The sequence below is a fragment of the Heterocephalus glaber genome, unplaced genomic scaffold (genome assembly GCF_053883595.1).
Source record: "Heterocephalus glaber isolate CG9 unplaced genomic scaffold, H.glaber_assembly_v1.0 deba00001688, whole genome shotgun sequence".
NCBI lineage: Eukaryota > Metazoa > Chordata > Mammalia > Rodentia > Bathyergidae > Heterocephalus > Heterocephalus glaber.
Window position 1 is genome coordinate 3,676,065 of NW_028258413.1, and position 71,432 is coordinate 3,747,496.

The 71,432-nt window shown below is 49.2% G+C and overlaps 1 long non-coding RNA gene and 1 pseudogene across 1 annotated transcript; one reads left to right on the top strand and one right to left on the bottom strand.

The window, feature by feature from the left end:
• The first annotated feature begins 4,362 nt into the window (after nt 1-4,362).
• Nucleotides 4,363-7,270, top strand: LOC110345981 (uncharacterized). The gene is made up of 3 exons (XR_002389717.2): nt 4,363-4,453; nt 5,916-5,977; nt 6,166-7,270. It is a non-coding gene; the product is annotated as an uncharacterized LOC110345981 (long non-coding RNA).
• A 12,070-nt stretch (nt 7,271-19,340) lies between these two features.
• On the bottom strand, nt 19,341-55,073 carry LOC101707929 (large ribosomal subunit protein uL10 pseudogene; annotated as a pseudogene).
• Nucleotides 55,074-71,432: the final 16,359 nt, after the last annotated feature.

Sequence of the window (71,432 nt, forward strand, 5' to 3'; positions counted from 1 at the left end):
GACACCACACAGAAGGAGGTCTAAGAAGAAAGCAGGATGTCACCACTTCACTGAGTGAGCATCATGCTATAAGTTTGGAGGCTTTTCCCCATTCTCACTAGGATTTAAGTAGCCGACCGTCTCCACAGATGGGGTGTTCTTCAGTGTCTGCTGGGCCTTGTGCTTGGCTCTGCAACTACAACTCGCTCGGCAAACATCTACTGAATCCATACAGCATGCCCAGTCTTTGCCAGGGGCTGTGGATGGGCCAAAAACTCCCAGAGACATTGTCCTCACTGGGAAGATAGACATCAACTCTGATTCCACAGAGGGAGGAAAACTACAGAGAAAAAACCCATGAGACACAATATGAAGTTTATCGTAATGGAGCAAACACGGGTGTCCAGGATATCATCCCTGCTCCCAAGACAGGTATAATCTAGTACTTCAGGATGGTGGGTTAAGTGCCATGAATGCCTTAAACAAGTCTACAGGAAGTGACCGATGCACTGTCCTGCAGGGCTGACCCAGATTAGCCGGCTACGTGTTCCAGGCAGAGGGGTCGTCAGGTTTCACCTGCGGAAGGCTCCGGTATCCGGGCAGGAGCCGGGCCTAGAAGGGTGGGAACTCAGGGCCTGGGAGGCCTGGCTGCTGTGTCCATGAGCTTCTGGTCTTTGTACAAGAGCAGCCGGCAGATGCTCTGGGGGTTTGCAGGAGTAGGCAGGGCAGGGCTTGCACTTCAGAAGGATCACACCAGGTGGAGTGTGGACAGAGGGGTCATCTCATTTTTCCCCGTCCCTCAAGCAAGGAAGCCAACTGCAGTAATTCAGGAGGAAGAAGGTGGTGGCCCTGTCAGGGTTCCTCATTTCCCCAGCTTGATAGGGTCTTCCTCCTGCCTGTCTGGGAGTCTTTGTAATACAAGGTTGACATTGGCAACCTATGTTCTCTGCCCGGCGGAGCCCAGTTACAGACACTACAATCATTTTTCAATGAACTCCTGTCAAGTTATTTGACTGGAAAAGCAGATTAATAAGCCCACTGATCCAGTGAACAACTCATCAATAAAATTGCCACCCCAATTACACAATAAAGTAAAAAATCAAAGCGTACAGTTGCCCCTCTAAGCCTCTGTGGGACTTCAGCATTTCCATCTGAGATTCATCAAAAGGTCCGGCCAGCCAGAAAACGGTTCAGATGAAACCCGATTGATTTGTGTTTCTGCCTGAGCGCTGAGCTTTCTGCGGGTCGCAGCCTGTCAGGTATAAAGAATCATCATTTTACCAGGGCTGCCTTTCGCAGTGTAGAAGGGAAGGGGCCTCAGCCAGCGCTGGGGATAAACGCTGGACTTGCGCCTGTTTAAACAGATGCAAATGAACGGGCCCAAAGGCTCAAGTTCAAAGTGGGGCTCAGCACCTGAGCAGCACTCTGTATGTAATCCCACTTCTTTGGAAAAGCACTGGGCAGAAATGTTTCAGAAGCAGGCCAGGAGCCGCAGCTCTAAGGCTATTCACACCGCTCCCTGGCTGCACCACCACACCCTTTCTTCTTGGAACCCACCAGGGGCTACCGGCCCAGAAGCCACTGGGGGGGGGCGCGGAGCCCAGTTCCACTCAACAGGCACTTCGGCCAGCTGTTCCTCATCTCCTCACAGCTTTTTGAAAGTAGCTGTATTTTATAAGCAACCTCTTGGAGGAAGTCAGATTTGGCCAAACAAGTCACCTCTAGCCATTTTATCCTCCCATGCTTTTGTGTTTCTGGGCCAGGCTGGGTTTACCCTGCAGGAAACCATTTAAAGAATGCAGATAATACCTATCAGAGCTGAGTCCTCCTGTCAGGAGAGTACTGTACAATGCACATCCTTCTAAGTTATTTATCATAGCCCGAGGCCTGATAGAATACAGTTTCCTTGATGAAGAGATAAAAAGCAGCAACATAAAAGCAAGGTAAAAGAAGAACTCTTCATTAAAACTGAATCTACCTTCTGGTCGTAGCTTTTATTTGAAGGGTATTTTTTTTTTTTTTTGTATTACTGAAATTTATCATCATGAAAATTTACCTTGCAGATCTTTCCAGAAAATGAAGAGAACAGTAACAGTGGGAATGAGGTTGGAAAGGGGCAGAAACCCAGAGAAAGAGAAAGCTACAGGCAGAGACAACGGAGAGGAAGGAGGAGAGGGAAGGGGAGAGAGAGACCCAGAGAACCTGACTCTATAGAAGAAGAATACTGAATACTCAGCTAAAGAGACTGATTCCTCCAAAGAATGGAAATAAACAATTCAGGAAAGCAAGGGCTCTACTCTGTTGAAATCAAGGGAGGAACTGGGTCCGTGGGAAGGGAAGCCCATAGCCACCCGCACTGCCCCCACAGGAGCCCTTTCAAGTGAGGGGCCCGGAGAGCTCCCAGGGTGCTTTGCGTCTCCACAAGACTGCCTCTCACTGTCCTTGGGGTGGCGGCTCGGATCCACGACAGGGTGCAGAGGGGTGAAATTTATTTCAAATTCCAGCTTGCCAACCCTCTCTCTTCCTGCGCCTGCCTAGGACAGAACCTCGGAGGTACTCAGCGCGCAGCGAGAGCAGCAGCGGTTCAGGACAGCCTTAGGCTTCAGCTCTGCAGGGCAATTCAATAAATCAACGCAGCTGCGAAACAACCACTTAGCCGGGCATGTCCTCTTTCTTGATAGAAACTGTACAGTATTTTGTGTTTCTTTTCCACTTGTGATTTTTTTATTGCTCTTACTTTAGAGATGAGCATGGAAGCGTGAGTACACAAGTTTTACCTCATTCCTCTGCCTGTCCCATGGTCCCCTGTGGCACAGATGGGTCACACTCCCCGAAAACTGCGGGATTTTGCTTTGTTGGTCTAAGGAGAAACAATTTGGTTTCCACTCTTTGGGTCTCCTGGTCCTATGGGGGCAGCTGGAGTTCAGCTTCATGCCGCTGAGGATGTAAACACTTGTGCAGGACTGGAGAGAAAGGAGGAGTTACTTTAATCTAGCGTATTTCCCAGCTATGGAAAACCACCTTGAGTTTTCCCGTCTAGGAGAGACTGGTGCATAGGAATGCTACACGAGGGACGACCCAGAAGAGCACTGCAGCGCTCTCATATTCTTTTGCTCTTTGGTAGCTTACATGTTAGAGATGCTTTTCAGGAATAAAAATAATAGCCATTTTGTATTTATATGAAAGCAAATGGAAGCCAAGATTTTCAACATAATGTAGAGAGCCACTGTAAGAACATTGCCTTTTCTTTTACTTAATAACATGAGATGGGGAAGAAAGGAAAGGGAATAATGTCAAAATTGAAAAGCAGCTGAGCAGCGCTGCGGTCATTCCTCGCGTGTAATGTCTACACCAGCAGCTGCAGGATCAATCCAGTCTCGAATCCTTTGAGCAGCTGTTTGTGCGCCATCAGCTAAGGAAGCTGGCTGAGTGGGTGCTCAGGTATTAATGTGACGAGGGGCAGAGGGGATAAAGAAGGACAGAGAGGACCCAAGAAGGGCCCTTCTGAAGGGAGATGTTTCCCCACCCACTTGTGGAAATCCATTTCAGGTCCTCTGGGACCAATTGTGATTCCTGGCCTTGGGCAAAATTCCTGTTTGGCGTCAATACATTGACGGGTGACCCCTTGAAAAAGCCTGGGCCTGCTGTCGGGAATCGATGTCTGATGCGGCAATCTATCCTCAGGCCAAATCCCCACTGAAGTTCTTAGGTTGGGGATGGAGGAAGAAATGGACAGATCCTTCGACCTGTCTTTTTTTTTTTTTTTTAATTTTAATCACTTGTTAAAAAGCAATATTCAGGCGGTATTGAGGGTCATGTTTTTGCTTCCCTCTCCTTGCTCATCTTTCTAACTGCATGGAAGAGATATGTTCATCGTTCATTTGTACTGAGCTGTCCAGGGCAGAGATGCCTGCCTGTCTGATTCTAGTTCAATCCGTTTTCTCTAACATCTCAGTCCAGAGGCCGAAGAGGTAGCCGGTCCTCTCCAGTAGCTCCCCTGGAAACAGAAGCAAGACTCTTGGGTCAGCCAGCTTTGCCACTTGGAGACAGCAAGAACCACAAATCTGCCGAGGATCCTGGTTCCTGGAGGGCAGGGCACTCAGGCAGCAGACCAAAGAGGAGTGCAAGTCAGTCCTCACAGCTGTGAGCTCTTTTCCGGCCCTGTTCCCGTGGGGTCCCGTGGGGTCCTGTGTGTGGCCAGGCCCTTATAACACTGTGCAACTGAAGGAAAACGGGGGAAGGGGGGATGGAGGTGGGGCAGGGATTAAACATTAGGCCTGGGGCAAAAGCCTCCTGCTTCCAAGTGCGAAGGTGACCTTCAGCAGGCGGCCGAGGCCTCAGGGAACTGAGGTGGCCGCTGAGCTCTGGAAGTAGAATAGGGGACAAATGTGCACAGGGATTTCGTAGTGAAGCCAGCAAAGGGAAGTGACCCACTTCGCCTGCTCTCTGGAAGAACCGGGATCCTCTGGCGTCAGTAAGCTGGGGTGGGGGTGGGTAGGGGCTGCTGGGGAGATAAATTAAAAACGAGGGGGAAAGGTGATTCAAATGTCGGAGCATAAACTTCTTTGGAATATTTTTGTGAGATTAAAAAAATAGTAAAAAGATGAAAGAAACCTCTGGAAAAGAACAAGCACCAGTGTTCACATCGGCAACCCTGCTCCCACGGCTGGCCGGTGTGAGCTCAGCGGCTCCATTTTCGCATCAGCCAAGCCATTTCCTGCCTCTGGAGCAAAACCCATCATGGCTACTGGTCCCTGGCGATAATTTCTTCCTCTCTGAAGACCATAACATTTAAATAACAAGCACAAGACTCCTTCAGGGAGCAGAACAGGAAGGAGAGCCCTAAAGGCCTGTCAGCTCTTTCTGTCGAGACTCCCTTCTCCTGGGCTGAGGTCTTGGCCGGGCTCTGAAGGGGAGAGGAGAAGCTGACAGCAGTTCTGGCCTCTCTCTCAAGAGTCAGAAACACAGTAGAGATGAAGTCCCATAGCCTCGAAGGAGGTGGGGACCACAGGGGCAGCTGCAGTCTCCCATGTTAGCTCCGGAAGAGCAGCCACGCATGGCCCCTCCTGGGAAGGCCTGGTCAGGGTGCCAACCCCACACGTTTATCAGTGAGTGTTTCTTGGCACACAGTCCTACACTGCAGGGGACTCAGAGGTCATAAAACCCAGTCCTGCCATTTGACAGAACGCTTTGCTAGTCAGGGACACAGCCAGGCCTAGATTCTGGGGCTCCTGATTCCCAGGCTGGTTTTCTTCATTGCTTTGAGTTGGGCATTTGCCAGTTGGTTAAAACACACGGTCTCTGTCTGCAGTTACTTGAAAATGTCTATTTCCCAGAACAGGGAGTAGTCCAGGCGATGAGCGAGCATGAGATGACCAAAGAAGACACCTGGTGTGAACCCTGTGTCTCTAGGGCCGGGCAGAAAGGAGGGCCGAGGGCAGGGCCTGCAAAGCCACTGTGCTGTCTGAACTCTAAACCAGTCTGGCCCTTCACTGGGCCATGAGGGACCCAGAAGCAGTCCCAGGTGATGTCAAATTCCTCATCTGCAAGTGTGGCACTGTCACCGAGGGAAGGTCGGGGTGCCTTCTCAGGGTCACAAAATGCCCTGGCTCCATCCCTCCTCCTTCACAGACACACACGCCACTTCCTGCTGTCTTCTGGTAAATCACCTACGGAGACTCCTGGCATTTACCTCACAGAAGCTTAAAGCTTCCTCTCCCCGAGCCCAAGCTACGCACAGAGAGAGACTACAAAGGAGGATATTGTTCTTATTTTATACCAGCTGGGGGGAAGAGAATGCTGAGGGAAAAACACTGAGGGATAGTTTTAAAACTCCAAATTCATAGGAAAATTATAACAGGATTCTTATTTTTAATTCCATTTTCCCCTTTCCTTTCTACCATGCCTAAACCATTTCTAAAACTGTCCTTATTCAGGTACAGAAGACTTTGTCCCATCAAGCTCTGTGGAAAGCCAGGGGAAGATGTGGCGAGAGGAGGTACAGGTGGGATTGGTGACACTGATGTGTTGGGTTCTTAGGCCTGACCCTAGAAGGGCCGGAAGAAAGCACAGGGTTTTGGGGTGAGGGAGGGCTGCTCTTCTGCTTCCCACTGGCAGGATTGGAAGGAGGAGGAGGAAGAAGCCCCCCTCCAGCCCCTAATCCTCTGCCCTATCTACTTCTTCCAGAAAAATAATAAGAAGAGAACAGCCACATCCATCAATGGCACTGATCCCTGAGCCACACCAGTGGCTATGTCACACCCACCCAACTTTCGGACAATGAGGAAGCCAGGGAACAGAGTGGGGCCAGTTGTCTGTGTGGGCAGCACGGTGTCCTGCAGCCTTCCTGGTGTGGTTTTCAGGCTGGATGCACACACCGAGGAATTAAATCTGGGGAGAGAACACGAAGGGTGAGCTGCTGGAAATGTTCATGCTGTTGCATTCGGATATGCGGACAGGCTGACACAGTGCATGTTAAACCAGTTCAGAATGAGGCAATATTAAAAATATTAATTCGGGGACCCGAGGTGGGTGCTGAATTTGTAGAAAGGGCATGCAGCCCCTGCCCTGAGGTCTGCGGGACCAAGCCCCTCCCGAGGGTGGGCACGGTTAGTTGCCATAGTGAACATTCCTTACACCCCAGCTTTCTTTGGGGGTAAAAACAACTTATTAGTTGCCAAAAGAGACATGCAGAAGAAAAAAATGGTCTTTCCTTCTCTTTTAAGATCTGCTTTGAAGACAAGGTAACCAAATAACCAAGCTGTCACATAAACTCAAAACACTACATCGAGGTCTGTAGGGAGAGGCCGGGCTGCAGGACTGTTTTGCCATCCCTGGGTGACCACTGGAAATCATTCTGGAGTCCTCTTTCCTGAGAGGCTTTAGCTGCCTCTGCATCCTGAGTGGGTTCGAAATGCTGACCTTTCATGGTCATTTAGATATTTAGGGAAGAGCCAGATCGGGTGAATGAGATGGAAGAGGACACAGCATCATGATTTCACGAGCTGCCTTTCCGGTTGGCCAGCACTTGGCAGCAGCAGTCACCAGAGCTGCTTCCGAAAGTGAGGAGAAGGATGGGTGGATGTCTGAATCCAGGAGGAGTATTCTGAGGGGGATTCATGGCGACATGTCTTTAACCGTAATAAATTTTTAAAAATTTAAACATTCACCTGGATATTTGATCACCTGTATGCATGGACTATGGGATGTTTCATGAATGACTCCATCAAATCTGGGCACAATGACTGAGCATCGTGTCATTCATGTGCCCTCCTATCTGGTAGGAACCAACTCTAGGGGCCCGTATTCTGTTTTGCTGGCTTTCAGGACCAATGTCCCTGTATCTTTCTAGATTCCAGTCCCCAAACATTGCCACAGACAGAAAAGCTTGCAGAAGCAGCTGCTCCTCAATTCACTGCGGGGTCTCAGCCCAACCAGCCAATAAGAAACTGAAAATATCCTAAGTAAAAAGCACACATAGCCCACCTGACCTAGCGACCACCTGGCTCAGTGCCTCGGCACCCTGGAGGGACTTAGGGGTTTGCCTAGTGACCCTATGGAGACAGGGACAGTTCGCTGTCACTGCCCAGCAAGGCCGGGAGCACTGGTCACAGTCACGGCCTGGGGAAAGACTGAAATCCTAACTATGATTTCTACAGAATAAATAACACTTTCTCACTGCTGAGAAGTAAAAAACTCCTAAGGTGAACCATTAAGTCAGGGCCATCTAAAGACCAGTAGTATGAAAAGAGACTATTTTTGTGCAAAATAAAAGTAAAAGGTTAAATTGGGACTTATTCGAGACTATGTATCAAGAGTAAATCTTCATACATGCACATTACAAACAAAATGGACTTCACAGGTCCCATTAGAAATGCCCTACACCTCCTCACCAACACTTTTCTTCTAGCTAACAAACAGTAAGGATGTCATGGCGATTTCTCTTGGCTCTTGTGACCGTACTGCTCTGGTTAGATTTATGGGTAATTTCCAGGTTGAAGTAGCAATATACTACAACTTGCCCATTTTTGAAAGCTGTAATTATTGCAGGAGTAACTTTCATTTTTGGGGTTCACAGTTTTGTTTTTTTGTTCCGGGGATGAAACTCAGGACCTTGCGCTTACAAGGCAGGCGTGGTGCCACTGAACTACATCCTTGGCCCTAAATTTTCATTTTTATTGAGATAGCAGAGGACAAGAAATCTTCATAGAAGGAAAGCTTAAAAATTAACATAAATGCTAAGATGGGTTCTTTCCAGGTGTGTTGGCTCATGTCTGTAATTCTAGCATTTTGGAGGCTGAGGCAGGAGGACCACCATGAGTTTGAGGCCAGCCAGCCTGAACTATGTAGCGAGACCCTGTCTCAGAAACAAAAGAAAAAGAAAACATAAGTTCTAGTTCCTTTTTCTTTTCTTAGAATGTTCAAATTTATTTATTTTTAAATTAATGGACAAAGTGCATGTATTTTTAGTGTATAAAATAATGTTTTGAAGTATATATATATATGTTGTGGAACAGTTAAATCTAATTGACATATCCATCACCCCACATAGTTACTGTTGTGTTTTTTTTGGTACTGGGGATTGAACTCGGGACCTTGCACTTGCAAGGCAGGCGATGGAACTACTGAGCTAAATCTGCGGCCCTTCAAGCATAAAACATATTGTCATTAACTATGATCACCAAACTATAGGACTTTTCCCTGCTGTTACCTCATTTTGTCTCTTTAGGCAAATGCGTTCCCAATCCCACCCTTTCCCCAGCCACCAGCCTCTGCTCCCCACTATGCTCTGTTCCCATGAGATCAACTTTTAAGGTTCCACGTGAGTGAGGCCACACTGCACGGCCACACCGCATTTGTCTTCCTGTACCTGGCTTATCTCACGTAGCACAACATGTGGTAAATGTCAGGGCCTGTCTTTCATGGCTGGACAATATCTCATTGTGTGCCACCGGTCACGGAGCCTGACTCTGCGTCTCGAGCAGTAAACCAACTGATATGGGCGGCCGAGCTCTCTCCAATACCGGTCTGCTGGGTCTCAGTCCTGTTTTTAAATGAAAGAAATTAGGGCACAAACGACCGTTTGGACTTTTTTCTCTTAGGAGCTAAGGTGTGGAACTCCAGGTGTGCTGCTCACTTCCGGTTCCTCTGAAGCAGTGATGGCGAACCTTTCAGAGGCGAGTGCCCAAACTGCACTCCCAAACCCACTCCCTTACCGCAAAGCCCAGCACCGCGACTAAAGCTGAACAGCCCGTGCTCGGTTGCTGGGTGACTGCGGCACGCGTGCCCCAGGTTCGCCCCCTCTGCCCTAAGGAGACTTCCTTTTGTCTCACTGTACCCAGCAAACACCACAGGCCCTTAAGGAAAGTGTGGGGCAGGCTCCGCGGAACGGGTCGCGGCCCTCGGTGTCTGTGAAGCAAGGCCCCGAGTGCCCGCCCCAGGACAGGAAGTGACCCGAACACTGACAGACGGGGCCCACGGGGGACACAAAACCAAGAAGCAAGGGGCCAGGATTTCGTGTTTTCAGGGACTCGGGATGCTTTTGCCACAATGGGTCCCTTCCTTCGTGAAAAGATAATAAGGTGGGGAAGGCGAGGAGCTCTCTGTAGGAGGCACACTCAGGCCTGGTGAGCAGCTGCTTGCAAACTCTGGCCCGCCCGCTAAGGGCACACGAAACTCCGGTTCGCCCGCAGACTTCCTTCCTGCCCGCGGAGGAAGCCAAACACCTACGGCCAGAACCGGAATGGAAAACGAGCCTTCCGCCTCTCCCCGGCTCCTCTGCCTGACCCGGAAGAGGTGGAAGGAGCCTGTGCGTGTCAGTGGAGTTGCGGATACGGAGGCTGCTGAGGCCCACGGAGCCCAGGGCCTCTGTCCCCGCGGGAGGCCCCTCCTGGGCCTCTTCCAGTCGCGGGGGAGGCACAGATCCCCGGCCCGGACCGGAGGGGACACAGGGGCCCAGGGAAGGACTCCCGTGTTGGCCCGGAGGACGTCGCGCTCCGCCGAGGGCGATGGCTCGGACCTCAGCGAGGACGTGAACTCAAGGAGCAGCAAAGACATGCGCGGGGCAGCTGGGGTCCGTGCCCAACCTAAAACCCGCGTTTGGCACCCGGCCGGCCCCAGTCTGTGCGTGAAGGTCCCCTGGCCTGCAATGACAGATGCGTTAGGATGAGCTCCCCAGGAGGCTCGAGCTCAGGGGCCCGCAGGAAGAGCCGCGGGAGCCAGCGTCCTCACCGGCGCCTTGGCCTGGGGCCTCGCAGCCCGCAGCGGCACAGGGCTGAACAGTTGCTGTGACCCAGCTCGCTGGTGCCATTTTGCTATTTCACCCCCAATTAAGGCGTCTGCTTTGCTACAAGTAAAACCTCACCCAACAAACAAACGTGCATTTCAGTGCCGTCGTGGATTTCGCCAGACACTGGCCACACCGCACCCGGGCCGGTTCCCTCGCTGCCACTGCGGGGCCTCAGGAGGCCTCACCGGGCTGCCAGGGGGGTGCGGGCCACACTTCATGCTGGGAGACAGCTGTAAGTAAGTAAGCGACAAGGACGCAGACGAGCACGCTAGAGGAGGGGGCCGGAGGGTGTCCAAGAGGTTAAGTATTTGGAAATAAAGTATTTTAAAAACTGCCTGTTTCTGGGACATCATTCTGGCACTAGAAACTGAAAAGTTGCATTCTGTTCCATGGGGTTATAATTATTAAAAATCGAAGACAGAAATGAGTTTATGCTTTTTAAAAATCACACATCAGTATGAAATAATATAATCATATTACAAAACTTGGAGAAACAAAGACAAGAAAAAAACTTGCCCGCATCAAACCAGCCAAGGCAACCACTTCTGTAAGCAGTGTCTTTCCAGTCTTTCTTCCCAACACAAGTTACATAGTCTGCACTGTTTCAGTGATGAAGTACGTAAATGTTCCCATCGTGCTTTCTCCACAGAGTATTAAGATGATTTTTAAAATGTGGGTAAGTTCCGTCTACGCTGGAAATTTCGCGTAGCAGCATCTCACCTGCATGCGGGCAGCAATGCTCTCGATGCCCAGGTTGTTCTCCACTGCCAGGGAAGGAGCGCCCCGGAAGGCCGTGCTGGTCCACGGCTCCACAGCATGCTCTGCCCATCTCTGCCAGCCCCAGGGCTCCCTGCAAAGTTTCCCAGCCTTCATGGGCACCCACCCCAGGCTCGGCGGCAGCAGGGCCTGGCCCGTCTCAGCGGCCCCTTTGGCCTGGTCTGTGCGTCAGCGGGGGCTTAGTTCTCTCCACTGAGGTGGTGGAGGAAATGTGGGGACAGGTTATGACTACTAAAAGACTGATGAAGCAGATGGCATGCCTGTAGGACAGAAACCTGGACACTAAGCAACCAGGAGCAGAGCTGGCCAGCGGGGAGCAGCAGGGTGGCAGCAGGGAAGGGCGGGAAGGTTCTACAGCGCGACCTTGACATTTACACTTCATTTAACATCTTACTTAAACAGTCTTTTTGCTTAAATTAAGAAGTCAGAGGTTGAGCACACCTGTAATCCCAGCTCTCAGGAGGCTGAGGCAGGCGCATCATTACAAGTTCGAGGCCAGCCTGGGCTACATATCGGCTCCTGTCTCAAAAATAAGTAGATAAGGACCCGGATTTAGCTCAGTGGTGCCGTGCATGTCTTGCAAGAGCAAGAACCTGAGTTTGATTCCTGGTACTGAAAAAACAAAACAAAACAAAAATAGGTAAATAAATAAAAAGTAAAAAATAAATTAAGAAGTCTGGACTTTCTGCTTCTTGAAGCCAAAGACATCTGCACTAATCTGGGCTGCCGCTCTGCAGCTGGGTCTCCTCCATCGGCATGGACTCACTGTGTGGATGGCTGGAGAGAAGGTCCCTGTGGGTGGTCACCTTGTCCCCTGAGGCCCAAGGTGGCCCCGTGGAAACCACTGCTCACCTTCCTCTGCTGCCTGCACTCCCCCTGCCCCCTGAGCCTCAGTACCAGATGTCAGAAATTTCCCATTTTGTAAGAGTTCCATCGGTATGTCCATGAGTCGTCCAATCTGTGTTCACTGGTCGCCAGCCCTGCGTCAGATGCTGGGGTCGTGGAGGCCAGGGTCTGATGGGAGAGACAGGCATCCCCTCACACCTGCTCTGTGTGTGGGGTTCCCCCCTGCAGCGACCACTCCCCGTGTGACCCGCAGACACCATGTGCAGCAGAAACAGAGCTTTGAGTTTGGGGCTGCAATCCCCTCCCGGTAGGATGCTCTCTCGAGCTGGGCTGTGACATCGAGCCCAGATCCCTGCTGGCCACACGGTCATGGAGGTCAACAACTCGTACTGTGCAGTGTCCTGTGTGTCCCACATCTTTTGGTTACAGTTATTCAGTAATTCGCACAAGCTATTCAATACTTCATTATGAAATATTATAAAATTCCATCCAACCTCTGTCCCATACAAGTCGACGTGAGTGTTCTGAGCCCGCTGAGCAATGATGCCCAGTGGGTCACGTGTGTTAAGTGCTTTTCAGCATGGTGGTGCACACCTGTAATCCCAGCTACTTGGGAGGATGAGGCAGGAGGATCTCAAATTCAAAGCCAGCCTGGTCGATTTAGTGAGACCCTGAAGCAAAAACAAAATTTTGCCAAAGGTTTGGGGATGTAGCTCAGTGCTCCCCAGGTTCAGCCCTGGTACTAGGGAGAAAATTTTTTTTGGTACTGGGGATCCAACTCAGGACCTTGTGCTTGCAAGGCAGGCGGCAGCACCACTGAGCTATATCCCCGCCTGAGAAAATTATTTTTGAATCCATGATGTTTTCCACTCCGATGAGTTTATAAAGGGAGAGCGTCAAGGTAAGTGGAGGAACATCTGTCATGTACCCAAGTGGTACCGTTGTGGCGAACAGAAAACACCCTAGGAATCAAAGTCTGAGATATGACTCATTGCCTAAAAGGTAGGAAAAACTATAACTGAAGGAAAAAGGTTTGCTTATGGTATGTCTTAGCACAGAAATATTATTTATGTTTTTACTAGTGCTTATTAATTGTGCTGAATATCGAGTCACATTGTGAGATTTTCTTTTTAAAAATTCTGCTAGGGCCAGGGATTTAGCTCAGTGGTTCCACTGCCTGCCTCAGAAGCACAAGGACCCAAGTTTGATCCCCAGTACAAAAAAAAAAAAAATTCTGCTAGTCTGTGTCTGTGGTATATAACAAGCACATTCACAGTGGGGAGTTGGCACGCATGCATATCACGTCTTCATCCTTTTTACTTCCTCTCCTCTCACTCCTGTCTCCCCATCCAGTGCCCCTTCCCATCGCCACAAAGGCCATTTGAATTGGGTACTGACTATTGAATAAGAGTTTTCCTGGTGTAGAAGTGGAACAGGAATGGGCATCTTTGACAAGGAGCCCTATGAATAAAGATGTAGAATAATACGAAAGACTTATTTCCCTCAGCATCATGGTCTCCAGTTTCATCCACTTATCTCTGAAAACCTCAAGTTTATCTTTACAGCAGAGGAGTACTCCACCATGAGCAAACACCACGTTTTCTTTATCCATTCATCTGTTGGTGGACACGTACACTGTTTCCAAGATTTAGCTACTGCTATAAACACGGGTGTGCATGGGTCACTGCAATGTGATGCCTTTAACTCCTTTAGGAGGAACCCTGGAAAGGAAGAGCTGGGTGAAATGGAATTTGCATTTTTAGGGTTTTGAGGAATCTCCACCCTGATTTCCATAGAGACCGGACCAGTTTCCATTCCCACCAGCAACGTGGAAGGGTTCCTTTCCCCACGGCCTCACCAGCATTTGTTATTACTGGACTCTTTGATGATAGCCATAGCCAGACACACAAGCTCAAGTATCACATGGTTTCTCTCATACGAGAAACTGTATCTATGAGAGAGAGAGAGAGAGAGAGAGAGAGAGAGAGAGAGAGAGAGGAAGCAAAATAGAAGACAGAGAAACAGGAAGTAGGGAAGTCTTTGTCAAATAGGAGGTGCAACAAGCTGGAGGGAGGCGAGGGAGAGAAGGAAGATGGAGAAAAGAATTGCAGGGAAAATGATGAAAATAGAGCTTTCACAAGTGGGAAGGGACTGGGAGCTGGAGGAGTGGGGAGGGAGGGAGGCGGAGGATGAAAAAGGAAACAGTGAAGATGCATCATGTGCACACCCCAACTCCCTTCTTTTAATTTCTTTTTTGCCCATTCCTTTCCTCTTGCCACTTTCTGATCTCCAAAGTGCATTAAACACAAGCCCGGCATGGTGACACACACCTGTGATCCTAGCGCCCTGGGAGGCTGAGGCAGGAGGGTCACAAGTTCAGGCCCAGGCTGGACAACTTAGCAATTTAGCAAGACCCAGGCTCAACATTAAAAAGAGAAAGAAAGACAGAAAGAAACAGAGCTGGGAGGTAGCTCAGTGTGAAGGGCCTGGGTTCAGTCCCCCAGTACTCCCCGTCCAAATACATACATACATACATACCTGGAACTAGGAAGTCAGAACACACACCCACACTCACACCTGCCCAGGCACCCCACCCCTCATGAAGTGCTCCTGCATCTAACTTCTGTGGGTGTCTCAGAGCGCTTTTAGCACAGCCCTGACACCCCAAACCCTTCACGCAAGTTAGCTGTATGCTGATGTTGTTTTGTTATTCTTGTTTGGCTGGCAGTGTGCATTTTATTTTGACTTTTGTTTTCTAGCTTTTATGATCATTTTCTTTTTCCTACCCATTGCACCAGGTTTGCATCTTGTTGGGGTTCCCGGCTCGCGACATGACCGGGTGTCACCGAGCTGGTGCTGGGAGGCTGCTGCTCACCAAAGTCACCGGCCAGCGGCCTGACTTCATCCAGGCTGCGCTGCTGCCTCCGATGGAAGACACGGAGACCAATTCCAGCACAGCCTCCTCTGGCTCCTCCTACATTAAATAAGATTTCCTTGGTTTAATCTTTCACAAGACTGAGCTCGCCGATTAGGTTAAGAGTCCGAACTTTCATTCATAGAAGGTATCCTCATTCCCCTTGTTTCTAATTTTTTTTGCCAAACCAAAAACTTCAAGGCTACTGAAAAGACTAAAGTAGTCTTTGCTGTTGCTATAGAAAATTATACAACAAGGGCTGGGGGTTTTAGCTCAGTGGTTCTAGTGCCTGGCTCACAGGTGCAAGGTCCTGAGTTCGATCCCCAGTACCAAAAAACCAAAAACCAAACCAAACCAAACCAAAAAACAAACAACAAAAAAAGAAAATTATACAATAAAACTGCAAATTAAAGAAGCTATCAAGAAGTATGCAGATAGATAGGCCAGGCATGGTGGTACATGCCTGTGATCCCAGCACTTGGGAGGCTGAGGCAGGAGGATTGTGGCCAGCCTGAAGTACATAATGAGATCTGTCTAAAAAAAAAAAAAAAAAAAGTAGAAATTACTGTGAAAAGGGCAGACAGTTAAAAACATTCTTGTCCAGGCCTGTAATCCTGGCACTTGGGAGGCTGAGGCAGGAGGATCACAGTTCAAGGCCAGCCTGGGCTACACAGTGACCCCGATTCAGAAACCAGCCAGCCACAAGTCTGTTAATCTGGCCTTTTGGTGCTCTTGGTGTCTGTCACCTCTGTAACACTCTTCAGTCCTCACTGTGCCCTGATTGTGCCTGGTGTTGCTTCCTGAGCGGGGCAGACTCACAGGATGAGCACCGCCCAGGGAGCAGCCTCACACAGGGCCTAGGCGTCGGAACTTCTGCTTTTATCGAGGATCCAATGCCAGGCGCAGGCCGAACGGACCCGGAACACCTGCTAGCGGTGCTCGCTGTCCTCGAACTGGAGCGGCAGGTCCTGGAGAGTAAGTAAATATCTTCTCAGTTTACAGCAGCGGCCAAGGTGCCCAATCAAAAGGGATTTGTAGCCTGGCACGGTGGCTCCTCCTGTAATCTCAGCTCTCTGGGAAGCAGAGGCAGGAGGATTGCAGGTTTAAGCCCAGCCTGGGGAACATGGTGACTTAGTGAGACCTTGTCTCAAAATTTCGCTTAGGGCCTGGGTAGAATCCTCAGTGCCACACACGTGAGGAGAGGAGTCTGACTGGACAGCAAAGCACATCCGGTCAGTGCTCATTTTCATCTCCTTGGTTTCAAAAAGGAAGCGCCCGACACAGCATCGGCGCAGACTGCAGTGCGGCCAGGTCAGGCCTCTTCTCTGTTTTCTCTACCAACCCATCCCGTGGTCCGCGTCTTCGGAGCCACATCTCCTGCGCCTCCCGAAGGCACCGCCCGCCGAGGGTGAAGTGAAGGGCGGAGGACCCTGCATCCCGGGCCTCCCTGCCGCTGAACTCCGTCTTTCATTGCTTACGTTGCACCTGACAGAGTTAGCGGTGAAGGGAGGCGCGGGGCGGCGATGCCCCTGCTCTAGCGCTGCTCCGAAGGGGAGGACGCGGCGGGAGCGCCACGGCGCAGGCGTACAACCGCGGCTCAGCGCGCGAAGCTTCGTCAGGATTCACCGGGAGCCGCGGTGCACTTTGTGGGGTGCATGCATTCTGTTGTTTAAGAAGGTGTGAGCAGCATATAGTGAGTGCTCAGATTTCGCGAAGCGTTACAGTGAAAGACACGTCGCGCGCCCCCCCGGCCACCCTCCCTCCCTCTCGGTGCACGCCCAGGCCCCGGCCCTTCCCGGGTGCTCGGGTCCCAGTGGCTGCTGCTCCAACACACGCAGCCGAAAGGCAGCTCGTCCGCGCCCCCAGGTCGGCCCTGCGACTGCTGGTTCCTCCCTGAGCACTGTGAAGCAGCTCTGGGTGAAGACGCAGGCAGGGCGCGAATGAAGCTCCAGGGAGGACCCAGAGCTGCTTGGAAAGGGCAAGAGATAGGACCAGCGTCCGCAGCGAGGAAACGTATTCTGAGAGGCATTCGTGGCGATGTCTTTGACTGTGGTTTTTGTTCATTAGTTTCTTTTCCTGGTGCCGGGGATCGAACTCAGACATTGCGCCGCTGAGCTACATCCCCGGCCCTTACTGTGGTTCGGGATGTAAACATTCTTCATGTTTTTCAGTCACACCTGATAGAATGTTTATTGTATAACAATGTGGTTTAGAGACACTACAATGTAACGAAGAACCGCACTGAAGAACAGCATTCTTTTAACCTGTCATCCCTTTCGTGCAGCGCACAGCACGCACTGAAGGCGTTACACCTTCAGGCCAGGAGCCGTCTGCGCCTTCCGCGCCTTCCGCCCCTTCCGCCCGCACGTGGAGGGGCGAGGGAAGGAGCATCCCCGGGGGGAGACAGGCTCGAGCGGCAGTGGGGCCCAACACTGGCCGGGCCGCTCGCACTGCGCACGCGTGTGCACACCAGCGAGAGCGTGTCACGGACCGCCTGGCCTCTCCCGCCGCGGTCGTGCCGGGGCCCGCCGCTAGGTGGCGCTGGGCGACAGGAAGGACGCCCAGCCTCGGCGTCCGCCCGCCCTGCGGTCCGGTCTTTCAGTGGGCTCGCGCTCTGGACCTCGCCTCTTACGTGACTAACAGGAATGAGCCCGCAGCCCGCAGTGTGAGCTGGGGGTTCTGCTGGGGGCTCTGGATGGTCGGGGACAGCAGTCAGCGCGAGAGGGGAGAGACGCCACCATCAGGGGGCGACTGCCGGGCCGTGGGCGGGGCTCTTGTGTTGGAGCCCGCGCACCGACAGCGCCACAAACCCGAAGTGACTCCTGCAAAGCTCACAAGCACAGCTCCTCCTGACAGCCGGATGCGACACCAGGACCAGGACTTGGTCTTTCTGATGAAGACCTCGCCAGCTGAGCCAGGGAGAAGGCTTGGGCTGCCTTCAATACGCCCTGTTAGAGCAGAGGTCTGCACGCCACTGCTCCTTCTGGAACTCGAGTCTGATTTCAGGCCAGGCAAAAACATGAGGGGAGAAAGACCCTTTAGGAATAAAGTCACCTTTGTTTCCACTTTCGCACTGGAAAAATAAAAGCATGAAGCGTTCGATTCATGTCGATACCCTGGTGTTCAAAGCAGCTCCTTACCTTACAAATCGTAAAGCATTTCAAGGTGAAGGGATTTAACTTCAAACAAGGTTGCCAAGCGAGGAACTTAAGCGTTATGACTTTATTATTATTACTTAAGCATTATCGCCAAGCGAACTGGAGCAGAATTTCTCGACCACGACCGTCAAATCTCCAGTAGTCCTTTCTGCACACAACCGCCGGGGACCTAGGGCGCTCTGTCCCCACTGCCTTCTGCCGCACAGAGGCGGTGGCAGGGTGCAGGGTAAGGACGCTGCGTTCGTTCGTGGGGGCAGAAGAGGAACTGGAGGCGTTTGCTGCCTGAAGAAAGGGTGAACGCCCCTCCCCAGGCGGTGAGCAGACTGCAGCTGGGAGCGGTACAGCGGGCGGGGATGTTCCCGGGCTTCTTCCAGTTCTGTCTGAAGATGACCCCTGCACTAGGATGGGGCTGAGGACAGAGAGGGGACTCTGCAGGAGAGGAGGCGCAGGCCCAACTCCATGCCACAGCCAAGCCAAGGAGCCAGAGCACTTCCAGTGCACTGCACCAGTGCCTTGCGAGGTGGGTGCAGGGGAGCGTCAAGGCTGATGCCAGAGGCCCCTCAGGGTGCCTCGGGTGGGAGAGTGGGCAGAGCCACACACTGTCAGCGGCCTGGGGTGCTCTTTCCTGGGTGCCCTGGAGCTGCTGGGCTGTTTCACTGCTGCCAGGTGGCCTTAGGGAAGGGATGGTGAGGAGCCAGGAAGCCAGCACCATGGCTGGTGGGCACTTATTGCTGCTGCTAAGTCACTCTGAGGCTTAGAAACCTGGAACAAGAGCATGGGGACCAAGAGATGTAGGGAGGAGAGGGAAGGGGCTGAAAAAAGAATGGAGATGTCCGTGGACCAACTCCCCACAAGCATGTACTAATAAAAATAATAAAAAATTTTATAAGAAATCAAGAACATTTATTATCTCGTCTGGTCTCTGTGGGTCCAGAGCCTGTGTCTTTGTCACTTTCCTTGTTGCTGGGACACAACACCCAACACCCACAAGTTAAAGGAGGAGAGGTTTATTTAGCTCACAGTTTGTAGAGGTTTCAGTCCATAGTCTGCCGGCTCCAAGGCAGGGTGGCACGGCAGAGGGGCCTGGTAGAGGAGAGCTGCTCAGGGCATGGCGGACAGGAAGCAGAGAGAGCAAGGGAGGAGCCAGGCAGGGAAATGCAACCCCCTGGTTCAGGCTGAGGTGACCACCTCTTCCACCAGGCCCCACCTCCTAACAGCAAGTCAGCTAAAGCCCCTGGTATCCAGTCACCTTCCAAAGCCTGGCCGGTGAGCACATGAGCTCTTAGGGTGACATCTAGGTCGAAACCATGACGACCTGGGAGCCCCTTCCCAGGAAGTCCACCTACTGGCTTGGCACATTCCTGCCGGAGCCCTCTGTCCCTACCCAGTAGCCTTTCCAAGCCACACACCTTTTTTTTTTTTTTTGAAGACAATTATGCCCTTATTCCTTGTTTTGCCCATCAGGCAGGCTGTAGTTTGCTTTTTGGTGATCAGAGACCAAATCTCATATCCTCATCGGACTCCTCTGACTCTTCCTTGGCTTCACCCTTGGCTGGGGCAGCCGCAGTGACAGGGGCAGCAGCCACAAATGCAGAAGGATCAGCCAAGGAGGCCTTGACCTTTTCATCCAGTGGGAAGCTGTAATCAGTCTCCACAGACAAGGCCAGGAGCCGCTTGTGCCCACTGATGACAGAATGGGGCACTGATGCAACAGTTGGGTAAGCAATTTGCAGACAAACACTGGCAACACTGCGGACACCCTCCAGAAAGCGAGAGTGCAGAGCTTCCTCTGTAATGTCAAGTACTTCCTGTGGATGCTGCCATTGTCGAACACCTGCTGAATGACCAGCCCAAAGGAGAATGGGGAGATGTTCAATGTGTTCTGGAGCGCGGCCTCGCTGGCTTCCACTTTGTCTCCAGTCTTAATCACCCATGCATCACTCAGAACTTCAATGGTGGCCCTGGAGATTTTAGCAGTGAGCCCCAGAGCCTGGAAGAAGGAGGTCTTCTCAGGTCCCAGACCAGTCTTCTGGGCTGGCATGGTGACTTCACATGGTGCAATGGCGCCAGCACGGGCAGCAGCTGGCACCTTATTGGCCAGCAGCATATCCCTGAGTTCAGTGACGGCCTCCTTGGTGAACACAAAGCCCCCATTCCCCCGGATATGAGGCAACAGTTTCTCCACAGCTGGCTTGTTTCCAGATGTTTCCCTCGGATGGCCTTGCGCATCATGGTGTTCTTGCCCATCAGCACCACAGCCTTCCCTTGGAGGGACATGCAGAGCTGCTGCATCTGCTTGGAGCCACATCGTCTGCTCCCACAATAGAGCATTTTGGATAATCATCCAAAAGTTGGATGATCTTAACGAAGTAGTTGGATTTCCCTGGGCATCACGGCACTGCATCAGGGATTTTGCCACATAGGGTTTAAAGACTATGTCACCCTCACGAGGACACCTGGAAAGAGGGCCACGCATCTTTTATGACTTATACCGGGAGCCACACACTACCGCTTCTGTCAATCCTTAAGCCCTGTCCACAAACGCAGGAGGGGAATCAAGCTCCATTTCTTGAAGGAAAAAGTATTAAGCAGTTTAAAATTGCATTTTAAAACCAATGCAAGCCCCATGTATTTATACACTCTTGTAGTCCCAGCTACTTAGGAGGCTGAGGCAGGAGACTCTCTGCCAGGAGTTTGTGGCAGCCTGGTCTACATGGTAAGACCCTGTCTCAAACAACAAACAGTGTGAAACCACCACAGAGAGGATGGGCATCAGAGAATGGCTAGATGGCTATCTTCCACTGCTGGGCAGATCTGTGCCTCTTCTCATCTCTGGGACAACTAGAGATTGTTTCATATGGGAGACTTTGAAAGAAATTCCAGTGCTAGACCCCAGAATCTTTGGGGAGGAACCTGTATTTCAAGGCCTCCCATGCAATTCTGAGTACAGAGAGGTGTGGAAACCTCTAGTCTACATAATGAAATATAATATAGGCTAAATATGTAATTCCCGATTTTCTAGTAGCCATGTGAAAAGCATAAAGAGATGCTTATTATTATTTTTTTGAGTCAGGGTCTCACTATATAGTCCAGGCTGGCCTCAATCCTCTGCCTCGGCCTTCAAAGTGCTTCGATTCCAGTTGTGTGCCACCACATCTGGCTTAAAACCAGAAAGAGAAATAGATGAAGCCAATTTTAAAAACAAATTTTCTTTCACTAATATGTCTGAAATAGTTCAAGATGTAATCAATGGGAAAATGATTAATTAGGTATTTAACTTATTTCTTCATACAACACACTGGAAATCCAGTATTTTATACTTCAGCACAGTCCAACTGGGTGTGGCCACGTCCTAAGGGCTCAGCAGCTGTGGGTTTCCTGCTCAGTGAGGGTCCAGACTGGAAGCCGGGGAAAACTTTGCTATTTATTCCTTGCTGTGCACAGAGCTGGACACAGATGTGCTCAAGAACTATTTGTGGAATATACAAGTGTACTGATAAGAACTTAAGGGCCCATTATAAAAAGTATATTACTTCCACACATAGTAGATCTCCAAAAGATTTCCATGATGTTTCAGTTTTTTTAAAAAGGACTGAGCTTTTATATGCAGTGCTGAAGTTCTTCGGCAGAAAGTTCTGGAGCCCTATTGTCTGTTGTCTCTTCTCCATCTGAAACATCCAAGTGTCTTTATCCTCTGTGTGTGTGCGCTGACCGCTAGGAGCCCGCATGCATCTAAGGTGGACATCATGGCCAATGCCTGCCCTGCGCTGCACCCCTGTCCCGTCTCCACCCACCCAGCTCCTGGTCACACAGGCTTGAGCGTCCATCCGGGGGACTCTTGGGCACCCTGGTCAGCTCATGGCCAGGGGCCAAACTCCTTGCTCATTTCCTTACTCATCTGTCTGTTTCAAGCCCAGTGCTCCGAACATAGGAAGCTCTTGGATGATTTGGGGTGCAGGGGGGGTTGGACTGTCAGGATTGAAAGCTTCTTAGAAAGACTGAAAACATTGTTGATACTAAAGGAAAAACCCCAGCAGAGCTCAACTTTAACAAACCTGAAGGTTTTAAAAAATAATATCCGGAACCCAGAGCCCCAGTACTTTTCAATTACAAATTTAGAGGCTTGTTTTTGTCTGAAATTGTAAATGTGATGCTTGAAAAAGATGAACATGAGTACCACACTTTAGAAAAGCTATGTCGGAAAGCACCTAAAAGTCAGCATTTCAAATTCTTCCATTATTTCTCCCATTTGCTTATGTATATAAACACAGTTTTGAAAGTGAGAATTTACCTACTGTTCTTTACTTTAAAAAAATTTAGGGCCAGGGATTTAGCTCAGTGGTTCCACCACTTGCCTTGCAAGCATAAGGACCCCAGGTTGATCCTCGGTACCAAAAAAAAAAAAAAACCAATTTAAGTACATATTGTGACAATATTTTCATAACTCTTCACTTCAATTACCTCATCTTTTTTGGTTAGATGCACAAAATTTCTTGGAAATACACAGTCTTATCATTATAGTTATTACACTAAGCATGCTTGGAAAATAAAATAAAAAGGCGCTGGTAGCTCACAAGTGAATGGTAATGCCCTGCAGTGAAGGAATGGATGGATGGTGAGACTGACTGCAGGTAAAAAAGAGCCTTCTGCACTGCTGGTGGGAGTGTGAACTGGTACAGCTACTATGGAAATCAGGGTGGAGGTTTCTCAAAAACCTAAAACTAGATATTAAATTTGATTCAGCAATTCCCCTTCTAGGTGCCTTCCTGAGAGAGTTAAAGACATCATATTACAGTGATATAAGCACACCTGTGTTTATAGCAGCACAGCTCATGATAGCTCAATATTGGAAGCAGCCTATATGTCCATCACCAGATGAATGGATCAAGAAAATGTGGTATTTCTATACAGTGGAGCACTACTCTGCTATACAGAAAGATAAACTTGAGTCATTTATAGGAAAATGGATCACCTTGAGACCATAACGCTAAGTGAAATAAATCAGACACACAGGCTTAACTATCACATGGTTTCTCTTACATGAGAAACCCAAAGTATGAATAAATAAGGGGGAAATAAAAGATAGATAACAGGAAGTAGGGAGATAGATCTTTCTTGGAGGGGAAAGGGACCAAGAGAGGTAGGGAGGGGAGAGAAGAGGGAAAGGGGATGAGAAAGGGAATGAAGATGTGTTATGCACACGCACCCACTCCACACGCGGAAGGGAAGCATGACGTACTGCACAAGTGCTAATATAACAAGCGCGAAGGAGCGGGCCAGCAAAGCTCACGAACTGTGGTGCTCACCAACAGGGCGTTGGATATGACATCCGCTGGGAAGCTGCATTTCCAGACATCTAATGTGGTTCTAGGGGCCGAGAAGCCCATGGGGAGCAGGAGCATCCTTTGCCCAGAGTTGGAGTAGCAAAGGCGCTCAGAGTTCCCCCGGCATACTGCTCACAGGCAGAGTCTTGATCACGAAGCCACTCAGGAGTGTGCCGGCCCAGGGGCAGGCTGTCCTGGAGTTCAGATGGGACAGATTCGGGCGCAGGTGACACCCCAGGTCGGGGACTGACAGTGGGGTGTCAGCCTCCCAGGCATCGCGGGGAGAGAAGAGCCTGTATCAGGACGAGAACAGAGAGAGTGACGCCACGCTGGCTGCCTCTCAGGGAAGCCTTCACGCTCCTAGTCTTGTAGATCTAAGGTTCAAAGACTTCAAAGCAAACATTTCTTAGTGACATGACACTGCACAAGTTACTTAAACCCCCACATTTGGCCTGAAAACTTTGGAATAGGGATCGTAGTACTTGGATCTTAGAGCAAAGGTAAGGACAAAACAAGAGAATCTGTGCGAACACATTCAGATGGGATCGTGCACATCACAGTGAACTCCTGGCGGTCGGGAGCTGCTGCTGTCATCCAGAGGGGAACTAGGAGGGAATCTATCAGATCTACATAGTTTTTCACATAAGACAAATATGTTCACTGCTATATCAAAGTCAGAGAATGTACTTGTAGGAGGAAAAATTGGCTCAGGGCGTAGTGGGAACACATTCCCACTAAAACAATGTTCAGCTTTGAAAACATGATAGAGACTAAAGCCGACTTCAGATAAGATGCTGAGAATCTCGGCGGAGACCATGGTTACCCTCCCACGCAAACTCCGCTGAGCCTTTTAAGCCCTACAAGTCAGATCAGTCAGGTATGGTACCTGAATTTTGTCCCCGAGGCACTGTAACCAACGGGGCAACTGGCTGTGAGTCAACCACCCTTGTTTAACGGCGGCTCTGACAATGCACATCCGTGGCTTCTCTCCAAGGATGAACCAGGCTTTCATTTCCTGTTTAGTTTCACATGAGTAGTGATTATTTATGGAGTAGCAGGAGGTAATTTTCTTTTTTAGGTTGAGCAACCAATTGTGGGTTTTGAGGTTCACTCTGTAAATAATAATCAAACTAATAGTTTGATTAATCCAAGTTACTCCCTTGGCATGAGCTGTGTGGCCATGATAGGCAGTGTCATACTCCTGGCTTTCAGGGCACGTGGACAACACAGCTCCCCACAGTGACCTGGGACGCGCCATGGGATCCTGCCTGGTGTCCCCAGTTCCATCGTTTTTACAGCCACTTCCTGCCGTCACTCTGTCTCGTCTGTCACAAGGAATTATACACGGTTGTGGACTTGTTTCTGGCCTGATGCTCCTCCCACATGCCACATTCTGAGTCGCCCTCGTTCCCTTTCAGCTACAACCCAAAGAAGGGGCCAGACTTTCCTCCCCAAGGCCCACACTGAGGATTCAAGAACGTACCCCACTGAGAATTTGCAGTGGCTCCTGGCCATGTGTGGGGCTCCCGTCCCTGTGATTCTAAGACAGGGGTAATGGGTCCAGCAGAGTTGGCATGGCAGCATCCCCAGAGTGCTCCGTGATAGAGAATGTCTTCCTGTGCTGGTGCACAGTGGCACAGGTGGCAATTAAAGGACCATTGTCTTGAAAGGTCCACACCCATACAACACAGGTCCCCTGGCATCGACTGTACCCTGTGGGTTCTGGGGAGGAAGGTGCACCACCACATGCATCTGTTTCTATTGATATATTTGTTAACCCCCCCCCCGAATTGTATTTTTGTTGGGTTCAAAGATGAACAAGCAGAATAAAAAGAGCAGAATGAATAATGGTTTGGGAAAATTCAAAAAATTATAAAAGTATTTAAAGCATCCTGCCAGTCCCGTTCACCTTTAACTCCTGGGTTCAGATGGAGTGGCACTGTGTTCTAGGTACCCAGTCCCAGATTCTTCCTTCTCTTACAACACGAGCCGTCCTCCCCGACTGGCAAGACTGGGACCGTGTGGGTCCAGGAGAGGTGGTCACCATCCTGGTTCTGGGGTTGGCACTGTGGCCCAGGTGGAGCCAGGTCCTGTGTTCCTTCCTGCGGCCCAAAGTGGAGCAGTCACAGTGAGCCTCAGGTCTTTGAGGGAAACTTGGGGCAGAGACGCTCTCTCTGGGAGCTGTCAGTGGGCACCTTGGAGCCAGTAGGGGACAAGGTGGATCCCACAGGAAGCAGGGCAGGAAATCGCTTCTGTGTTCCATACTTTGAACCAGTGGGCGAAGCAGCTGCATCTCTGCACTTTTCAGCTCCTAGAGCTGGAACCTTTCCTTTCTTCTCAAGCTATTTTGATCCATCTATATTTTTCCATGCAACTAAAAGCATCCTTACTAATCTACAATAATGAAGCCCACTACATGGTAGGTACTAAAAAGTAATTGTAGGGCTGGGGATTTAGCTCAGTGGTTCTGGCACCTGCCTCAAAAGCACAAGGTCCCAAGTTTGATCACCAGTACCAAAAAAATAAAAAGTAATTGTAAAATAAGTAAATGATTGAAGAACTGTGTCTCACTGAATCTTCAATAGGGACTAATTATCTTCATTTTATCTATACTTCAGAAATAATGAAAACCAGACAAGCGTAGCGTCAAAACCAGAGAAAGTCATCCATGTATATGGAGCGCTGTGCAGTAGGTTTGGTGAGCCCTGATGCCCTGGCTTCGGAGGGCTTTCCCACGTCACTTTAACCCAGGAGGCTGCTGCATGACGGAGACCAGCACGACCCACCACGTCCCACCACCAGTCACGACCTCGGCCCCACCCTCGCGAGCACCCTCACTGTATTTCCGTGCGCAGTGGTCCTCACCGCCCGCCCGCCCGGCATACCGTATGCTTTCTTTACCTTATTCACTCAAGTCCACAACAAGTGGAGGCCCCGTGGGGTTGGAGATTTTGACCTCTGTTGTCTATTGCTGTATCCCCAACCCCCCGAGAACAGTTCCTGATGTGCAGCAAGCGCTTGGTAAATATGAGACAGATGAGTAGATAAAGGACAGCCTTCCTGAGCAGTCAGCAATAAGACAGGCTGGGCCTAAGGAATCACGGGGAATAGCAGAGGGGTTTCCTGAAGATGCAGAGACAGCCCCCCGGCCAGGGTTGGGAATTCACCCGGCCAGGGTTGGGAATTCACCCGGCCAAGGACTGGGCAGGAAGGAGCACCTGCTTCATCTTCTTTGGAAACCACAGAGAGACCCGGGTGGCCAAGAGAGTTCTGTGTTCCCTCGTCCATAGTTTGTCACTTTCATCCAATGCTGATCCCAGGCTTCTCAGAGCCAGTCTTAGTGGATCTCTAAAGAACGCGAATGTTTCAGGACCAAGGAAACAAACACGGGAGCCTAGAATGCCAGTCGTTACATTCTGCTGTAGGAAGAGACAGTTTCTTAAAATTCAGGTGCCATTTTTCAAAATAAGAATGGTAGCAAAATTTAAGGAAGTTTGGACTCTTAGTAACTATTGTGTGGGAATTGCGTAAAATAATGTAGAGACAGGTCCAAATATGAGTGTACAATCTGTCAAATTTATACCGTGGTCTGGTCACAGTATCTTTCTGAGAAATCCTTTGATTTCTGAACCAAAAAGAAGGTGTGTTATGAGGCACCGCAGCTGCTCTCTGTGTACTGCACTTGCTCCTGGACACTAGCGACAGTCATGTTCTTATAGAAACGAATCCATTTACGGAGAAGAGCTGAAGAAAACTGAACGGTCCAAAGTGAACAAAATCAGAAAGCCACAGACAGAAGTCAAATCTATGAGAGAAGAGTTGGTCACCGAGTTTTCCCTGAATCGGGGCAACTTCTGATTGGAGAAAAGTTCTTCAAGGTGCAGCTCCCCGTGTGTTAACAGTCCTGAATTGCTTTTGTCTCCTTTGAGCTTTAAATCCCAGGTCATGCTGGAAACGGGCAGGACCCAAAATGGAAAAGATGACTCTTGAGATAAACAATGGTAAGCATTCAATTGAGTCGTTATGGCTGTGTCAAGTAAGGCACTGCTTAAAATAAACTCAGAGCACCCGCAGGGAGGGCAGGTTCTCAGATGCTGGCAATGGCACATAAATCCTGCAACATTGCAGCAAATAATTCAGCGGGATCAGTGTTGATTTATACTTTCATGACAAAGAAACTTACTGTAAAAAATATTCCACATATGCATAAAAATGTGGCTAAAGAAGAGCTGGGAAACTGCAGCCTCGGGCTCTCCCTGCCGCAGTGATCCTCTCAGCAGCGTTTCACGGAGGTCAGGGCATTCTAGGGAGTGCACTGCGGGGGGCAGGAGCCAGCAGGGAATGGCACCTGTGTCTGATCTGCTGCCACCCATGGCCACCTCTCGAAGTGTGACACACATCCTCAGCTGCGTCTGCATCCTGCGGGCTGCACGGGCTCTCAGGGAGCCATGCCTGGCCGCGCACAGGACACTGGGTCCATGGGGCAGAGGGAGTTCGGCCCAGGGTCTTTGTGCAGCTCCCACCCAGAGCCAGTACTGATTGGGGACAGACTGCAGGTGATACGTTTTTGCACAACTAAATTAACATCTGCCTCTTTGTCGACTGGCTTAGTGGGTAGGAGCGATGGACTCTCCCACCAATTTAAATAGAGAAGGAGGAAGAGCATGTAGCAAGGGAAGGCTGGGAGAAATAACTTGTGTCTTATCCAGATCATCTTATGAAATGTTGACCAAAATAGGTTTTGTATGTAGAGGGCAGTGAGCTAGGAATGGAGGAAATAGACGTTTGCCAAGGCAGAACTGGGCAGAGTCGGGGCTGTGCCGACCATGGATCCCCAAACCCAGGGCTCCAGGGAGTGAAAGCCGGTCTCTGACTCACAGAGAGCCTGATTCTCAGAGTCGGGGTCTGGGCTCTTGTTTCTTCAGGAGCCTGCTTTCTTCACAGTGGCTCCCAGGATTGCTGGAAAGAGAGCGATGGTTAATATTAGGGGTCAACTTGAGTGGTTGAAGGGATGCTCAGTAGGTGGTAAAACGTTAAGACATATTCTCTTTCTCTCTCCCTCTCTCTCTCTCTGCTTCCAAAAGAAATCAGCATTAACGTCAGCGCACTGATAAGGCATGCGGCCTTCTCCATGGTGGGCGTGACCCACTCTGTTGAAGGCCCACACAGAGCGGAGAGGACAGAGGGTGGGTCCGTCCTCTGACTGAGCAGGGACATCCATCCTCTGGGTCTAGGACACCCCAGTGCCCAGGCCCCTGGATGGGGCTTGCCCTGTCCAGCTCTGCCCTCGGGCTGTTGGACTCATTCGCATTTGTGTCTTTGCTTCCTGTGGAAAGGCTTGCATCTCCCAGCCAGGCTCTGTCTCTCGAGAACCCTGAGTCTGTGAGGCTCCCGGCCCAATGGAGACAGCTGTTACTTCCGTTCTGCTCTCGACACCGCCCCACCCACTGAGTCTGGAGCGTGGGGTCAGGGTGTGGACACGTACAGAACGTGGACGGTCAGCCACTGACATGGGAGGGAGTGACGGAAAACGGCGAGTGAAGGGAGGACGAATAAACGGATGGGAAGACTGAGGACCGTAAGAGAGAAGGGCAGGGAGCAGCAGCACCCCAAACCCAGCCTCTCCCAGCTTTAATCTCGTTCCATATAAACTGTGCTTGTCCTAATTATAGAGTAATCATGTGGACATTTAAAGGAAAACAAGAAAAAGAAGGAAAACAGGAAAAAATCACATAATTGCATACACCTCGATATAGTTATAGCATGTTTATTTATTTTATTTTTGTTGCTCATTAAATTTTCTGTGTTGGAGTTAGACACTGTGATAGCCCCACTGGGATAGCTACAGACTTACGAAGACTGTGACAAAACTCTTGCTTTTTCCGGAGGCCTCCAGCCCTCAGGGGAAAGCAGCCAACCGGAATGTCGGCCCACGAAAGGCCACTGTCACTAAGACCTGGCCACAATGAGACAGAGGGTGCTGTCGAGTGGGTTTAGATATCAGCAGGCTGAAGACCCCCAGAAGAAAATGGGAGCCGGTGGGGCAGAAGGGAAGAGTTGAGGCACAACTGGAACCCGGCACACAGGAACCCAAGCCTCTAGACCACGGGGCCCAGAGGAAAAGTGTTCACACTGATACCAGTGATTCCACACAGTACTCAGAGGACGGAGGCCCAGAAAGGGAATGTGCTCCTCCCGGCGCCATCACGAAGCAGGTGAGACAAGCAGTCAGGAGGGACCTGCCCCAAGGAGACGTGGGGCCTCGCCGGCTGGGACACCCAAGGGAGACAGCTCTTCAGTCCCACACATCCCTGCCTGGGGAGTGGCCGCTGGCCCCTGGAGCAGAAGGAGCCGGAGGAGCTGAGCGGGGGTTGGGGGGTCCCAAGGGGGTGAGGCCACTGGCTGCATGGATGGTCTGGAACAGTTGTGCAAGCCTGCGGCAGCAAAGCCCACTGGGCTGAGGACGGAGGGTGCAGATGGGGACCTCACCCGCTGGGCAGCCTGTCCTGCTGGGTCAGGGGAGAGCAGGGCTCAGCAGTCAGGCCTTCAGGGGCTGGAGGCTGGCGTTAGCCAGTGCAGGAAACTCAGCCTCTAGCCTTTGGCCTCAGGTCTCCTGGCTGGTGACCGTGGGAAAGGTGCCTGCAGGCTCTGCACCCAGGGGACACCACAGGGCCTCAGCTCAGGCCGAGGGGCATAGGGCAAGGGCAGTGTGGAGATCACCGTCGGCATCACCATCCTGGGGTAAGGGACAGCTTCTCCCCCTCCTTGGCTGGGCGGGCAGTGGAGGGAGCCAGCAGGGCTGTGACACTGCAGAGACTGTTGGGAGCCAGCGCTGCCCAGCCTGTGAGGCACACAGGGAGGGCAGGCAAAGGCTGGGAAGGTGGAGGGGGAGCTCTCAGGGGCTCGCCTTTCGCTGCCTAAAAATCAATTTTGCTCTCTTCCCCTTTTCATGCTGCCCGATCCTGGCGGAGGCTTCTAAAATGACCAGAGAACAGTCTGGGTCCCTTGCTTCCAGAAGGCTGTACCCCGCAGGGACAGAGCATTGTCCTCCATGGACGTCAGGGCACACAGTGCTGATTCCTTCCAAAAGGAAGAAAAGGAATTTATTGAAATTCAGATTTGCAGAAAGCCATAGAGGGCTATGTTGGGAAAATATCCAACATGCAGCACAAACTCACATGCAAGCCTCCCAAGAAAAGCAGGCGCGACACAGTACAGCGTCTCGCTCTGCAGTTCAGGCTGGTCTTGAACTCACTGTGTAGCCCAGGCTGGCCTCAAAACTGTGGCAATCCTCCTGCCTCAGCCTCCCGAGTGCTGGGATCACAGGCGTGTGCCACCACGCCCAGCCAGAATCTTGTTTTTAGAAATCCATTTACAACTGGTGAGAGGCCAGGGCACATGGCCTCTGAGGTCCAAGTGTGCATTTGACTTCTTCAGGAAAGCGAAGCCTTCCCTGGGAGTTACGGGTAATTGTGCAATCTCGTGTCCCGGTCATGACTCTCTCTGATAGGTGGAGAAACCTATCTGCTGCACCCCAATCGTCATAATTACCAAGTTTCACTTGCTTTTTTCTTTATCCAGCAACATTTTTGACTTGTTTTAAAGTGTGCATCCCATTAATTATGGCATTTAGTTCTCAGCTCGTGATTGGTAGCCGCTGCCTTAGACTCCCAGTGCTCGTGCTGTCGCCGATTCAGGGGGGGCTGCTGAGTTTGCCTGGGGGGCACTGAAATGGAAAGTACCGACCTTCTTTGAGCTCTTCCGTGGCTTCTGAGATCTGAGACTGTTGCAGGCCGGGGTGGGAGGGGAGAGAGGCAGTTGGTACCCACGATATCTCAGTGCACCCCAGATAGGGCTCTGTATGGGGCTCGGCCAGGCGCCAGTGTGTCATCAAATAGAAAACTGGGTGCCAGTGGTAATTTTTTGAAATATGCTTTTATGACATCCTCCACAAAGATGAAAGCAGTGCTCTCTAAAACAAACAAACAGCACCTGACTTGGGCCACAGCTCTGATAGGAAATTTATTTATGTTTCACTGAAACAACTTGAAAGTAATTACACGCAATTTGAAACTTTTAATTGCTCTTCTTGTTTCTCTCTGCAGATAAGGAAACCCTGGCTTTCCGGAAGAGAAAAAAAAAAAGAAAGAAAGAAACCTCCAGATTCTGGCTATTGGTTTCCTTTCAAGGTTCTGCCACGCTAATTGCTTTCTGTTTGATTCTGTGCCCTTCTGAAACTGAGGTTGCCTGAGGCAGGGAGAGAAGGGCACTGGGACTGGAGTGGGGAGCGCGGCCCGGAGCCAGCCTCCTCACCCCAGGGCTCCGAGGGGCGGTCAGGGCGTCCGGGCCTCCCGGGGTTCAGATCTGTGAGCAAGGGCTAGCGGCTGAGGCCTTCGCTTTGCAGTATTTATCGTTTCTGGCTGATAACAGCACCACTGTTTTCCAAGGCAGCAAGCACTGTCATTTTGGTGTTGTCCTGATGTGGTATTTGGTATTGTACTTCGCTGCTCTCCAACCGCAGATTTGTAAGCTAAGAATATATTAAAGGAGACGTGTTTCACAGGAAGTAGACGCTCACCGCTTTTCAGCGCCCCTATGGCTGATTGCCTCCTCCACGTCTGCTGCCTTTACCGTGCCGTTTGTGCTGAAAGCCGAAGTGATTTTATTGGTGTCGAGGTAGATGAAGTCAGACACTGTCTCATCAGTATGCGACCCTATAGTTTTGTAAATGGCATTTCAGAATCATAATCTGAGGTGCCCGGCCAGGTTGGCCTGGGGTTTCAGACGTCCTTCCGGGATGAGCGCCCACAGGAAGTGGCAGGTAACAGGCTGGCTGGGAGTCAGGCTGCCTGGTTAGAACCCCAGCCCCAGCCCTGGCCACAAGGAAGTGGGATCGAGTCCCTCCCTTCCTAAACTCCAGGCTCTCCCGTGTCCCCTGCGGCCTTCAAGGTCCCTGGGGCAGGGCTTGCTCACTCAGGCCTAGCGTTTTGAACAGCACAGGCTCCTGGAGGTGGCTTAGTAATGTCTACTGCCATTATTTTTCTAAAGCGTGCCTGTACTTCTTTCATTTGTCCATTAAATATGGTTCGGCATTCTCCTGTAGTCGAGGTCACCCCGAGGTGGCTTCCGTCATTACAGTGACACTCAGGGGTCCTGGGGTCCAACCCGGGGGTGGGGCTGTCGCAGCCTCAAGCCGTCATGGCTCCTGCCCTTGTGCCACCACTGTGTGGGACACTGGGGGGCCTGTCTTCCCTTGGCCCTCACGCTCAAAGCACTGGTGACAGCATCAACAGGAAAGACGGTGGCAGAACTGACTCCTCGGGATGGTGTGGGGACACAGGAGGAGTCAAAGGGAACTGCTAGCCCCTGAGAGCTCAGTAACAATCAGCAGTTACTCTGACCTTGGCCGAACTAGAGAGTGAGCCATCATCTTCATCTTGTACTGGCAAGAAATGCAGGAAATTCTAACAGAATCATGAGAACAGGCGTTCTCAGCGTTGTTACACATTGCAGGTATGACAAGGCAGGGATTTAAGTAGCTATTCTGTTCATCCAAAGCAAAACTAAATATAAGCCTTTAACTCTTAAAGCAACTCGTTTCATTTTCAGAAAGGCATCTGTTGTCTTGTTTTATCCCTGCATTAAACTTCAGTTTGACCTGATTTATCTGCAGTATTTGTTCACACCACTCAAATTCACTAGATACTTGCAGGAATAGACTCAATGGTTCCAAGCGCCATTCTGACTGTACATTTAATAAATTTACTAGATGAGTTTATTAATAATATAAATCATAATAAGCAATGTGAGTAAATTTACAGAGAACTGTTCCTTGTGTTTTTGCTGATTGATGATTTGATCTAGACACATGGAGGTTGACCCCTCTTCCCAGTGACAAGTCACAGAGTCACACCCCCTGGACCTGGAAGGAAACACAGGACCCTCTCCTTTGACTCCAATTTTATAGATGTAAAGGGGCAAAGCCACCTGTCTAACACAGGGCTAATTACTAGTCAGGGGCCACAAACAGCCCTCCCAGCACCCTCAGCTGCTGAGCACAGGTTGGGGAAGAAAGGAGGTAGGACCTGTCCATTAGCATGCTGTCTTCGAGACTTTCCAGTTGGATTACAGGTTTTGATGAAAACCGTGTTTATCCAGATAGCACTGGGCCAGGAAGTGGAAGCCAGGCTTGCCCGACCGTCGGTTCTAAGGTTGGAAACCAGAACCACACTCAGGCCTCCATCTTCATCCATTCTTTTTTTGAAGAATGTGATGCAAGATCTGCCACCTTCTCAGGTTTGCTAGCAGACCGGATGGGCTAATAAAGGAGAAAAGCTTTTAAGGTGAGAACACGCGGACCCGTGTAAGAGCAGGGCTTGGGGTCACAATGTCCTCAGCTCTACTATGTACCAGCTCTGCCGTTTATCATTTATGTAACCCTGATCAGCGCAGTCTGTAAATGGGAGCAAAGCTTTGTTTCCTATTAAATCTAGGAATGAACCTGGGGCTTTGCCATGCTGGGCAAATCCTCTTCTACCCTGCCCCATTTTCAGCCCCATTTGTGCTACATGAGTCGATAACCTTTACCTGTAGAGTTCAATGGAGAGAAAAATGCCCATCTTGAAAATCACTGCTCAACTTATTCTGCTTGTTTTCAAAACAATGAAGTCTTCGACCTAATCCAAATTACAAATCTAGCAGACGCTGCGTGTGGAGAGGTGTGGTACAAATCACAGACCTGGGCGTCCCTGTACTCCTCAGTGGCCTTGGCCAGCTTGGTGGCCTCATGCATGCATGTGCACACAAGTGCAGGCTGCCAAGAACTACACGGAAGGCCGTGGTGGTGGGTGTGAGCACACCTCCAGGAACAGACCGCCACACGTTGAATTCCCCACGCAGGGAGCGCGACCCCCGGGCTCCTGTCCTTCAGTTCCCCCCCCCCCCACTTAAGAGGAAGAAGAAGAATTGAAAAGCTAAGCTGACGGGCACGCAGTGGCACCCAGAAATTCATAAAGTCCTTCATTAGAAAGCAGAACTGCAGGGTGGGGGTGATCAAAATAAATTGTATTGTCATAAAGCAATTAAGAGAAAATTAGGCAATCATAAGGTGATAAAAGCCTATTAGTTAGAGGGCCTGAAAAACGCAGCGGGTTGTAAAAAATTAAATTCTCACACACAGGAAAAATGCAAATACATGCAATTGTCTCTTCATGGCAAACAATCAAATTACTGATTTGTGTGAAGAGTTAAAATAAAAGCCTCAAAAAACATTAAGTGAAATTTTGTTTCTCATCAGCAGATTTGAGGATTTCTGCCTTTAAGCTCTTCTGTTTCTTTCCTTCACAGTAAGTCGCACAAAAACAGCTCCATTCTTGGAAAATAAGAAGATGCACCCTTTCCGGCAAAATCTAACAAACAGCATGTCATAAATTTCACGTAGATTTCCACATTTTCAATCACTGGGCCCGTTTTGGAATTACAGTCTTCAGAAGGACCTGGTTACAACGCCATTCTGAGAAATTAAATGGGGAGTGGGAAGGGAAAAGCTGGGTTTGCACTCGGCCAAGGGGCAGAGGGCAGATCTCTCCCGCTTGTTCTCCCAAACCAGAGCTCTTTCCAGGGTGTCACCCCCTTTTTTGTGGGGTGCTAGTGCTTGAAAAATCTGCTCTGTACCAGGAATTGGGAAACTTTTTCTGGAAGAGGCAGATAGCAGATGATTTTGGGCCATACCAGTTAAACATTCTTTCTTGCAACTGCTGAATCCTGCCAGCCCGGATGGCTCAGAAGCGCACGCGACTCTGCGCGCCAGTTAGTTCGGCCAAGATGGGCTGAGTCCCACATTGGCCCACCGAGCAGTGGTTTGCCAACATCTGGCCTATATAATTATTTTTTCAGAAATCACTGAAGACACTTTAAAATAAAGTGACCAATGATTCCAGGTACCCTCAGGGTGCTCGTCCTGGGAAGGTTGGCCAGGCCCCTTGACAGGTGTGTACTTCCTAAGGTCGCCCTCTGAGAGCCATGGCTTTGGTGCTGCAGCAGCAGAAGCCTGTGTGTCATAGCGACCCTGCCCTTTTCTCCCCGCTTCCCACAGTGGAGGTTCACACAGCGACTGGTGGGGCCAGGACACAGTGACCCTGCAGCTGTCTCGGGTCAGACTTCTCCTCTTGTCTGGCATGGCTGGTGTGAGTTTAAGGTAGGACCCTAAGTACGGTTCTGCAGCTGGGTAACCATTGTCCCAGCTCTTCAAGGGACCCATCTTCCTGGCACCGATTAGACACGCCACATCTGTCCTCTCTGATGTTTCCATACGTGCATGAGGGACTTCCTAGATTTTCACTTTTGTTTCGTTTACCTGTCTGCTCCTCCACGAATACATCCTCACCAAGTCCTCTCTTCCTTACCAGGAAAAGCCTCAACTCAGGCTTTCTCTTAGGTCATTTAATAAAAATTCAGTTTCCTTCATCTGTCTTGCAAATTTTCATGTCACTGATGTCTAAAATGGCAAACAGGAATAAATGGAGCCAAAGCCTGCATGAAGACTGAACCCTGAGCAACTGCAGGCAGCCAGCCTGGAGTGCTGTGTCATTTCTGGGTCCTCTCCAGCCCTGCAGCGGCAGATTTGTGTGTCAAGAAGAGGAGACAAGGTCAGGAAGGAGACAAAGCCCGGACAACTCCACAAAGCGCCGTGGCAAGGAGTCTTGGGAAGAGGAGCCAGCAGCGTCCCAGAGGCCCGGGGGCAGGATGGGCTCAGCCGGGCAGGCCACTCACTCCTGGGTTGGCCCAGTTTTGGGTTCAGGGTTGGTGACCCTGGTCCTCCCTGTTTCCCTCTGCCCAGGTGCCCACTTCCGCTTCTGCCTAACTGGCCTCGGGTCTTGTCTTACAGTCTTGTCTTCATCTGGCATGATGTTCCTTTCTCACCTGATTCGAGTCTCGTGACTTCTCTTCCTTCCCCGTAGGAATTACTTCCCTCCGGGCCACTTGCCCTCTGGGTTTCCACTCTTGGGTAATCCCCTTGCTGTTCCGGTCACCCCGAATCTCTGGAGCCTCTCTCCCCACCAATCCAATCCCTGCCTTCCTCACAACTCCGGGTCGCTCTACCTCACACTGGGAGCTGATGTAATTCTTCCTCATGTGTGTGTGCACGCGTGTTTCTATATTAACTGTTTACGAAGAGGTGTCCGTGCATTCCTCAGAATACGTTCGCTTCCCAACTAATGTTCTTGTTCCTCTTGCAAAGTACTGTGCTAACTGAGTCAGACATCACCTCGGGGCAGTGTCTGAGACACACGGACCCAACCAGCCAGGAGTCTCTCTCCAGTGAGCACCCTGGGATAACCAGGCAAGCCCTGCCTCTTAGCCTAAGGTGGGCGCCACCTGAATAGGTCCCTGCTATTGGTTTTGCCACTCCAAGTGGCAGTTTACTGATTACTTGATGCATCTTGCCATGCACACAGTGCCTACTGCATGAGTGGAAATGCTTCTGTACAAGGATGTGGCCAATTGTCATAGCAATGTCACGAAAGAATAGCAGCCTGCACTTGGGACCCGAATTCACACTTGTCCAGAGGTCTCAATCATGGTCCTAGAACTAACCTGGCAAACTCGTGAACAGTAGCCATGCCCAGAGCCCATTCTGGACCAATCTTAAAAACAGTTCCTGAGGGGGTCCCAGGCTCGGAATTCACCTCCCTGGTGATGAATCTCCAGTGTGTTGCCAGGGCTGCAAACCTGTGTCCCGGCAGAACTGTGGGTGGCACCAGCATTCCCGCTCTGTATTCTGTTGTCACCAAGTCCTCTTAAAGTTCTGGGAAACTTCTGGAGACCAGTCTGTGATTTAGGTCAGGCAATCTAACTTAGCATTCAAAACTGGCGTTTACTTTTGTCCTTTCTCTGTTGCATCAATCCTCTGAACTCAGAAAGTGATGTATCAGAATTATTTATAACGTTTAAAAGGACCACATCAATGCCCAGAACCCACAGGCTCGTCTCCACAGAGAGATGGTTGTGGTAGTTTTGAAGAGCCTGGTAGGAATTTCAACAGAATGAAAAGTCAGTTGAGCGTTAACAGAATTAAAGCAAGTCCACAGTGGAGCAGTCTCGTTAAAGCAGTGCTGTATCAGCCAATCTCTCCCCATGCAAACTCAGGACTCACTGTGGCTAGGCCAGGTGGAAAATGAAACTACTGAAGGGTAGACTGCAGCCATGGGGTTGCTGCTATGTGGTGCATGCCAGCTGCTGGCCTCAAAGGGCCTGGGGAATGGGCAGTTTACACCCAGGACTTGGACCCCTGCAAGTTCCATCTGCACTTGTGCCCACCCCCAGTAGATGCCACCTTCACCAAGCTTGCCAGATGCTGCACTCTCACCAGCGGAAATCTCACTCATGCACACAACACAAGTCTGCAAGATGGTGCAAGCTGCAAGGGTTGCTGCGGAACAGTGCCTGTGTATGACACTGAGGAAGCCAGACAGGCATCACGGGAAACTCTCAGAATTTAAGAAGGATGCTTGAGAGACCTAACATGGCCTTGCAGAATGACAGACACTTCCTTTGCACTCTTTCCCTTTCCTTGCTAGAGGTAAAGTGCACCGGGTCCACTCAGGCTAATAAAAACTTACTGGAAAATCCCTCTGTCCTCCACCTGCATGTCTCCTGGGACTGCAGACTCCAGCATCTGGGGACCCAAGAAAGACTTTATTCATCACTAGAGACGATCCGTTACCAGTGGTGTTGTGAAGAGAGGGCTACAAATGGCCACAGAAAGAGGGAAGCAGAGCCCCCTCTGTGCCCAAACACCACTCCAGGGAGCTGCCTGGCACCCCATCTACTTCCACACCTGGAGCCCAGGGTCCGAGTCGGACTTCACAACCAAGAAAGCATACAGAATACTCGAAGCAAAGTTTGAAAGAGCCACGTTCAAGTACTAATAGAATAGTAGAGCTATGGGGAAATACTGGTAAGAGGACGCTGGGAAAATCTGAAGAACAATTTTTAAATACAACAGATTTTATGCAAAGGCTGGTACTCACTCCATCAGGGACAGAACAAAGAGGGGTCTGGGATGACCACAGGCAGACAGGCAGCTTCTATTTAGAGAGCTGCCCTGGGGTCCAGGAGATGCCCTGGCCTTGGAGAGATGGTCTCCTCTAGGGCTTCCCTACAGACAATAGAGTGATCCAAGTCACCTCTAGAAGTCTGCTGCAGGTTTGATGGTGAGGAACAGCTTTCTCCTAGTCCCTCTGTGGAAGCCGAGTTTGTCTTCAGGCAGGCCAGCTAAGGCTGGGAGTCCAGGAGGCCTCAGGGAGGTGGTTGCATCGGCAAGGAGGTCCCCATCGAGAGCCCATTCGGTGGCCTGGCCTCTTCATCCTGTCCCCTCTGGCCCAGGGTGGCCTTTTGGACAAAGGTGAAGACACAGACTTCAAAGACAATGGGATTCTGCTTTAGTGTCATGATTTCATTAAACTGTCACCCACCATGAAAGGTCATCGGTGAAGAACAGTCGAGACACGCATTGGTCAGGAGGAAAGCCGGGGAGGACTGGCTAGGGCCCGCACCTGTGAGTGCTGGCGTACCCACTGCTGTCCTGCATGCTGCTCTGCTGCACACAGGGGCATGGTCCTCAGGCCAGGGTTTGGTTTGGGTTGGGCCAGGTCCAGGGAGCCAGGTTGGCGTGGGGACTTATCGTGCTATCAAGCTACGTGAAGACATCGGGGTCTCTTCCTTTCCTTTTTAAAAATAAGACTGATTTCTTTGAGAGTGGTTTTAGATTCAGAATAAAATTGAGTTGAGGATCTAACCCCACAGGAACAGCTGCCTATTGTCAACATCCTCCCAGGGCGCGCACATGAAGTAGTCAGGAAGTGCAGGCTCACTCGAGCCCAGAGTTTACATTAGGGTTTGTTCCTCCCCTCTTCTCCCCTCCCTTCTCCTTTCCTTTTCTGCTCTCAACCCAAATCCATAATTTATATTGGGTTAGTTCATTCTTCTTGTCTTGTCTTTTCCCTTCCCATCTCCCTCCCTTCCTTCCTTTCCTGCTTCCTTCCTTCACATACTGGGAATTGAGCTCAGACTCTCACACATGTCAGGCAAATGCTCTGCTACTGAGCTATATCCTCAGCCCAGGTCCATTCTCAGTGCTGTAGTCCACAGATTGGGAGAGTGTTTATTGATATTATCTACTGTGACACAACAGTAAACGTCCTCCAAGCTGTCTATTGAGCACACACCACTGAGCTTTTCCACCTCTGTCGTTGTGCCTTTTCCAGAATCATGGCACACATGGCCTATTCAGACTGGCTTCTGTTACTTAGGAACGAGGAATGAAGTGTTCTCCATGGGTCTTCACGTCTTGGCACCGTAATGCTCCTGAGCATTGAATAATGCTCTGTTTTCTGGATTTACTACAGTGTCTGCAGATACAGATTCACCTACTGAAAAGTATATTAGTGCTTCCAAGGGTGGGAATTGGAAAAGAGCTGCCGTGAACACGTGTGTACTGCTTCTGTGTGGACACATGTTTCTGACTCCATAAATACCAAGAAGTGCTGCTGCTGGATTGTATGCAGGAGGAGATGGAGTTTGGTAAGCAACGCCCAAGTGTCTTGCAAGGTGGGTGAAATGCTGGTTGCCCCCTGCCAATGGATGAGAGCTCCTCTGTGGATTAACTAGTGGTCAGCTTGGAGCCCTGCTGACCTGGGTCAGTGTGGTCTGGGTGTGGAAGACCCACCGAGGACTGTTGCTAACAGCATTAAAAGAGACCTGGAGGGGAAGATCATGGGCTACTGGTTTCTAGGAGAAGCTTGTGGCTGGTTTTCCTGATGCGAACTTGGCTGTTCTCATCAGAGGAAGAGCTCAGGGCCTTCCTGTCCTCGGGAATGGCTGCTGTTCTCATCAGGGGAGCTCTGGTCTTCACCGTGAGTGTCACTTCCTGGCCCCAGTGCAGATCCCTGACCCAGTGGCACAGAGCCTCCACCCTACAGGCTCAGGCTTTCTGCTTCCACCACTGGCCTTGGGCCTTCCCGGTGCAGATCCTCCATACGGACCTGCATGAAACATTGCCCTGGGCTCCAGGCCTCTGGCTGGACTCGTGGTGGGCATTGCCTTGGGCTCTAGGCCTTCAGCTGGGCTTGTGTGGGACACTGCCGTGGGGTCCAGGCCCTCGGCCGGATCCTTCATCTTTAGCACATGGACAGATCTCTTGCACTCTTCTGCATTTGACTTTTTGGGTGAATATTATAAAATAATCCTATAAATTGTGTATGCTGTGTTGAATCTTTCCCCTTGCAAACCCTGACCACAACATCCTCTCACTCCACAGCAGGCTCTGGTGTCATCCCTGGGGTGGGTCGGGGACATGCTGGTGTGGGCTGGCATCTAGCGGTTGTCTGACAGCATACAGCATGGAACATCTTTTCATGTACCCATTTTTCACTGCGTTCCTTTTCCTGTGAGGTGTTAGGGTCTTTGACCATTTTTAAGCTTGGGATGTTCATTTTCTTATTGTTGAGTTTTAAGAGCTCTTTTTATATTTGGGGGAATAGCTCTTTCCAGCTAAGTTTTTGCAAGTATTTTCTCCCCGTTTATAGCTTGTCTTCTCATTTCTTCCTATCTTCCTTTGCAGAACAGGAGCTTTTGATTGAATGAAGTCCAGCTTATGAATTCTTTCCTGGATTGGATCATTGGAGTTGTGTCTAAAATGCCATCGTCGTTTGCAAAGTCAGGTGGGTTTTCCTCCATGTCATTTCTAGGTGGCTTTATTGGGAGAAGAGGGAACTGAAGTCCGGGCCTTTTCACCCTCAGCCTCTTCTCCCTTTTTTGGGGTAGGGTCTCACTCAGACTGGTCTTGACCTTCAGATTCTCCTACATTTTCCCTCTAGGTCTGTGATCCACTTTGAGTTAATTTTTGTGAAGAGTAGAAGACCTGTGCTTAGACTTGTTTTTCTTTCGCATGTGGATTTTCCAGCACTTGACTGGAAGGACTGCGTTTGCTCTGTGACGTTACCTTTGCTCCTTTGTTAAAGATCAGTTAACTATATTCATGCGAATCTGTTTATGGGCTCCTCAGTGTGCTCCACTGACCTAGTTTCCCACCCTCTGCCAACACCACACTGCCTTACTACTGCAGCTGTAGAGTCTGCCTCGAAGTTGGGTGGAATCAGCGCTCCGACTTTGTTCTTCTCCTTCACTTGCGTGTCAGCTCCTCTGGAATTTTGTCTCTCCATATAAGCTTTAAAAGCAGGTCATCAACATCTACAAAATAACTTGCTGGGGTTTTGACAGGGATTGCACTGGGTCCTTAGGTCAATTTGGGGAAATCTGACATCTTAACAATATTGAGCCTTCCTACCCAGGAGCATCAAAAATCTCTTCATTTACTTCATTCTTCTTTGATTTTGCTGGCTAGTTTTATAGTTTTCCTCACAGAGATATTGAACATATTTTCTTACACCTAAGTGTTAAATTTGGGGGGAGTGGTAATATAAAAATGTATTATGTTTTCAAGTTCAAATCTTGCTTCTTCTTTGTTAGTATAAAGGAAAGCAACTGACTTTTGCATATTAACCTTATATCCTCCAAATTTACTATAACCTCTTATTAGTTTTAGGAGGTTTTTACTAGTTGATTATTTCAGATTTTCTATATGAACAAACATAACATCTGTGAACAAAAAGAGTTTTATTTCTTCTTTCCTAATCCATACACCCTTTATTTCCCTTTCTTGCTTTATTGCGTCCACCAGAATTTCCAGTACCAGGATGAAAGGGAAGCAAGTGGGACATCCTAGCCTTGCTCCTGATCTCAGTGAGAATGCTTTTAGCTTCTCACCACTACGTGTGCTGTGAGCAGAAGGTTTTTGTAGCTCTTCTTTATCAAGTTGAGGAAGTTCCCCTAGAATTTTAGTTTACTGAGAATTTTTATTATGAGTGGGTGCAGGATGTTGTCAGATATTTTTCTGCATCTACTAATATGATCATGTGATTTTGCATTTTTAGACTGTTGATAAGATGGATTACACTAACAAATTTTTTAATGTGAAACCAGTCTTGCATAATTTAGATAAATCCCACTTGGTCATGATGCCTGATTACTTGTATACAGTTTTGTAAGTGATTTGCTAATATTTTGTTGAGAAATTTTTTTGTTGTTTTTTTTGTTTTTTTGGTACCGGGGATCAAACTTGGGTCCTTGCACTTGTGCAGCAGGTGGTGAAACCACTGAGCTAAATCCCCGGCCCTCGCTGAGAAATTTTGCATTTATGTTTATGAGAAAGATTAGTCTGTAATTTTCTTGTAACATCTTTGTCTGATTTTGGTACTAGGGCAATGCTAGTTTGGTATTAGGGCCTCATAGAATAAGTTACGAAGTATTTTCTTTATTTCTATTTGCTAAAACAGACTACTAAGTTGGTATACTTTCTTCTTTAAATTGGTAGAATTTAAAATCTCAGCCTGATGGCTTCTATTTTAAAAGGTGTATTAGTCAGCATCTTGCTACTACAACAAAATACCTGAGATGATTAAATTACAAAAGGAAAAGGTTTGGTGGTTCTGGTCCAAGATCAAAACCAGAAAAAAACAGGCTTGGTTATTCTACTGGAGCTTCCCAGAGGCTGAGGCCATCCAAGACTCGCCAGCTGACCGAAGATACAAAGGAGCCCTGCCACTCAGCCAAGCAGACCAGCATAGCAGACTGGCAGATGCAGACTTGTGGGCAGAAATGCAGGTTCTTCCTTGCACACCTCTGCTCCCTGTTGTGTAGCACTTTCATGGCAACAGATAACAGATGCAGCCACTCTGCACTCTACTGACTTCCATTCTGCCACTTCCACCCTCTTGCTGTGGCTTGTGTGCACTTGCTCTATTTCCCTCTGCAAATATTTGCAAAAATGTCAGTATTTCCTTCTGATCACAGATCATGCCAGAACTGCCTGGCAAGCTGCAGCACCTCTGCCATGAATTCTCCAGTCACCTAAAGTTCCTGGTAATGTTTTTCTGTCCTTTCTTTCACTTACTCTGCACATTGTGGGTTGAGTAGGTAGGGTGTTTTTATTCAAATGCTTGTGACTTAAGGAGAGAGAGAGGCTGAGGGAACATGGGGATCCTTAGAGGATACAAGGGAATGTGAGAGGACATAAAATCTAGGAAAGGTTTCAAGGACAACAAAGAGAAGATGGAAAAGAGCACACTGGCTTCATTTCTTCAGTCTGCAAATAACTGAGCCCCGCTGTGTGCCGGCTGTGGTGTTAGGTGCTGAGGATGCAGGAATGCACAAGAACATGGTGCCTAGCTGGCCACGGTGGCTCACATCTGTAATCTCAGCACTCCGGGAGGCTGAGGCAGGAGGATCACAAGTTCAAGCCCAGTGTGGGCAACTTAGTGAGATCCTGTCTCAAAAGAAAAATTTAAAAATTTGTTAAAGAGGGCTGGGGATGTAGGTCACTGTGAAGGTCCTGGGTTCAATCCCCAGGAATGCCTCCTCATTACCAAAGAGGCAAAGCACATGGCCCCTGCCCTTGCAGAACTAAAGTTGTGGTAGAAGTTGTGCTTGGAAAAAAAGCACATTCTCTGTCTCCTGGAAGCCTGGGAGCGCCTTTGGTAAGTGTGTTTCTTAGGCAGGGGCAGAGCTCCTCTGTGGCCTGTGGTTTCCCAGAAGGCACCTCGAGGGAGGCAAAGTCCCGAGGAGACTGCAGACTGGAGCCAGAGACAAGGGAGAGGAAGGAGAGTTTTTTGTCTGTTTTCTGGTACTAGGTATTGAACCCAGGGTCTCTACACTGAGCTACAACCCTAGCCTTTAAAACCGTTTTATTTTTCCAGACGTGGTGGCACACACCTGTAACGCCAGCACTCAGGAGGCTGAGGCAGGAGGATCACTGTGAGTTCAGGGCCTGCCTGGGGCACATAATGAGATGAAGACAAGCATGAAGTGCTTGAGACATAGCAAGACCCTATCTCAAAAAACAAACAAACAAACAATTTATTTGCGACACAGTCTTGCTAAGTAGGAAAGTGTCCAGGGCGTGCTTGAACTTGCCATCCTCCTGCCTCAGCCTGAGAAGATGGGGAGGGGAATGTAGCCCAGACAGCATCTGTGCGCATCTCAGAGCCTGTGACCCTGGGTGGCTGAGGGTGGCGCCTGTGGGCCCAGGGCCTGCCGCCTGCTCAGGAGGAGGAAGAGAGCTGTGGTTGCTGAGGGAAATGGGCCTCACCGTCGCCCCGTAGCTCCGATTTCCATGCAGTCTCCCTACTGAATGGCAGCGAGTGTGTCGTTTGGCATTTATGTTAATTAAACTTTTTAATAAAACTCGGGGTTAAGAGTGCTTATCTCATGTTTCAGACATTCCCAGGAGTGCTCGGCAGAGGGCTGAGGGGGAGTACGCCATTTGGCACCATTCCACAAAACTAATTGCCACGGAGAAGTCATGAAAATCTACACAGAAGGGCCCGCGACAAATTGTAATCAATTTGAAGGCAACTGAGTTTTGCCCGAGTCTCGTTCTGGCTGGTCCTTTACCTCCCACACAGAAGCTCGCGAGGTTCATCGCTGTGCCTTGCCAAGATTTCAAATACCGGACTTGTCCCTGAGAAACCTGACTTGCCTGCAGGACTCTGGTGTCTCTCAGCACTCACACCGAGCCTCGCGCAGTGGTTTCTCTGATCTTTTGAACAGAATGGCCAACGTGAAACAGCCCCCAATGTTCTCGATTTACAACAAGCTGCCTGTGTCCTCCCCTGAGACACAGCGAACAATGGCACTGTCACACCGCAGCAGTGACGTCACCAGGCCAGTTCACCCATGTGTATTTCCAGTGGCCCGCGTGATCCATTGAAGAATAAGAGCATTAAATACGGTCTCGCACCCATGAGTAACAAAGACATTAAAACTAGAAACAAGAAGAAAGAGCACTTCTCTAAGGAAGAGTGCACTTCTCAATACAGGAATCAGAACTATCTGCACACAAAGTTCGTCTGTGTCCCAGGATCAGTGTCCCAGGCCCTGGAAAGACAGTCTCTGGGCAGCTACCTTTAGCTCTCGCCTGAAGCAACTCTGTGTTTCAGTCCACATTCACAAAACCCACATCAGGCACTTACAGTAAAGAGAGAGAGAGAGAGAAGCCAGGTGTGGTGGCAATAGTACATGTTCTCCTTTTTAAAAAACATGAGCATTCATTCACACCACTGAACTTAGGGTTGGTTTCTCGTGGTGTTACACCAGCCAGTGAGGGGTACATGAACAGATGTTCCATGCTGTATGCTGTCAGACAGCAGCGAGATGCCAGCCCACACCAGAATGTCCCCGACCCACCCCAGGGACGACACCACAGCCTGCTGCGGAGTGAGAGGATGTTGTGGTCAGAGAATAAGTCCCAACTATTTGGTTTTCGTCTTCTTGCTTTGGCTCACGTCTTCTTCACTCTTCTGGTTGGTGTCTCGACAATCTCTGGACATTCAAGTTCACTTGACTCAAACATTACCAAGGCTCTCACAGGGTTGGCCGGAGCAGCAACAGGGAAGAATGTGGTCTCTGCTCCTGTGGGCACAGTGGAAAGACAGATAGTGCAGGGGATCAGCAACCTCAGGCGGCCAACAGGTCAGGACAGGCTCTGGCCCAGCTGTGGAGCCCTGGGCAGGGACAGTCACCTCACTTGTCAATGGCTGGCTGGTCCCAAGGTGTCGAGGGGGCACTGAGGACCCTTCCAGCATGCTGTGCTTCAGACCTCACTCGAGAGAAGCAGACCATGTCGTCCATGTGGGCACTGAGCCTGATATCTCTGGCTGATTCTTAATGTCATTGAAGCAAATTTCTTGACACTCCAGTGCTTTTTCTGGACTCCTTGTTGTGTATTATGCTTAGCTGAAATCTTGGGAAAGCTAACATTGACTTTACATTCATATTCAAAATATATTGGCCTTACAGTTGCTTTTGGGTGGTCTAAACACCTCCTCCAACTTGGACTGGGCCCACCCAGCTGTTAGGAGAGATATTTTTCTTCTTTCTAAATGATCAGGTTTCCACTCACAGATTAATAACAGTAAGGCTCCCTTTAACTGGACCTCTCAGGAAATTTGAACTTTATTAAATATATACGTGTATATTTTTATGCACAGTCACACACTCACACACCTACACACATGTACTCAGAGAAAGGGAAGCGGAAAGGGAGACCGTGAACGTGTAACAGATTGCTCTAGAGGAGAACCTGTCCGGGTCACAGCAGACAGCAGTCAGGGGCTCTTGAGCGTTTCCACAGCACAGCTGGGCTGTGGGTCCCAGCTGTTTCACATCAGCAGACACTGGCAGGAAGCTCCTCCGTGTACTGGGCACATCCATTATTACAGGGGGGAGGGGAGCCGTTTCAAGTGAAATAAAGGATAACTCAAGTCTCTAATGCAATCCAAGTCCCACTCCAGTCTCAGAAAGTCTAATCTATTTAGTTAGCATTTTTAGCTGGCTTTTTCAAACCTTAACACTATTAAAGGCTGGCTTATAAATCATATCACACAAAAGCACTTTTCCTGACACTATTTCTAGCCCAGTTAGAAATCTAACAAGACTACCAAATTCTGCTAGATTTTTAGTTCAGTATTGAGGCCTGTGGGTTTGGATAAAGTCAGATAAATCTGTGTATCATTTCACACATTTTGATAGAAAAATATCATGGGAAAAAGGGAATGGGATTATAAATGAAAATTTTTTGTGTGTGTGGAACGGGGGATGGAATCCCTTGCACTCGTGAGCCAGGCAGCAGAACCACTGAGCTAACTCCCTGGCCCCCATAAATGAATTTTTAAGAGGTGGTTCCAGTCTTTTATAAGGTCACACGGTTTTAGTTGTCATCCAAAGTGACATTGCAGTTGCAAGTGAAACATTTCAGTTAGCCTTACACACACTAGGTGGTGCGTGGAGCTGCTAAAGGAGTTGCTAAAGGCCGATCTATGTAGACAAGGTTTTAGTCACTGTCTCACTTCTGGGACACAACACCCAACACCCACGACTTAAAGGAGGAGGGTTTATTTTGGCTCCAGATTTAGTCCACAGTCAGCCGGCTCCAGGGCAGAATGGCCTGGCGGAGGGCCTGGCAGAGGGCCCAGCGGAGGAGCCCTGCCTGTGGCATGGTGGACAGGAAGCCAAGAGAAAAGGGCGGAGCTGGGCGGGAGATCCAGTTTCTGGATCTCGCCCACAGGGATCCCCTTCGTCCAGCCAGGCCCCACCTCCTAACAGCCAGCCAGCCGTGGTGTCCCTGTGACCCTGTCACCTTCGGCAGGCCCCTCCTTTGATCACATTAAGCTTTGGGGGACATCTAAATGTAAGCCACCCCCAGAGGGAAGAGCCTTATGGCCGCTCTATGGTCACTCAGAATATTTTCAGGAATGACAAGATTAAGGAGAGTACCACGGGCCAGGGGAGCACGGAAGAGAGCTTGGGGAATTTACTCGAAATCAGCAGAACTCCTTGAATAGAATGGGCTTCCACAGGAAGTAGGCAGAGGTGAAACCAACGTAAGAAAGAGGAAAAGAGCCAAGAGACAGGACTCGATGTGGGGATTCTCGGAGACTCCGCCAGAACTCCAGATCCTTTGGCCTAAGGCAGTGCCTTCCCAGCACACAACGGCCTCGATTCCAAGTCTTACATGGGAATGAAATCTTGGGAAATGATTTATATGGAAAAACAAATGAAAGACTCCTTTAGGATTATTTTGTAGAGATTCTGTTGTAACACAACTAATTTGCTCATTTGGTTATTTTGTAAGTCTGGATTTTCTTATAATGAGATTTCTTAGTGAGGGCACAACTGCTGCATCTATGTCCAACTGAGATGCTTGACGGGTAGAGTCTGTGTTTATCTGTCTTGTGAAGATACTTTACTGTATTCATCAAGTCCCATGGGGGTGCTTGCTAGTCTTCTGGCATCACAGCTGTTGTGTAAATGAGTTTATCCTTGGCTTTTAAGGTTTCCTCTGTGGAGTGTGCCTCAGGACAAGGACAAGCATTAATCTGTCCTTCCCCCAGTCACCAAGCCACCGGGAGAAATGAGTATGAACACAGAGGCAGGGACAGACTGTTCTCTGACCCAGATTGAAAATCCTGGGGTCAGGGTGGAGCACAGCAGGCAGTGATGAGATTAACAAACACGTTTTAGGGACTGGTGGTGATAGACAAATTCTGCCTTGCTGGAGATGCATGAAACCCATTTTCCCAAGCATTCCTCTGTTACTGCACCACAAGGCCCTTCCTATTTGCTTTTAGCCACAGCTGTTGACCCAAGAAGATGGGGTGACCCACTGTCTTTGCTATTGGGAAGCTCGCTTGGCCTGGAGGATTTGCCACCTGAAGGCGGAGGTCAGAGCGAAGACAAGGGTGTAGAAACAGGCAGGTGTCAGAGAGCTCAGGCTCCCGAAGCCAGGGTCAGGGCCCTGGGGTCCAAGAGCAGCCTGAGCTGCTTCCCCTCAAGTGTCTCATACCTGGTCACAGCACAACCACCTCTTGTCCATCCCCAGTGAGATCTGGGTACAACCAGGACAGGTCCTGGCAAGAGGACTCCAGAGCTGCTGCAGAAAGTGGCCAGGACCATGGAATGCGTGTGTGTGGAGGGTGAATATTTTGAGGGAGATTGATGGCAATGTGTCTTTTAATTGTGTACTTTTTTTTTTTTTTTTGGTACTGGGATCAAACATGGGTCCTTGCACATGTGAGTCCCAGCTCTCATTTCTAGCATCTGAAACTCCAACCCCTCCCCTGTGCTTTCCTAATCTTCAGGGTGGTGGGTGCCTTTTGCATTTTATTATGCTGCTTTTTTTTGGAGAGGTTGGTTTTTTTTGAGACAGGGTCTCAGCATGTAGTCCAGGATAGCTTCAAATTTGCTATGTAGCTCAGGCTGGCCTTGAATTTGAAATCCTCCTGCCTCAGTGTCCTGAGGGCTGGGATTGCAGGTATATACCACTATGCCTGGCTCAGGCTGCATTTTTGACTTTTTAGTTCTGACACATCTGTTCTCTTATTTTCTGACTGTTATGATTTAGATCTAAATGTCCCCCAAGAGTTGCATGTATTCACAGGCGGTGCTCTCAGAGGTGAGTGGATCATGGGGTGAATATTCATCAGTGGACTCATCCATTGGTGAGTTCATAGCTTAATGTGCTGTAGGAGGTGGGGCCTGCTTGGAAGACGTGAGTCACTGGGGCGAGACTGGAAGGGTGTGTTCTTGTCAGGTCCCCCCGAGCCTGCATCCTGGCTTCCCTGAGGTAGCAGCTTTTCTCCACCACACCCTTCCACCATGGCATTTCTGCCTTGGAGTCAACTAACCAGGGACTGAATCCTCTGAAAGCGTGAGACAAAATAAACCACTCTTCCTTTAAGCTGTAGGTGTCCAGTATTTTTTCCAAGACTTTTCTCTCTTTTTCTGGTACTGCTGATTGAACCCAGGACCTTGCCCTTGCCAGGTAGGTGTGGTTCCACTGAGCTACATCCTTGGCCCTGTCCCAGGTTTTTGAGCACTAAAGACCAGTGATGGTGAACCTTTTAGAGCTTTCAGTGATACAAACAGCCTGCTGCAGCACATGTGCCATAGGTTTATCACCACTACTATAGATGCTGTGCTGCACCTTCCTGCCATGATACATTTTGTAGAAATTTGTGTAGAGATCTTCCTCATTGTGTTAACTGATAGATGATGTTGCTTAGTATATTTAACTAGTCCTCTGTTGATGGACATTTGGATTATCACAATATTTTAAGTTCAAACAATACTTCTGTGAATGACATGGCAAAATTACATATGTTGTACCCATTTAGATGTTGTCTAATTGCCTCCCATTGGGACTGTCTCAGCTGACACTCCCAGGGACACTGCACCCCAGAGTGTGCGCTGCCCTGGGCTTCATTGACCGTGTCACGGAGCACTTACTGGAGCTGATCTGTCATTGAGCTTCTGAGGTCATGGCTGTTAGTTCACAGACCCTCTGCTCTTTGCAGACAGGAACATGGAGAATGCTCCTGCGCTGAGCCACCATGCATGCTTTTCTAGACAAAGAGCTCCTGGCTTCTTCCTGGCCATCGCCTTTGCCGTCTCAGCCCAAAGACAAAGCCCAGTGAGAGGCAGCCTCAGAACCCCTCAGAACCCCTCAGAACCTGGGTTCTGGCTCAGAAGTCAAAAGCCTGAGCCCATCTAGCTGCCAACTCACTTCTGGATTCCACTGCAGTGTTGCTCTTATGTCAGAGAATTTGATCTTATTTTTCTGGCAGTGGCAGCCTGTTAGGAAGGCTTCATCAGGAGTGTGACTATGGAGAATTGGGGGGAACACAGGTGATTCACAGTGGGGACCCCAGGGGAATGTGGCAGCAGTGGGGACCAGAACAGACTCCAAGCAAGGAGATGAAGACAAGCTGACAGGGCGGGAAGAGAGGGGAGCTGAGGGATGGGGAGTCACTGACGACACCAGGGTTTTAGCCGATCGCCTTAGGGGAGAGCGAAGAGGAAAGAAGCAGTAGCCAAGCAGTTGAAATCTCTTAAATTTGCATTTTTTGTCCTTCTTTTTCTATTTTTTTATTATGAAAATTTAAAAACATGCAGGAATGTTGAATGAAGGAATACTGAGTGCCTTTAAACTTAGTGGCTAAGTTTTAAGTTATTAGTACTTTACCATCCTTGATTTTACAGAAGGATTAGAAAGCAAGTTGTAGATGTCAGGTAAATAATTCAACATCATGCAGCACCCACGAATTCTACATCTTCCCTCAAAAGTACAGTGCCATTATCACATTTAAGAAAACTTACTTTATTTCTCTATTATCAAATTTTCTACATTGTATCGCAAAAATCTGTACAGCTGGTTGTCGAAAGCAGGATCCAGTCAAGTTCCATGCATTGCGCTTTGTTATTTCTCCTTAGTTCTTTTATTCCAGAGCATTCTCCATTTAAAAAGTTGTGACTTCTTGTCATTTTTGAGGAGACCCGACACCACTGTCTCATGGAGATGACATGTGCTGCCTTTGCCCGATTGTGGCTGTGGGACACATTTCATGCATGCCTCTGTCTCTCTTCTTTTATGCAAACACCAAGATGGACCCCCAGCCTTGATTGCATTCAGGTTAAACTTTTTTGGGAAGCATAACATCTAGCCAGTGCCGTGGAGTTGCCTCTTCCCTCATCAGAGGTACAGAATGTCAGGTTGTCCCACAGTTAAGGACACAACTCTCGGTCACTTTGTTCAGTTGCTGACCGTCACTTCTCCCCATCGTGCAGACACTTCCTGTGCAGTGAGCATGCTTATGGGGTGGCATCATGGCATCCTGCAAATTCTCTTCTTCACTGTAGCCTACATTTTGGAAAGCTGAGCTGCAGATGCTGGGGAGTTGCCAGTGGGCAGATGGAGTGGGGTTCTGAGCAGGACTGGGAGTCACTGGCTGAAGCTGGAGGAAGCTGAGATTGCCCAGGGATGGGGCATGAGATGGGCAGGGCTGCAGGGCCGCAGGGCCAGCAGAGAGAAGACAGTGGCGTCCAGGTCTGGCATGAACATTGCCAGTGCAGCCAAGGGCGGGTCGGCCACGTCCAACTGTGGGGAGAGTCTCATACCACAGGCCAGAAGGACACCATGGGACCTGAGAAGCCACCAAAAGTCACCACGCTGCTGAGGACAGGATTTGCTTGTTGAAGGCAGAAAGGAAGTGAGGGGATCGTCTGAGGATCACAACGCTGGAGGACAGGGGACAGCTGCAGTCAGGGTGCAGGAGCTGCCCCTCTGGAAAGGGTGGTTTCCTTCCAGACAGCGGCAGAGTTCGGGAGGTGGGGAGGCTGCTGGGTGTGTGGGGAGATCTGGAGGCACCCTTGCCCGATGCCCTTGATTTCCTCAATGAAGTGGGAGTTTCTCATCCCAGAGACAGCAGCTGCGGGGTTCGGGTCCTAGACAGACACAGGGCTTTGACATCTGGCCTGAGCATGGGGGAGGCAGTCAGAGCGCCCAGAGCAGGGATGTGCAGAGCTGGCCGCAGACACGAATTCGAGGCCCTGTGCAGCCCCTCAGAGCTGCTCCTACATGTCCCCAATCGATTATCTCTGCCCCTGCTCTGGGCTCTGCCCATTGCCACCCTGGGGACAGCGCCCCTCCTCCAGCCTGCGGCGTGGACAAGCCGCACAGAGCCCCATTGTGGTGTGTCCTGACCCACAGAAAACAGTCCTCCTGTACATTATTTATGACTTTCCTGCATTTATATAATATCCAGCTTCCTGAAAGTAATTTGTTTTGGATTGTGCAGCGCCGGGCAGCACATCAAAGGTATGCTAAGCAGTGGTAATAAAACATTGAGGTTTACGGTCACCGAGGTATTAAATATCACTCGTAAATTACAGGGCGAGTATTTCACATGAGCTTCGGCTCTGAGGACAGTAGGCCTCCACCTCCACATATATTCATTGCCACTGCCTGGCTCAGTAATTATCAATAGTTTCAAAGACTGGGTTGCTGTTGTTTTCTGAAGGAGCCATTCTGTACCCTTCCTATGGTCAGGTGTGTGTGCGTGTGCATGTGCGTGTGCTATGCACAAGCTGGCCTTAAGCATAATAAAATGCGAGGACACTTTCAATGCTGCAGGGCTGATAGGCTTTCATTTAAAATCTAATGCGCCGCTATTTTAGCTACTGGCCCTGTGGCTGCAGTCTGCTGACCAGGAGCTCTGGTCAAGGCTCTGGGCTCCAAGTGGCAAAGGTGGGGTTGGGGGGTACAGAGCTCTTCCATTTCAGGGTTTTTTTTACTCTCCAGCACTAGGGGGTTGAACCCGAAGCCTTTACACTCAGCTACATCCCCAGCCCTTTCTGCTTTTTGAGATAGGGTCTTGCTAAATTGCTTAATTGTTGGGCTCGAACCTCTGATCCTTCCGACTCAGCCTCCTGGCATGCTGGTCAGTTGGACCTTCTGATTCCCAGGCTCTCTCCTGGTGGCTCCGACCTGTGCTGCCAGCTTGCCCTGCTGGCACCCTGCTGACTCACAGGCTCACTGCCCGCTGCCCGTGTGGAAGCTCGAGTCCTCTTCGCCTGCCCGCTTTCCCGCTGCTCCGCCCTCGTGGTCTCGGAGCCCCAGCCTCTCTCCTCGGCGACGTCTGAGGGCTTTTCTCAGATGAGCTCCTTCCAATCCGTGGGGTCAATCGGGAAATTACCGAGGAGCCTCAGAGTACGCCAGGCACAGTGCGCTGACCGCTCACACTCTTCCCTAGAAGCCTGACTGAGCGGACACCCAGGCTCAGCACCCAGGCGAGCAGCCGCGTCCGCTCAGAGGCCCAGGTCCAGGGGCGCTCCTGACGCTGCGGCGCCCTGTGCGGGTGCGGCTGCCTCTGTCCTGTGAGCCCACTCCTCGTGTTTTCAGTCTGGCATCTGTCAGAGGAAACAGGAATCTCAGACAGGAAAGCTAGGTGGAGACACAGAGAATTTCTTAGTACCACGGATGAGACCTGGGCTGTTCAGTATGACAGCAAAATGAGAACGTGATGAGGAATACTGAAGGCCAAACAGATTTTAATTAACTGACTTTTCATATTTAAAAACCAATATTCCATTCAGTGACTGGGAAACTTTTGAGTATGTTTGGAACAAGTTGGACATGTGAATCTATGTTTGCAACTGAAAATTTTATGAAATTTGAATATAGATCAAATATTTCTAATGAAATTTAGCATCCAATAGAGATGGCCTCCAGGTATAAAATGCACACCAGATTTGAAAGAGTTAATATAAAAAAGAGTTCAAATATCTTAATTTTTATTGATTATATGTTGAATGTTTTGAATAGATCTAGTTAAATAAAATCTGCTATTGCAATTAATTTTACCGTTCATCTTTGAAAATGTGGCTTCTAGAAAAATCTGACTTACACATGAGGTTCACATTATGTTCCAGCTGGACAATGTGAGTTAGGACAGACACTTCTTGGAAGGACAGGAGGACCCTGGAGCCCATCCTACTGCACCTATAGAAATCTCAATTGTGCCAATTGCTTGGCACCAGTGAGGTGAAGTTTGAAAAAAAAAAAAAAGCAGGGAGATATTAATTTAAGAGAATTTTCCAAGACTAGAAATTTAGACTGTGCACATAGATTCAGAGTTGGAATTTTTTTTCTTGTATCGGCCACCAATTTTCTTCCTTTGGATATTTTTAAACATTGTGTAAGCAGTATTTTCTTTCTTTCCTTTTTTTTTTTTTTAAATTCTTTTATTGGTACATTGTAGGTATACAACACAATTACATTTCTCATTGGGAACTGTACCTTTACATAATGCATCTTGGTTCTTATTTTTTCCCCATTAGCAGTATTTTCTTGTATGCTTCTATAACTTGGTTTTTGTCCTGGGCATCATGTTTTTTGAGTGTTTTCCATAAGGGCCCACAGTGAGGCCTGTGGCTGTAGTGAGTTCAGTTTCACTCCTGGGTGTGTGTTGTCTTCCATCAAGTGGAGGCACCACAGTTTACTCACTGGCCTTCTTTTAATGGCTAGTTAGAGTATGTCCATGATATACTGTGCTTCCTGGAAAATAAAACCCAGCCAGGAAATAATCAGCCTTGAAAAGGAGAGATCAAAAGTGCCAGCCCCATCAGCCTGTCCTCATCTGACCTGCCTCACAGGGTAGACACCAAGCAAGAGAACAGTGAGGACAGGGAAGGTGAGGACAGGCTGACTGGGCTGCATTTTTGGTCTCTAGTTTCAAGGCTGATTATTTTCTGGCTGGGTCTTATTTTCAGGGAATGGGGGTAGGTTACTTCTCACTGTCCCCGATGAAGGTGCTAGGAACACCCTCGCGCATGTTTCCTTTGTGTGTGTCCCAGAGCTTCTCTCAGCTTGTAAGTCTGAACATGGTGACTCTCACTCGATGCACATCCTCAACCTCTCTAGAAAATAATAACTTATTCCCCAGGAGCTGTGCTGCTGCACACTCTCACTGGCTGGGTCTTTTCTTTTCTAAGTGTAGTATTTGTACATACAACTCTTCATCATCCTAAAGTGTGAAACAGCGTCACTTTTTGTTTAAAAGTATTTGCGTTCTGTAGACATCTTTTCGTATTTACTGGTCAGGCTACTTTTGTGACGTGGCTGTTCATGGCTATTGCCCATTTTGCTACTGAGTGACTTGCTTTTTCTTCCAAAGAACAATTGTATTGGTTGTGGAGAAGCAGATGTGTAGGTGGCAACTGAGCTGATAAATAGCTCATTGCTGCTCCTTTTTGTTTTGTTTTTTTTCTTGGTACCAGGGATCCAACTCGGGTCCTTGTGCTTGCGGGGCAGGCGGCGGCACCACTGAGCTAAATCCCCGGCCTTGCTGTTCCTTTTTATATGTGTGTATTTTACATTTCGTCTAAATGTTTATCTTTTCAGTTTGTCACCTGAGATAAAAGAAGGACCTCTGTCCTTCTAAGTTCCCTCCAACTTCTGCCTTTTTTGATAACTATGAAGGCTGATCAAAATATATGGTGAATATTTCAATTTACTGCAGTAAAAGACACATTGCCATGAGTCCCCCTCTAGTACTCCCCTTGCTTTGAACACATTTAGCCCATCGTTCTGACCAATTTCTGAAGCAGCTCTGGAGCCCTCTCTTGTGCATTGTGATCCACTGTTGTGGTTTCCTTGGTGTCCTGAATCCATTCAAAATGCTTCTCTTTGGACCAGGGATTTAGCTCAGTGGAACCACACCTACCTGGCAAGTGCAACGTTCTAAGTTTCATTCCTGGAACCAAAAAATAAAAGATGTTTCTCTTTCATGGTCATTTTGACTTCTGGGAAGAACCAGAGGTTTGCATGGTGCCAGATCCCATGACTAAAGTGGATGGGGACACAGTGTCACGGTGTTATTAGTCTGCCTTTCTTTGGGATGGCGCTGGGCAGCAGCATTCACTGGATTTTTGATCACACCTTGTAGAGACATTCACCAAACAAGACTTCCAGAAGACTTCAGGAAGTAGCAAGGATGATGGGATAAGCTCATTCGAAGTGAGAGGGAAGGGTTTTGAGGGGGATTCATGGCAACTTGTCTTCTACTACAATATTTTTTAACATTTAAACCACCACCATACACTTTGATCATCCCTGTATAAAGAGTGGGAAGGGAAGAAGCCTCAGGCATGATGTTGAAGCCAGGAGCTTTGAGCCCCAGAAGAAAGGAAGAAACAGCAGTCACCACTTCCTCATCCTGGTCGATAAACATTCTCATGTTCTTCCCACGTTAAAGATAAAAGCTGCTGGGCTGGGGATTTGGCTCAGTGGCACTAAACCTGCCCTATAAACGCAAGGTCCTGAGTTCCATCCCAAGCACCAAAAAAAAAAAAAAAAAAGAAAGAAAGAAAGAAAAGAAAAAGACAAAAATCAAGATAAAAGCTGTTGTCCACAAGAGGCAAAAAGAAGAACTACCACGGTTACCACGTATGGAAGTACTGAGAAGGCTGGGTTGAGAATATGAGATAAGAAAAATGGAATAATTTGAAGAGTCCAAAACCTAAACGTAGTGAAGAGAACTAGTCAGATGATAGCAAAAATGCTTCAATAGCACCCTTTAGATTGTAGCTAAATATTAACTGGAATCTGCAGGGCTGCAGTTTTAAAGCCCATGCATAAGACTTGAAGGAGCCCGGGCAATGCTGGCCTGTGTCTTCAGACGCGTGCAACGCTGCTTCTGCAGCTTTGCCACGGCCCGGACACCTTCGTCTCCTAGGACGCTGGGCACCCTGAGTACAGACAGGGCTACTAGGGTTAATAATGACACCCAGTGTTTACGTAGCACCTTTCATCCACGTGCCTCAAAGAACCAAGCACACATTCAGTCATTACACCCCGCGAGGGCCATGAAGAGAGAGCTTGTTCATCCCTCACTGATGAGGAAACTTTGGGAACTTTACTTACTCAGGGTTGCACAGGACGTTACAGTGTGCAGGGAGAATGGGTCTGGACCTTACCCAGCTCCTCACCTTTGTCTAAGAAATTATCCAGTCATTTTCAAATACTGTTTTCTCCTAATCAGTTGTCTTCACAAAAAACAATGTAGAGAGGGAAATTTGCAATGCTTCAGTGCTAAATTTCCAGACGGCAGAGTGATGTTCTATGATTTTGGAGACGTGTAGAGATGTTTGTAGGGATGTTCTATGGAGAGATGTTTATTGGACAAAAGAATAAATGTCTATAACAGAAGAGAATGAAAATATGATATAAGGTGTATCACTGGGGTTTGATGGAAAAACTCTCAAATCATCCCCTTAAAAATGTCATCTTCCATTTCTTTAAAGTCAACTGAGAAAACTCTATCACCTCAACTGTGACCCAGACATCCTCCTTTCTTCGTGATGCTTCTCAGGCACCCTCATGTGTCCACTTGCACCTGTCTGATTAGGCTCTGGATTTCCTGACAAGCGCACATCTGCCCTCAGGGCATTCATTCCGCCCCTGGCATAACACAAACAGAGTTTGGGACCCGGATCTTTTGTCTTCCTTTTCTCCTAGAGCAACCAGGATTCCAATGTCCCTGTTCCTAGGGACGCCCCAGCACGGTCACCCAAATCTGACCTGCCCAAGTTGATCCAGGTCTCTCCTGCACTGTGGGACCCAGAACCGAACTTCATGTTCCAAATGTGGCTGAGATTGGACAGCAGCTTCTTCCATTAACTGCACCACAGTTCTCCCTTTATTTAATTTATTTATTTATTTATTTATTTATTTATTTATTTATTTATTTATTTTTGGTACTGGGCATTGAACTTGGGTCCTTGCACTTGCTCAGCAGGCGGTGAAACCACTGAGCTAAATCCCTGGCCCTCTCCCTTTATTTTAAACTGTGGTTTAATCTTCCTGCACATTTTCCGTCTTCAGGCAGAAACAAAAACAAAAATGAAACGAGCAAAAAACAACCTAATTTATACATTTCCTAAAGATTTATTTTTCATTATTTGAATAATTTCTAACCCATTTCTTTTTCTTTCTTTCTTTTTTTTTTGGTACAGGGATTGAACTAGGGTCCTTGGGCCTGCACAGCAGGTGGTGAAACCACTGAGCTAAATCCCTGGCCCCCATTTAATTTTCTTTTTGTAGCATATTTCTGAATTTCATCAAAATGTACATCATGATCAAATAACATTTTGAAACTGATTAAAAATGGTGAGCCTTGATTTAAATAAATCTCTTTTCCTCTCTCTCTTTTTTTTTTGGTACTGGTGATGGAACTCGGGACCTTGTGCTTGAGAGGCAGGTGGGGGAACCACTGAGGTAAATCCCTGGCCCCTCCCCTCTCTTTAATCAGGTGTTAGACTGTAACTGTCATGCCTGTCCCTGGAAATGTACATTTAACCTGTACTGTACAAGTTACATCTAAAGCCAGTATTGGGGAGTATTGTTCACGTTTAGAATAAAAGTGTGTGTGTGTGTGTGTGTGTGTGTGTTTGTGCATCTGAGAAAGATGAAGTTTAGCACAGAGTTAACAACCAAAATTCTTGAATTGGGCCTCAAACATGAGTTTAAATTCAGGCCTCATTACTTGAATCCTTGAGCAAATTCACTTAAATTCTTTAAGCTTTAGTCTCTTCCTGTGTAACGTGGGAGTGGCACAAGGGGATTGTGAAGATGCTGTGTAACAATGAACCTAAAAGATTGCATGGAACCCGACACAGAGGAATTCTTCTACAGGGCAACATGAATTCTTTTTGTGAGATATTTGGAACACACAGAAAGAAAGACAAAAGAAAGTGAAAGTCAACTGTAATCTCCAGCTCAGGCCAGAGTAAATCCTATGGATATTTAGAATATATTTGTCAATATTTCCTTGGCTGCGGCTATTCCCAAGTGAAAGGAGTCCTTGCAGAACAAATAGGGCTATGAAAAGAAACTGAAGCACTAACACAACAGTCATGTCCATAGGTGCTACCGGGCTGGCTGGGGCCCCAGGGAACACACATGTACATGCTTTCGATCGTATCCTTAGGAGTTGCCCAAGAATAATATGGACGGGTCAGGTATTTTATACAAACAACTTGGGAGTGGACGCTATTGACACAGTGGGCATGATAAGGGAAAGCCTGTTGGACCACACATGCACACATGCACACACATCAGGAGCAGACCAGCCTTCAGAAACTTCTGTGGTTTTCCGTAACCAAATCTGTGATTCGTGAAGTTCGGACAAGGACAGAGCGGGACATTAGAACCAGTCGTGTCGCCGGGTGACGAAATCTTTCTTCCTGGAACCAGTGGGATCTTGCACTGGGTTCTTTCCCCGGGACACCTGAGTGTTCCTTTCAGTCCCACCACACAGCCTCCACCTGGGAGAGGACTGCAGTGTCCCCAAGTTTTGTCCGGGCCTCTCAGCTGTGCTGTGGCAGTGTCACCAGACGTGGGAGCACTTGGGCTCCAGGTCTGCATGGACGCTCACAGCCCTTCTCAAGCTCCTGCAACTGCTCCCGCATGGGCTCTGCCTGGGGGCTGGTGTCGGGCCAGGGTGGGGAGACTGCCAGGCTCAGCACGAGGCCCTGGGCCCCTCTGCGTCAGGCCCAGGCCCCCGGGCCGCAGCATTCCCATGCAGTGAGATGCGTGACCAGGCGGCCCTTGCTCCAGCTGGCCCTCGCAGTGCTCAGGAGGTGGCAGGCTGGTGGCACAGTGGGCAGGCGGTGCTGGGGGGGATGGGACAGGGACAGCACCCCATCCTCGGCACAAGAGCAGCACAAAGGCAGGACCCACGCACACTGGGAAGGGGCTGTGGCCATGGACGCAGGGAACACGAGCCGCATGAGTGACCAGGTGAGTGACCATCCATGTGCCATGATGGCGCCAGGATGCTGCCCGAGGGGCTCACGCCAGTGATCAGACTCCAGGGGTACAGCAGCAGAAGGGATGAGCTGAGCAGAAGCCACCATCCCCACTCCTGCTCCCTCCAACCACGCCTCGCCAGCAAGCAGCCCCCGTGCTACAGGAAGTCTGTTCCTCTCCTGTCCTCTTCTTTCCTGGGGCTGCTGGGCCCCCGCTTGCTGTTGTCTGCAGGATCATAAAGGATGCGTTCACAGTGTGCTAGGCAGATGAGAGGCCTGCTGGGGCCCCGGGAATCTCTGCCAGTTGGCCCCAGCTTCCCTGCTGCCATGGGAATCCCCCAAGACCTGCCGCGCTGTCTTCAGGGCCAGCTCCCACAAGCAGCTGTAGCCCACAGGGCCTGGCCTTCATCTTCTACCCACACCAGGCTTTTCTGTACCCTTTCCTTTCTTATTTTGCTGTTTTTGGAGACAGGGTCTCACTATATGGTTTAGCCTGGCCTTGAACTCACAGAAATTCTCCTGCCTCAGCCTCCAGAGTGTTGGGATTATAGGCATGTGTCACAACACCCTGTACCAGCCTGTTTCTATCTGCCAACCAGACAGACTCACCTGAGTGCCCCCCAACTCCCCAGGGAACATTTTATTGTCTTGAGAGGCACCCTGGTGAGGACAGCCCCAAAGGCTGCTTGAGCGTTGATCACAGACAGCATGCTCACCCACCCTGACTTTCACTCCATGTGCGCATCTGCCTTTTGTTTCCTCCCTATTACACCCTGCAGCCTTCATCCTCTTCATCCCATGTGCCTGTTTTCCCTTTTATTGGTATAATCACCACTAATAATAATGCTTCTAACAAGCACCGACTTTTTCAAAGCATTGCTAGCTTTTGCATGTCATCTCATCACTGTGTCACGATGACTTTACATACAGGTGACTGATTTTGCGCAAGTTCAGTGCATGATGAAAGTGCATTGGTTACTTGTTAGGACTGTCATTTACTCACTGCCTTAATAAAAAAGGTATCAGATTCTGGCATCATGCATTAACTCAAACTTCAGCCAGTACCCTGACTTAAATGAACACTTTTCCTCCCAAAACAATTCTTTGCTTAGTGAAAACCTTTTGTCCTGATTAGGAGAAAGGAGGAAAATCCGTAACATTTCTAAGTCACCTTTTTATAGCTGACCTCTTAGACTTTGCTACTGATCCTAACAGGTAACCCTCCAAGGACCTTACTAGAGAGGAGAAGTCAGCAGTCTTGGCCATGGTCACAGAGCTAATATGTGGCAGATGCAGAATTAAATTCAGTTCTCTGTGGCTCAGGGTATTCTAACAACAGGCCTGGATTTCTGATGTGAAATGCAAGACATCAAAAAAAGTCTCAAAACCATAAGTATTCACATTTTAACTTATTTGACAAAATCAAATGCAGTTGTCCCTTGGTTTTCATGGGGATTTTTTCCAAGACCCCTCAGATGCCAAAGTCTACAGATGCTTCAGTCACTCCTGTAGGATGACAAGACATTGGCACATACCTCCCTGCACTTCAGGTCATCGCTAGATTACTTACGATCCCTAACACAACATAAGCTCTGTGTAAACTGTTATACTACGTTGTTTGAGGAATAAGAACAAGAAAAAGACATCTCATTCTTCAAGTCTTACTTGTCATTTTCAGAGACAGACACAATTTTTTTTTTCAAGTATTTTTGATCTGTGGTTGGTTGAATCTGTGGGTGTGGAGGGCTGAGTATAAATCATGTGAAATTCAGTCATAAAGAAATAATCTTTAAATACAAACTGCATATAAAATACACCTTGGAACCTTAATGATTTCCTAGGGACATTGGATTTTCAATGGTAACACATGAAAGTTAACTAAGAATTAAATCTGAAATTGTTGAAGTGCGGTCAGTGTTAAAAGGTTTTTTATTATTACATTATTTAACTCTTTCAATTTGCATATTTTAAATGATTCATCCAAATCTCTACTCTGTTTTGGAAATCAAGGGCCTGAGAGTTTTATTGGCTAAATGATTCCTGCTGTCAGATCATCTTTCTACAGATGAGGTAAGTTGGGACAAATGTCCAGAAATTGCCGTATTTCTCCTTTTCCACTTGTGCCACAGTGGACATTGGCAACGACTCGTGTGAACCAGTTGTGCGTTTATATGAAGTGAAATCCGAGCAGTAAAGGAGCGCGTCAAACAGTCTTGATCGCGTGTCCTCTGTGGGGGCACCTCATTCCCACGGTCTCTTACACTTCAAACTTCTGAAGCCCTGTACGGTGGCACATGCCTATAATCCTAGCTACTTTGGGGGCTGAGGCAGGAGGGTCACAAGTTTGAGGCCAGTCTGGATAACTTCGCTGGTCAGACTCTGTCTCAAAGCAGAAATGAAATGATAGGGCTGGCGATGCGGCTCGGTGGAAGAGTCCCACAGGCTCAATCCCCGGCACTGAAAAACGAAACAAAATAAACTTCTGATGCTCTATGGCTCCTAACAAGGCGCTAGGCTAGCTCCACACTTGTTCTCTGTATGACCGTACTCGGGCTGCCCAGGCCCTCCGAGTTCTGGGAACCCTGCCCCTACTCCTGTTTGCCCTGCTGCTCCTTGCTCCCCGCCGCCCCAACAGACACGTGTGTCGCGTAACTGTGATGCAGCGGCCACTGAGCCACCACACCCTTGACCACATGGCCAAGCCACCTGAGCCAGTGACCGAGCAGGGCCAGCCTGAGGCTTTCCCTGGGGTTTTCATGCAGAAGGTAAAGGGACACACCATTCCCTTCGTCAGGCTAAGGGTGTGGCTCAGAGCTTCCTGTTCTCCTGACCCCAACCTGCGGAGCCCAGGAGGCAAGGGCCAGAAAGCAAGGGCCAGGCCTCTGCGGGAGGAGGAAAGAAGAGAGGCGTCTGCACTGCTGATGCGGCTGTCGGGGAGACCAGCGTCGTGGCTGCCTCTCGGAGACTGGCCGTAAAACCCCTTCCCAGTGAGTACCTTCAGAGTCACTGCTGCTTACAGCCGAGGTCCAGGCTCACTTAGCCTCACCTCTGTCCCCCTGCTGATGGTGCACATTCCAGGGCAGCCATTCACTGGAAGCAGCTTTTACAATTCCAGCAGCCCGACAGCTCCCTGCACCCCTGGACCCTGGCGGCACCAGTGCCATCTGACAGTAGACTTACATCAGCACTGAACACACTGCCAACTCAACCTGGAGCCTGAGGCCTAAGAGGCGGGTGCCGTTCATCCCCAGGAACATCTGAGACCTTTGTCAGTGTCTTGATCTTCTAAAGGAGGAAATCCAGCAAGAAGTCAGGCTCAAGTCAAGCTCCGTTTCGGGGCAGGACTGCTAGAGTGAAGTCACAGGGTCGGTGGTGTGCTGTGTGGGGCTGACACGGGTTCGCCCCTTGCAGGAGACAGTCCCTCGATGGAGCCAGGTCGAGGTGCTCTCACCACAGACATCTGAGACAAGGCCCTGTCCCACCTCATGTAGGACTCGTCTGCCTCACGTCCGAGGATACCTGATCCCAAGCTGCAAGAAGACACGTATCCTTCCCACAGCTTTGGCCACCTTCCCTTCACTCTCACCACCTCTGCAGCAGGAGCCCCGCACGGTCCCACAGCTGGAATCAGATATCAGGAGATGCAATCACCACAGGGCCTGGTAATGCAGCCCCCAGGCCGCCACAGGCTGGGTCACTCTGGATCCCACCTGGCAGGGGTATAAGATCCAACATCCGCAGTATTATTTGGGCTTCGGCTTCTCTCCAATGCCCCAACTGTTCTGCTACTTTTCTAAATCCCATTCAGCCCCTGGGAGGTACATGGATCAGCTGTGGTCTTGGGTGTTGAAGAGGAGGACACGTGAGTTCATGAAGGTGACAGGTTCTGCTGGGGTCCCTCGGGGAGCTCATAAAGGAGCCAGAGTGGAGGCTGGGTCTGGGGGAGGTCAGTGTCCCCCCAAAGCCTCTCTGCAAGCCCCTCTCCGGACGGGAGAGTCCGGGACAGCACACCGGTTCCAAGCCACCGGAACGGTCTGCAGAATGAAGACAACAGGAACTCACTTTCAATCTCAGACAAGGTGTTGAAAAATGAAATTGCAGTAATTGCCCTTTGGGCTTTGATAGTAGCCAACATTCACATAATACCTTTCATCTGTAAGTTGTCAAAATACTATAAAAGTAGTATGATTAACTCAATTTTACAGACAAGGCAACTGAGGCAGCACCGGGTGGAATAAAAATTCACCCAGTTTTATACAGAGAAGCAAGAATGAAACTTGAGCCAGGCACAATGGGGCTTCCCAGGGTGGGAAGACTGAGTTAAGGCCATCCTGGGCAACAGCCTGGATTCCTGGTTCCACTGAAGATTTCTCATGGTGTCTTCTCCTTCAACTTAAAAATGCTGAGGGTTCTTTCCCTTCCAGGCCTCTCTCAGCAAAGAACACCCTCTTATTTGTCCTTTAAATCCTCTTTTGGCAACCACAGGAGATGGCAACCCTCCTACAGCTGAAAATCCGCTCCACATCAAAGCCGCCTTTTCTTTCACCAGACTCACAGGGCCTTTTATTCCCAGCCTCCTGAGCGCGCCCAATGCCACCAGTGTTTACATTCTCACTCAGCCTACACATCTTTTCCTGCCTAGGGACCATGTGCCCTCTCTTGGGGTCATGTGGCCAGCACGCCCTGCTGCCTTCCTTTTCCTCCGGCTCTTCTGGCCTCTGGCTCAGTTATACCCATCCTGGCCGGTGGTACCGTAGGGAACATTTTAAAATATCAGTCCTTGCCAGTCCCCTCTGGCATGGTTCTCTTGTGCAGGAGAGAAAATATTTCGGCCTCTCAGTAGCCCAAGAGTCAGCATGCTCCTCAGTACTGCCCTCATTACCAGGGCAGCATTTCAGCCAACTCTCCAACGGGGACCACTGAAGTCGACTCATACTGCTTTTGTCCCCAGTGACCAGGAGTCAGGAAATAAGGAGGTGATGTTTCCGTTTGGAAAGAAGGTAAAAACCAAGGGGGTCAGGAAGCGAGTCTTGCCTCAAATTCAAGATAGAAATGCCAAGTCCCCCCAGTGCCACCACGTGGAAAATAGCATCAGTTGTATTGGGGCAGAAAGCCATCGCCAGGACTCCTCTGATCCTACTGAAGTATGGAGAGTGAATTTCCCAGAGAACTGTTCATCCTTTCATAGGAAAAAAAATAAATCTTTACGAGATCAAGTTACGCCATCTTCTTAGGCCGTGGTTGGACTCATTAATTCAGTTACTCAACAGAAATATTTATGGACTGCCTGCCAGGGCTGCAGAGCTGTGCTGCGCTCCGAGATGGAGAAGGGAAGCAAGGACAAGCGGGATCGGCTCCGGAAGTTTGCAGGCCGGAAGCCGCCCATGTGCTGGGAGTCTCCCATCCCAGTAGGCTGCGCAAATCACTTGACATTTTTAGAAATATTTTAAATATTTACGGGGCCTAGGGCATTCATTATATAAGGGTGTAAAGCAACTTATGGTTGAGATACTTTGTAACAAGCCCTGGTCAGTCTGGGGGCTGTCGTGTCCTGCCTTTGGGCCACCTGCCTCACCAGCAGGGGGCACCATGGAGCACACGGGCAGCTACAGCAGCAAAGTAGGCCTTGTAGGAGCCTGTCTAGGAAGGCGGTGGCCTGGAGGAGACATCACTGCATGTGAGCTGTGGCACATTTCAAGTGGGCCCCGCGCTCTGTGCTACAGACATAATTTCACTGAAGTGAGTTTGGTCTTTTCTGCTTTAAAGAGAACTGAAAGTCAGGCTGGGAAAATTACTTGTTCAAGGTCAACAACAAATGTTGGGTCTGATCTCAGGGCTGTTGCCTCCAAAGTCCCTGCTTTTTGGAGATCCTGACAGAATCTCTTTCATGGCAAGTTTGCCAGAGGCATTACCTGGTAACAGAGAAGATGGGCTCTCATAAGAAGCTTCGGACTCTTAGATACATAAGGATGGAATTCAGGGGCAAATTGCCCCCACTTCACCTCTTTTTATTTGAGGTTCTTTACAGAAACATTTGGGCTCTGCTGTCTTTGAGCGCTTTCTCCCTCTCTCTCTCCCTCTCACTCACACACACACACAACACACACACACACACACAACACACACAACCCTACATCAGTTTCAAAAGACATATTTCACATCTGGATCTGCTATTTGATTTTCTGCTGCAGTCCAGACCTCGACAAAAGCAGCGACACAGAACAAGAGCAGAGGGGGCTGCTGCAGAAGCACCACGTGGGAGTTGCGATTTAGGAATCGTGTCCCTGAGCTCCCTTGTCCTGACACTCTCATCCAGTCTCTCCCCAGCTCCCCAGACAATGTAATAGTCTGTCATGCCCTAAAGGGAACAAAAAGCCACGACCTATACTTCAAAGCACAGAAATGCCTCACTAACTTAAAAGAAATGATCAAGCAATTTAATATGAAAATGAGTCAAACTTATTTTAAAAAATAAACATAATTTGAGGTCTTATTGGGTGAAGCAAAGGAAATAATTGAGTTTTTTTCCCCCAAGCAGATTGTTTTGGAAGGAAATCGGGCTTTTGTTAAGAAAAAAAATCCTGTGCTCTTGAGTCTGGTCAGGTGGTTGCAGCATGGGTTCCCGGGTCCCTTCTCCAGACTGTAGCTGTCTCACGGCTCAAGGCCTCCTGGAAGGTTGCCTGTTGGCCTTGTGCTGTGTTCTTGGCAATCTATAACATCAGTGTGTTATTTACAATGTGATTCTTAAACTATGGATGCCCACAGGACCACAGGGACTGGCAGCATGCGTGGCTTCACCCTGCGCAGACATGGTGAGGCTGGCAGGTCACTGCGTGATGATGCAGGGACTGGGAGACACCAGCGCGAAGGAGGCCTGTGTGTACTCAGGATCCACAAAAGTCACAAAGATGAGTTCCTCAGGGCTGCATGGCCCAGACAGCCTCGCCTCAAGGGCACCGGATGAGGCCGTTGAAGGGTGAGGAGGGAGGCGTGGGCAGAGCTGTGTATCACATAGAGCCTGGGCCGGGAGCTGAGCACAGAGCCTGCGCCCACAAGCTGAGCTGCTGATGCCAAGGCAGGGGCGAGGTAGGAGAGAGAGCAAGGCCACAGGCAGGAGTGGTGGTCTCTTCTCAATAATGCTGGAATAATGCTGCGTTAGTGCTGAGCTTCCACCACATACTCAGCATAGGGTCAGAACTGACCTTGCGTCTGACACCCTCAGCCTAAGCCAAGGGCTTCCGATCTAATACCAGGGACAGTGTCAGCCAGCCACAACCCAGGACGAAGTCGGCAGGGAAGGAGGAAGCGCCTAGCTGGCCTCAGGCATGGCCCATGACAATCCAGAGGACTTTGTGAAAGACAGACGGACGGACCGACCAAGCAGGAGCTAGGAAAAGTCACCCAAGCCAGAGTGGCCCTAAAAATGTCCCAGTTAAGCAGATGCATGATCCTAATTAAGCAACTGTCACAGCTTTTGAGAAAGTTGAAGGGCTTTGTCGGGCGGTGGCCTGAGTATGAGTACCTACTGACCCAGGGAGGGTGCTACGTGAATGTTAGTAATCCTCAGTTACTGCAGCCTTCTCTGCCTGCTCTGGGAATTTGATTTGTTTGGATGAAGATGACCTGGAAGTAGAAAGGGTCACAATCCAAGGCTAGAGTGGGTTTGCCGGAAACTGCCGAGGGGGAGCCGGAGCTCCTCACAGTGCCCCGGGCTGCTCCCTCTCCCCAGCAGCCGCGTGTCCTATGATCTAAGCAGCACTCCGGGCTCTGGTCAAGCCCTCTGGCCCGGCTTCCTCCTTTGGCTTGGCTGGCAACTCTCACATCGACTTCAATGGCAAAAAGCTGTCAACAGCTCATAAAAGGATCAAACACCTTAAGATGTTGTACACAGTTCCAGTGATGTTTTCAAATACACTTCCTTCCCTCGTTCCTCACAGATAACCTCTGGCATTCAGAGAAGCAATCTGGAGGGCGGACAGCCAGTCCCGACTTGGGGAGAGTTTTTCCACCACTAGTTGTCATCAAGCACGGTTGGGTGGGGAGTTGTGGACATGTTGAGAGACATTTCATCAATGGCAGCTTGTGATGTTCCCATGAGCAGCTTCCTCTTCCTGGGGAATAAAGGTCAGGGGGCCTTTCGGAGGAGGCTGGCTGCACAGGACTGGGCTCCGCTTCCTGTCTGCCATCCCAGCTTTCAACCATCGCTCCCCAAAGAGAAGCAAAAGGCTGATACTGAAGTAGGACTTTAAAAAGAAGGAAAAACAAGTTCCCCCAACCTAGGCGGTTCCCTCTTAGACTTCCCCCTCCCTACAGCTGTTGTTCTTTGTTCTATTACAAATAAAATTAGTAACTCTGTCAATGTAAGTAAGGTTTCCCAACCTCCTGTTCTCATAAGATTCTGTTTTTACCCAACCAAGGCCACCAAGATATGCCAAGTTACAAAACCTTCACAGCCTGACTGACTGGTTTTGTTCTGCTTCTGTCCACAAGTCTCACACTGTTAGGTAGACCAATCCCCCTCCTCAGCATGTGTAAAACTAGAGCCCTCCTCTGTTCTGGGCTCAGACTTTGGACATGGGTCTGCTGAGCTGGTGACCTAAATAAATCCTCCTGTTTCACCTGTTGGTCTCTCCAATCTCTTAAATTCTGCAACAATACCTTTCATGTCAGCCTCATTCCAAGCAAAAAGAGCGTCCAAAGGAAGTCAAAGTTGCAGGTTCTCTCGTTTGTTTTATTTCCAATCCAGGGACTAAGTGTTGGTAAAGAGAGTCCTCGAGGAGACCCACAGCTAGTGAGGTTTTCTTGGTATCTGAGGCAAGAAGCAGCACATGGACCCTCTGGCCGGGGAAGGTGAGCAGACCCATTACTTCGACAATCACCAGGTCTTCCCAGCCTGTGACAAATATGTCCAGGACGCTCTTTTGCAATCTTGTACCTTTTCTCAACTGCCATTTCTCAAGTAAAGCACAAAACAGAAAACGATTGAAGATACTGTTTGTCCAGTTGTTTAAGGTGACAGCGAGCTAGGCCACCCCAGGAGGTGAGTGGAGAAGAGGGGCTTTCTGTCCCCTGGACTGGGAGGAGAGGAAACTCCACCACACAGGCCTGGAGATGAACAGAGTCAGATTTCCCCTCCCCCGGAGCCACAGATGCTCAGGGGCTGGGAGGTAACTATGCCCTTGAAAGTCACACGCGGTCCCAGAGTTCAGGAAAAATTCCTTCCAATGAACCTAAGAAAATTTCAGAAGTCTTTTAAAGCTTTAGATGGAAAGTCAGAACAAAAGGAAACAAAGGCCCTCCACTTTGGATTCAAATGAGCCCATTTCCCCCCAAATATTAGCTCTGTAGAACTTCATTAATTTTTCCTTCTTTCCAACAGTAAACAGACATTTGGTAGGGTACTGCTTGCGTGAAGGCACTGGGGGCACTGACTGAATATATTTATCAGTAAGCACCCTTCTGTGAATGGGCTGAACATACTCCATGACTTATACCAGCATATATGTAGGGTCCTGTTAAACAGTTAATTTGCCCAGGCTGGGCTTGAAACGGTGATCCTCCTGCCTCAGTTTCCCAGGTGTACCAGCATCAGGTACAAGGTTGGCAGTCTTCTGAGTACAGGGAGGAGCACCAGCTCGCAGGGTGCAGAGATAGATGAAAGAGAGATTGAGGAAGTAGAATTCTTAAGAGCTAGTAATCAAATGCAGACTGAGCAAAGCAACTGATTTGGGGGGTAGTTCCCAGGTCCTGAGCTTGGTTTCCCAGTTATCTTCATGGGAGCAGCGGGAGAGATGGGGTGAGCACTCAGGGCCGGGAGGCTGAGACCCTGTCCACCCTGGCTCACAGGCACGCTGTGCATGGCTGGACCTGGGTCTGAGCCTCAGGAGCGCCATCAGAGGCTGCAGAATACATTGGCTCATTCTTGGAGGGTGTGCTTGCTGAAGACAGGAAAGAGCTTTGTTTCTAATTACCTGATGAGCGAAGCTGTACTGTCAGCAGTGGCTTCTGCCTTGCACGTTCAAAAGATGCTCTCAGCCTCTCAGCGCAGCCACCAGCAGAGCCAAGGGAACTGACTTTGCTAGAGGAATGCTTTGCAGGCTCTGTGCCTTGGGCTCCAGACTCAGCAGTCTCAATGCTCTTGTCTCGGATGCAACTCTTTCCACTCCCAAATGCGCAGTTCTCCGGTTCTCCCCATGCACCTGACTTCCCTGAGAGAGACCAGAAAACCATCTGCGCTTCAATGTGTCCTTGGAAATCCCAGATTCCGCTGCCTGCGGCAGGAGGAGATTAAGCAGCAAGTTTAGCTAACAGATTTTAAGGTTATTGGTATCCAATAGCCAAAGTCCTGCCAGATTCCTCACAGCTTAAAAACACCTGCATCTGCTCTTGAGACAAAACAGCTAACTGATTATACAAAATTTTAAACTCTGACTTCCTGCTAGAAACCCTTATACAAAAAGTATGTGCCGCAAATATTGAAATGCTGCATTTACCAAATGCCAAGAAAATAATGCAAGAGTAAAAATGAGAAGTGATAATATAGTTACTTTCATCTTGGGAAATGAATGAAGAAAAAATTGTCAGTGATAATATTCAAATACACATGTAGTGATCTATGCTATAGAAAAATCAGTGAGCAAAGAGGATTAAAATAGCAATGACTTTACAATAAAGTCATTAACTCTCATGTCTTTACAAATGTATTGTCTCTTGGAAGGTGTCTTCTACTACCTAGATTTTCATCTCTGTTCCACGGAATGACTTAATTCCTCAAAGTCTCAGTTTTCTCACTTGTAAATGGGGCTACATTAGTACTTTGGGTTAGGACCGTTATGAAGGATCCATGAGAGGACACGGACCTCAGTATGAAGTAAAGAGGCCATGACGCCGATGAGCAAGACTGAGGGGAGTTTTGACCTGAGATGGGACGCAAAATCACACCTTACTCAGCCTCACACGGGACCCTGCCTTTACAGTCTGCACAGACAGAGAGCCAGGCTGCTGCGTACGGCTGCCCAGTCTGTGCACTGCACAATTCCAGGTGCTCTATTTGCAGAGCTGACGATGCACACGCAGCCTGCTGGGTTTGTGCAACACTGTGGTCCTGGCTCCAGCAAGAAATTAACCCCCACAGACAAGAACTCCGCTTCTCTCCATGAATGGAGAGAGGTTGCTTTTCCTGGCTTCATTTCAGAAGTCCTGAACCACACCCAGGTTTTCTCTTTTGTTTTGCACCTAAATGAAAGTCTCAGTCACAGGGCTCCGGAGCTGTCCTTAATCACTGTGTCAGCTGACACCAGCCGAGGACAGGCCCCACTAGAGGTACTTGGATGGCTCCACACTCGCACGTTTCCATCCCTCGCGTGGAGCTGGTGCGTCACATA